The 72,089-nt window shown below is 42.5% G+C and overlaps 1 protein-coding gene across 4 annotated transcripts; it reads left to right on the plus strand.

Moving 5' to 3' along the window:
- Positions 1-13,758: 13,758 nt before the first annotated feature.
- VLDLR (very low density lipoprotein receptor) lies at positions 13,759-44,998 on the plus strand. 4 transcript variants are annotated; one of them, XM_070480408.1, is made up of 20 exons: positions 13,759-13,842; positions 14,023-14,159; positions 26,640-26,759; positions 30,620-30,742; positions 32,126-32,248; positions 33,902-34,273; positions 34,376-34,498; positions 34,589-34,711; positions 35,154-35,273; positions 35,379-35,504; positions 35,975-36,146; positions 36,990-37,208; positions 38,689-38,807; positions 39,375-39,514; positions 39,848-39,989; positions 40,835-40,981; positions 41,858-41,941; positions 42,323-42,403; positions 43,252-43,421; positions 44,333-44,998. In XM_070480408.1, the coding sequence occupies exons 2-20, from the start codon at positions 14,078-14,080 to the stop codon at positions 44,366-44,368; spliced, it is 2,622 nt and encodes an 873-aa protein (XP_070336509.1). In that variant the 5' UTR covers positions 13,759-13,842; positions 14,023-14,077; the 3' UTR covers positions 44,369-44,998. The 4 variants fall into 4 exon arrangements, with proteins under 4 accessions (XP_070336509.1, XP_070336510.1, XP_070336512.1 ...); XM_070480409.1 differs by lacking the exon at positions 41,858-41,941; XM_070480411.1 differs by lacking the exon at positions 32,126-32,248.
- Positions 44,999-72,089: the final 27,091 nt, after the last annotated feature.

Below are 72,089 nucleotides of genomic sequence, written 5' to 3' on the forward strand. Positions count from 1 at the left end.
AAAGACTTGCAGTGTGGCTTCTTAAAGCATGAGACACAGAGCTCACCAAGGGACCACAAGGTAGCCTTCAGCTGGCTGTGTTTAGTATTAATACCAATCTTTCTCTGTGTGAGATTTAGAACTCAACCAGTCTGGGACACTTCCTTAAGCTGAGTCAGGACACCGATCTCTGCTTGAGCTCCTTCCAGATGAAGAGAGATTATTCTCTGAAAGTCTGTCCACAGTCTCCTCCCAGGGAGTCATGTTGTTGTATTTGTCGAGTACGTTGAACCTTCTCAGGAGAAAGGCAGTGCACAATTTCAAGACATTCTTCTCACCCTACGTAAGACATAACCATCATTTTTTGTTATTGTCTCATGTTCAGAAAACTGTCCCACTAGCCAGGCAAGTGCTATGGGATCATTATAATAGGAAGAGAAGATCTTCCAGGACCTTTTGAAATCTTCTATGGAGTGTTTTGCGTAGTCTTTATGCCCAGTCAGCCTGCCCTTTCTCCCCCATCTCTTTGTTCTGTGTGGGAATCTCTGGCAAACAGAGGAGGGCAGTGAAGGAAAGTCAAGGGAGAAGTTTCAGCAATGACTCACCTACCTTTCAGTCACTTATTCACAGAAGAGACACCTTTCTGGACTTCACCAAAAGAACCCGACTAAAACACCCGTTCCTATATTTCAATTTCATTTCACAAACATGGAAATTGTTTAAACTATAATTTTTGTTTACTATTTATATCAGGGAAGGAGTAAGTTTTGATTGCAAACAAGGATATGAGTGACATTGGGGTGCTATGGGTAAGAAGGTGAAAGGCAGGGACTTCCCTGGAGGTCCAGCAGTTAAGACTCAGTGCTTCTCCTGCAGGGGGCATGGGTTTGACCCCTGGTCAGGGAACTAAGATCCCACATGTCACCTGGGTAGCCAAAAAATGGGGGGGTGTGGGGGGGTGGGGAGGTGAAAGGGAAGTACTGGATTCAACAGAGTTCTCAGCCAGGTCTAATTTCCCAAGCTCCCTCATCCAGTCCCCAACTTCTTCTCCATCAGACCGCTGATCTGTGCTTCCAAATGGCCTTCCATTTTTCTTCTTCCCAAAACAAATCCCAGGAACAAGGTCTGATTTGGGTCATTAACTATCACTCGTCCTTCAGTTTGGATCAACAAGCATGAACCTTTCTTCAACTCTAGAAGGAAACCTCTCCCAAAGGGTAAAGCTTTTCTGTTTCCCTCACAAGTAAGAACTGTCCATCCAGTAAAACAATCAGCCCCCAGAAAATGATTGTGGTAAACATACTCTCTGAGAGAATTCCATTTCTCTTGGGGTGGGGGAAATAATGCTTAAGATCTCAAAATGGAATTCCAGTTTCTATCAGAGCTTGTGTGTGTTCCCACCATGGTTTAGCAAAACAACCACAACCCTCACATTTTATCCTATGAGATGGTCAGTTGAAATCACTGTAGCTTAATTATTTCAAAAAGATACTTTCTCTGCCACACAACTTATTCAAAGGCTCCTTAAAGGTTTCAGTGGAAGACCCAGCTCTTGCTTAAAGGGCTTGTCCAATTACAATGGATTCCCTTTAACTCTTTGATCTGTCTATTCATTTATTCCAGACTTCTGACTCTAGGAATCATTAAGTGGTCTTTCCTCTCTTAGATGGCAAACTCTGTCGTGCCTCATAATTGAGTGGGCACTCGATAAATGAATGCTGTAGTGCTCAGAGGAATAATACACTTCCTATTGGCAGCAAACCCAAGAGAAACTTCCTTAGAAGAAAGGACTGTCAATTACCACTTAACAAGCCTGAATTTTGGCTCCTGTAGAAAAGGCAAACAACACAATAGCAGCTCACTCCCCGATGGCAGCCACATCACTATCTGGTTGCTGCCCTCCAGTCACCTGGCACGCAACTGGGCTCCAGAAGGTGCTCAGCAAGTCCTTGTTGGGAGGCTGATGCGTAAAGGCATGAGGCTGGAGAGAGTCCATAATCCATCCCTGATAGGTAGATGCCAGCTGGGTCCCAGCAGTCCGGCTGCGCAGTGCTTCTGACCTCCCATGGTCCTTGGCTCTCTTACAGCTGACAAATCTAGCTGAACGTGGGAGGCCAGGCCAGGGGCAGGACACCCAGAGGGAGGACAGGGAGGCTGTTCTGGAATGCTGGCAGGGGATTTGCTGTGTTTCCTCTGCAGCAGCCACCAGGACATCCCTGTCTCCCTCGGGGTGCGTTCCATTCAAGTTTCCCCACCCAGCTTTCCCTCTGTCTCATGGGCAGGACACCGAGTGAGTTATAATTAGAATGCAAATCACTTGGGAAGCTTTAAAAATGCTCACACCCAGGCCCTGTTTCCAGACACTGTTATTGAATAGGACTGCAGGGTTGATATTCTCAAAAGTTCTCCAGGGGATTTTTAGTGCGCAGACAGGGTCCAGAACCACTGCCTTCCACTGTCCCAATCCTGGGCCTGCACCCGTAATCTCTTTGCCTCTCTTTTACACAGGAGCTACTGATAACAACAACAGCAATAAATGTTATTACTATTAACAATGGTGGCTAATAATTTCTGAGCATTTATTATATGCCAGGCACATTTCTAACTGTCTTACTTGTATGAGTACACTGAATTCTTATAAGGAGTGTACTTGTTATCCCCATTTTTCAGGTGAAAAAAACTGGGGCATAGAGAGAGGTTAAATGACTTACCCCAAATTTCACAGCTAGTAAGTGCCTGAGCCAGGATTTGTACCCAGGAAGATTGGCTCCAGCATCTTCTCTCATGACTGTTAACCTACACTGCCTCCCTGCATCCATTCAATGCACAAAGGCTTACAGGGACCACATAGGGTGATCTCTAGATACTATACAGACATGGTCACCTTCTCAAATAATCATATTTCTGAAGACAAATATCTGATCCTATCATTTCTTAATCCAAAGCCCTGAATGGTTTACTAACTGCTTATGGGATACAAATTCAAATGATACACAAATACCTTCCTCAATTGTACTTGGCTACCTCTCTGGTATCTACTCCCACCTTAAGCTACTCCATCCTTCAAGAGTTCGGAATTACTTGTACCTCCTCCAAACCACCACAGAACCCTAAAAGTGACTTGAAAACCAAGGATTCCCTCCATACTCCAGATACAGCCATCAGCATTCAAACTCCTCACAAACTTCTTTCTAAAACGATTTAGAGACACTAGGACAAAACCTTCTCAAAGAGCCAGGTTGCATACACATTTAGAAACTCAGTCCTTCAAGAAATACAAGCAGCAATATAATACAAATTTAAACTCTACACACTGCCAAGCAAAAAACATTAGATATATCAACTATCCACTTCCACAAAACCCCTAAAAGTTCGAAAATGGAATTAATCATGGTGAAATGGTACATACTTTACAACTCACTGACTGATTAGTTATAACTTGCAGGTTAAAATTCTTATGTTCTAATAAGCATCTCTATTTAACTAGCACAGTAGGGACCACATAGCCCCTGTTTTCCAAAACACTCCAACTCTAAGAGTGTTAAACTACAACCATACATTCTAAAACCTCTTGTGAATTGCATTGATGGATGACAAATGAAAACAATCAAATCTGGGACCAAGATCACAGGAATTAATTGTCACAGAAGAAATGGTCAAGCATATCTTTCCTGAAATGAAAAAACAAGCAAAATAAAAACTTTGCAAAGTAAAGGGCACCTATGAGTTCAGAATGCAGCCAGAATGTGGATGGCCTGAATTGATCTCTCTCAATATGAATGCAATCTACTGTTGTTTGTTTTTTCCTAGGTCTGTAAATCTACACAGTGCCCTCTAATACTGCATTCACTGTTGTTATCGACTGGACAAAACCCAGTTTTGTTTTTGTTGTTCAAAGAGAGAACATCTTTATTATAGGTTGTCCAAGTTCCAAATAATGTTCCCCTACCCTGCTCAAGGCAAAAAAAAAAATCTCATACATTTCAGAATCATCTGACTGTACCTAAGTCTAGCCCAGGCTGTCTCAACTGTGGCACCACTGGCATTTTGGACCAGATAATTCTTCATTGTGAGGGCTATCCTGCGCACTGTACGGTGAGCAGCAGCCCTGGGCTCAGCCCCATAAACCACTACAGTAGTACCTCTCCTTGAGGCAGAACAACTTAAAAATGTTCACTGGGGGCAAAACTGTTCCCAAGTGAGAACCACTGGTCTATTGTCATACTCAACCCATTTTGGAGTTTCTCTCAAACCATAACTGTTTTTACCACATTTGGCCACATTTTTACTTTCCAAAATTCTTCAAAAGCTATCTACAAAAGTCTTTGACTTTGGAATGTAAAATAAAAAGAAATTGTTCTTATGAGATTGTAACCCTCAATAAAGATTCATTTGTAATTAACTGACATCGAGTGCTTTATTTCAGGCTGAGGTGGGGTGAGAGGCAACTTGGTCAGGATGTCCAAGAGAGCAATTGCTTAAGGTTAGTCCTTACTGATACCTGCATTCCTCTCCCAAAACCCCATCAAGAGAAGTGAACATGTTATTTCCACTGGAAATATGTCCACAGACAGAGTTTTGCCCAGTATATACACCAGATGCACGCTCCTTCCCTCAAGAGGGCACCTGCATCAGCTAGTTACTTGTTAACAACAGAAAACTCAATCCACATTGGCTTAGGCAACAAAGGGAATTTATGGGTTAAGGTAAGGGAAAGTCCTGGAGAATGAAAGCTTTCAAAAGAAGCACACCTGGGCTCCAGCTCCAGTTCGGGTGCTCTTCCCCTAATGCTCTCAGCTTCCTCTTCTCCATGAGCCAGTTGTTCTTCAAATTGGCTTCTTCACAGTGGCACAATGGCTACAGAAGTTCTGGTTTAATGTCCATTGCTTATAAAAGAGTGCCTTTCTATGGAGGAAACATACACCTTACCATACCTTAACAAAGACAATACATGACGAACCCACAGCTAACATCATAGTCAATGGTGAAAAGTTGAAAGCATTTCCTCTAAGACCAGGAACAAGACAAGGATGTCCACTCTTGCCACTTTTATTCAACATTGTTTTGGAAGCCCTAGCCTCAGCAATCAGATAAGAAAAAGAAATAAAAGGTACCCAAATTGGAAAAGAAGAAAACTACCACTGTTTGCAGATGACATGATACTATATATTGCTGCTGCTGCTGTTGTTTAGTTGCTAAGTCATGACCAACTTTTGGCAACGCCATGGACTGAGCATGCCAGGCTGCCCTGGCCTTCACTATCCCCAGAGTAGCTCAAATTCATGTCCACTGAGTCAGTGATGCCATTTAACTATCTCATCCTCTACTGCCCCCTTCTCCTTTCGCCTTCAGTCTTTCCCAGTATCAAGGTCTCTTCCAATGAGTCAGCTGTTTACATCAGATGGCCAAAGTATTGGAGCTTCAGCTTTAGCATCAATCCTTCCAAAGAGTACTTAGGGTTGATTTCCTTTAGGATTGACTGGTTTGATCTCCTTGCTCTCCAAGGGACTCTCAAATGTCTTCTTCAGCACCACAATTTTAAAGCATCAATTCTCTGGCATTCAGCCTTCTTTATGGTCCAACTCTCACATCAAAACTTAGAGATGCTTCTAGAAACCTACTGAAGCTCATCAATGAATTTGGTAAAGTTGCAGAATACAAAATTAATACACAGAAATCTGTTACATTTCTATACAATAAAAATTAGGTATCAGAAAGAGAAATTAAGGAAAAACCCATTTACCATTGCATCAAAAAGAATAGAATATCTATGAATAAACCTACCTAAGGAAGCAAAAGATCAGTACTCTGAAAACAATAAGATGGTTATGAAAGAAATCAAAGATGACACAAACAGATGGAAAGATATACCATGTTCTTGACTGAAAGAATCAATACTGTCAAAATGACTATACTACCCAATGCAGTCTGCAGATTAAATGCAACCCCTATCGAATTACCAATGGCATTTTTGCAGATCTAGAACCAAAAAAAATCTTAAAATTTGTATGAAAAACACAAAAGAGCCCAAATATCCAAAGCAGTCTTAAGAAAGAAAAATGGAGGTGGAGAAATCAGGTTCGCTGACTTCAGACTATGCTACAAAGTTACAGTTATCAAAACAGTAAGGTACTGACACAAAAACAGAAATATAGATCAATGTAATAGGATAGAAACTCCAGAAATAAACTCACACACCTATGGTCAATTTATCAACAACAATGAGGCAAAACTATACAATGGAGAAAAGACAGTCTCTTCAATACATGGTGCTGGAAAAACTAGAGAGCTACATGTAAAAAATGAGATTAAAAATTCTTTAACACCATACATAAAGATAAACTCAAAATGGGTTAAAGACATTAATGTTAGGTCAAGTATTATAAAACTCTTAGAGGAAAACATAGGCAGGACATGCTGACATAAATAATAGCAATATTTTTTTTTGAGCCATCTCTAGAGTAATGGAAATAGAAACAAAAATAAACAAATGGGACTTAATTACACACAAAAGCTTTTGTACAGCAAAGGAAACCATAAACAAAATGAAAAGACAACCCACAGAATGGGAGAAAATATTTGCAAAGATGCAACCAACAAGGGATTAGTACCCTAAATTTACAAACATTTCATGTGGCTGTGTCAAAAAAAAAAAACCAAACAAATAACCCAATCAAAAAATGGGCAGAAGACCTACAAACACATTTCTCCAAAGAATACATACAGGTGGCCAAGAGGCACATGAAAAGATTCTCAATATTGCTAATTATGAGTGCAAATCAAAACTACAATGAAATATCTCTGCACACTAGTCAGAATGACCATCATCAAAAACTCTACAAACAATAAATGCTGGAGAGAGTGTGGAGAAAAGGCAACCCTCCTATACTATTGGTGGGAATGTAAACGGGTACACCCAATATGGAACAGTAAAGAGGATCCTTAAAAAACTAACAATAGAGCTACCATGAGAAGGAAATGGCAGCCCACTCCAGTGTTCTTGCCTGGAGAATCCCAGGGACAGAGGAGCCTGGTGGGCTGCCGTCTATGGGGTCGCACAGAGTCGGACACGACTGAAGCGACTTAGCAGCAGCAGCGCTACCATATGGCCTGGCAATCCTACTTCCTGGGCATATATTTGAAAAAGATTACATGCACCCTAGTGTTCATTATAGCACTATTTACAATAGCTGAGACATGGAAGCAACTTAAATGTGCCTCAACAAATAAATGGATGAAGAAAATGTGGTACATGTATATCCAATGGAATATTACCCAGCCATTAAAAAGAATAAAATAATTCCATTTGCAGCAACAGGAACAGACCTAGAGATCATCGTACTAAGTGAAGTAAGTAGATAGAAAAAGACAAATATCATATGATATCACTTACATGAAGAATCTTTTAAAAAATGATACAAATGAACTTATTTACAAGATAGAAACAGACTCACAGACTTAGAGAATGAACTTGTGGTTACTAGAGGGAAGGGTGAGGGGGCTGGATAGATTGGGAGTTTGGGATTGACATGTACACATTGCTATATTTAGAATACATAACCAACAAAAACCTACTGTACAGCACAGGGAACTCTGCTTAATATTCTGTAATAACCTAAATGGTAGAAGAATTTGAAAAAGAATAGATACATGTACATGAATAACTGAATCACTTTGCTATATACCTGAATCTAACACAAGGTTGTTAATCAACTATGTTGCAATATAAAATAAAAGTAAAAAATACAGAAATAACAATACTGGGGAAAAGTTTAAGAAAATAAGTTGGTAAAAAGAAAAAACAAAAAAAAAGAATGCCTCTCTAATCAAGCAAAAATCCTGAGCTTCATTATAACTGGATTGCCTGGAATAATGTGCTTAGGACTGAAGCATCCAATCAGAGGCCAGAAGGCTAGAGGCTGACTCCTTCAGGGCCTTGAATTGATAACAGTAGCTGAAGAAGGCAGTTATGCTGATGGATTTAGAGTGATGGTTCTGACCAGTGACATATTACTGGGGAACTTATTAGAAAGGCTAATGCTCTGGTTCCACCCCAGACAGGCTGAATCACAAATTCTGGGATGGAGCCTAGCAATTCGTGTTTTAACCAGTCCTCCCAGTGACTGTCACGAAAGCTAAAATTTATAAGCCACTGGTTTAAAACCAGCAGATCCTACCTGGAAGCCTAGAGAGGGATGAGTCCTATTTAATTCACTGGCCTCCACACCGTCAGAAAACGGTGAGGTGGAGGTCTGCAAAGTTACCATCAAGATACTTTAGATGGAGAATGCTCCAGAAGGGACAGTTCATTTCACTTCTTCCTATAGTGAGGTTCTGAGGTAGAAAACACAGTAATCAGAGCTTCAGTCTAGCAAGAGGGCTTGAGAATGACTCCTGTATTTGTTAGTTTCCAGGGTTTGAAGTAAAAGAAAAACCCAACACTAACCCTCCCATTGCCTGTGGGCCTTAACCCACTCTCCATGGGAAAATTGGACAAATTATACACACAGGTGTGAGAGAGGTAAAACTATTTGGCAGTTAAGACTTGCATTGACGAAGACACTCTCTAGCAAGGTTTCTTAATCATTGCTGATCCTAAGAGTTGCCTGGAGCAAGGTTACACACACAGCTTCTTGGGTTCCACACTGGATCTATGGAGTCAGGGTCTCCGAGAGAGGGGCCTGAGAATCTACACATTTAACACACATTGCCAGGGATTCTTATGGATTGACCATGGCTGGAAAATACTGTTCTAAAAGCTACATCCAGAGAACTGGAGAGAAAAATTGCATGAAAGAATTATGCAAGTATTTCTGATGGCAAGTAATAGCTTCTTCTTGTTTTTTCTCGGTGTCTTCCCTTACTACCAGGGCCTCTAACTGTTCTTCCTCTAGTCTTATTGTACCCTGCTTCCCAAAGGAGTCACTCAACAGACCACTTCACACCAGAGTGAACTTTCTAAAACACACTGAATGTCTAGAATCTCATCACAATCTATCACGATAGTGGTTTCCCTCCAGGGAGAAGGCTTATGAGGTAGGGACATGCCTGGATAGATGCCTGTTACTGTCAATATTCTATTTCTTGGAGACAGTACTGGGCTCACAAATACTGGTCTTTGGTTTTGCAAAAGTAAATCAACAAGTAAAAATAGGCATAACTGAACCAATTATAATAATGTCAATACAATTCTGTCACCTGAGGATATAACTAAAAATGTTTTTAAAAGGAAAGAAATAGACATGTTAACAGCATCTCTGGGTACTGAAAGTATATTTTAAAAGTAGTTTTTCTCTGTATTTTATAACTGCTCCACAGTAAATTGTATAACTTAAAGAATTTTTTTTTTTTTTAATGGGGGAAAAAAGAAAATCCATCGCAAGTCCTCACCATGGCCTACAGGGTCAAGTCAAAAATGTTGGCATGAAAGGGGCTGGGCAGGGCATAAATAAATCAGAAATGTGGAATGAATAGATATGCACTGCTAAATAAAAAAATAGATGCACGAGGACCTACAATACAGCACAGAGAACTATATTTAATTAATATCTTATAACAACTTAAAATGGAAAAAAATCTGGAAAAGAATATACATGTATTCTCATATATATGTATAACTGAGTCACTGTGCTATACACCTAAAACTAAAACAGAATTGTAAATCAACCATGTGTGTGTGCTCGGTCACCAAATTGTGTCCAACTCTTTGCGACCCCATGGACTGTAGCCCACCACATTCCATGGCATTCTCCAGGCAAGAATACTGGAGTGGGCTGCCATTTCCTTCTCCAAAATCAACTACACTTTAAAAAAAAAAAAAAAAAAAGATTTGGGGGGAACTACCCTGATGGTGCAGTGGTTAAGACTCTGTGCTCCCGATGTAGGGATCAGGGTTCAATCCCTGGTCAGGGAACTAGATCCTACATGCCACATACTAAAGATTCCACACACCACAACTAAGACTTGGTACAGCCCAAACAAATACAGTTTTAAAAATAAAAAGATATTTTTAATGCAAAAAAAAAAAAGTGTTGGCATTACATACACATTTTCAAAATCCAGTCCCTGCCTTTCTTCCTTTAGCCTTCCAGCTGTTAGCCGACTGGAACCCCAACATGCAACTATTCAGAAGCCCCTGAATTTCCTTCAGCACTTGATGCCCTTTGCCTTCGTTCCCTCCATGCACCAAGGTCTTCCTTCACCCAGAGTATCACTCAAGCCAACAAGAGATCATGCTGAGGTAAGAAAAGCTCACTAAATAAAGACAACAAAGGTTTACTTCTCACCCAGTGTCAGGAGGTAGCCAGTTTTTTCTCAAAAGACACAGATGGCAAACATTTAACACTTTGTGAGCAACTGTACAGTCTCCGTTGCATTTTCTTCTTCTACATTTTTTTGTATAACTCTTTTTTAAAATGTAAAAACCATTCTTATTCAAAGGTCATCCAAAAACAGGTCACTGGCCATTTGCTGACCTCTACTCTATGTGACCATGGCCAGCGACATGCAGACAGCAGAGAGCTACTCAATCTAGTCATTCAGAGGCCAGGCTCATGGAGCTGCCACTTCTTGAGCACTTCTGGTCAGCATGCAGATTAAAAGAGAAGGTTTCATGCAAGTCCCATTAAATGCTCCAGGCCAGAAGTGGCACCTTAGAACTTCGGCTCACAAATAACTGGCCAAAATTGGTCTTTCAGCCCCACCTAACTCTATGGAAGCCAGAAAGTGCAATCCTATCATGTGACCAGCAGTAAAGAGAACTGGAATTGTTTGGTAAAAATATGATTTCAGCTCAGAGACAAGTGCTCTGGAAAGCCTTTTCTGATTCCCTTCTACACCAGTCATATTAGCTACTCTTTCCTTTTAACCTTACAACACCTTGAAGCCTAAGCATGTGCTGTGCATAGGGTATTACAATCGTGGCAGTTTCCTTGCCTCCCCATCAGATCCTGAGCTTCACCCAAGAAGCATCTCTGCATACCCACTGCCTAGCACAGTACCTGCTACCCAGGGATGCTCAGTGTGTGTTGCTTCGACATTTGTTGCTTCAACAAATGAATGAATGTGGTGGATTGTGGGAATGGGGTTGCCTGTGCCTTTACCTGAAGGCTCTGAATCCAGCAGCATCAACCTCCCTGAGCCTATCTAGCTAAACTACACCTGTCTCCACTCATGATAAATTCATCTCTGGTTATTCAGTTACTTTCTATGTTCATCAAATTCACTCTTCCTTACAACCTATCCTTCCAATAATCAGCACTTTGCAGAGAGCTGGCCCTTGAGGCCGGGCACTCTGACTTTATGTGAGCTGGTTTTGTGTTCTGTTTGTAGGTCAGAAGGCAGGCACAGCGAGGTACTGAGATTTGCCCAAGTGACACAGCCAGTGAAAATTATGCTTCCTTTGGTTTCAACAAGAGAGCTGCAGGATTGCACATAGAGCCGCAGCTAAATTCACCAACAGTTTGTTTATATCCTTTGGAGATATAGAAAGTATAATGTGTTTGTCAAAGGTAAATCTTATTATACCATATCAGTGTTCATCTTATAGTATATATATTTAGCTCTGAGTATTAATAAAATACTAAAAGCTGCATAACTATATTAATGTTGTACCTTTTCATATTTCTTCCATGCATCCCCTCTACCACCTTTCCTCTCCTGTCAGTGACATAGCTCACTATCACATGGTCTTTCGGAACCCTGAGATTATTGAAATGGCCACACATCTCTTTTACCATCATCCCTTAATGCCTTGCATGCATCTTTACTACTAATGGCATAAAGCAGAGTTCAGCTCAATTTCACAGGCAACACAAGTGTGGCTGCTGCAGTGGGTATCAAATGTATAACCAAGGATGAGCAAAATAGAGTTCAAAATGAACTGTAGTGTAAGTCTATTCCAATACATAGAGTTAAGCCCCTTCATGTTGACCAGTCACAATCTGGGTATCCTCTGGTCCCAGCAAAGTGTACTCTGACCTGGAATTTTCCTCTCCATCCCCTGGATACAGTAAGCTTCTCATAAACATCCCATCTAATGGTTAGCTTTGACAAATGCCCTGGAGCACCAAGACAAGAGGAAAGCAGCTAGGCAGGACCCCTCTACTTCTCATGTCATCAACAGAATAGTCAGAGCTGGTCCTATTGAAATGGGCAGAGTTTGAGTCACTGGAGATCAAAACTTTAAAAAATATATATAAACTCAGGGCTTCCCTGGTGGTCCAAAGGTAAAGAATCCGCCTGCCAACGCAGAAGACACCAGTTGAATCCCTGGTCTGGGAAGATCCCACATGGACGGGGGAGACAACTAAACTGGTGTGCCACAACTACTGATGCCTGTGTGCCCTAGAGCCCATGCTCCACAATAGAAGGTACCGCGATGAGAAGCCCACGACCACAACTAGAGAAAAAACCACTGTGCAGCAAAGAAGACCCAGCACAGCCAAAAATAAATTTTAATATATATATATGTATGTGTACACACACACACACACATGCATATATACCCTTTATATAAGAAGGTGAAATAGCTCCCTGTGTCCTCCCGGTCTGGTTAGATAGGACAAGCAGGGGAAATTGAGTAAGAAAACCAAAGTACACACAAAAAGCCAGTATTGCCAGACACAAAACAGGATTCAATCCTTTATAGAAGTCTTGCCTTTGCTTCCTTTTTTCTTTCCGTAAGCCTTGTAATTGAATGTTGCAAACTATATCAAGAGGAATAAACCTACGGGTTTCCCCTCCCCCAAACAAGAAAAGGTTAAGCTTTTAATTACAGGCCCTCCAACTATCATTTGTGCAATTAGCAATTAACTATAATCGTTGATGAGAGAATGGAGAGCTGCACTAGCGTTCAGCTCTCCTCCTCATCCCAGGCTGGGTTATTTTAGTCCCACTCTATTACAGAGGACAAACCACAACCGTGAGCACTCTGCTTACACACACGCTCCCACTTAAAGACACATTGCACACTTTTTTCAAGCAAAAATAGCATCTCAGCGTTCAACTGAGACAGGCAGCCCCAACCCCACATCAGAGTACCCCAAACGTTTAGATCCACTCCTCTTCATCACTTTGAAATGGAGAGCAGACCCACGGAAGAAACTACCTACCAGCCTCCTAGTACCAGCCTCTCTTTGAAGCGCAGGAGAGGGTGGTATAGAGAGATGCTTGTTGCCCCTGGAAGCTGCAAGTCCCCCTCCCCGGGCTGTAAGCCCCGTTAGTGGGAAGACGGTGGCAACAGCCTCAGTAGTTGCATCAGTGCTAACTGCTGCTGCTGCCTTTACTGTTGGCGGCTGCCGGGAAGGTACAGTAACGACTGTAGGGAGCGCACCGCTGCTGCGGCGGCAGGTTCCCTGGATCAGGAAATTAGGGCAGGCACCGGGGATTGGAGGCGAGGGCGGCGCGCGAGCCAACCAGAGGCCGCCCCGGGCCCCCGTGAGCTCCCGGCGGACGCGCGGAGCAGCCGGCTCCGGGAGCAGTCCGGGTGGCAGCGGCGGCGGCCACGGCCACGGCCACTTACGCTCACACCCGCACGCAAACTCACACACACCCCCGGCGCAGGCACCTGCCGGCTGGGAGCTTATAAGAGGAGAGCGTCGAGGGGGAGGAGGGCTGAAGCCGCCGCGCCCGCCCCGCTGACCACTCCCCCTCCGGCGCCCTCCTCGCTCCTCACCCCTCGCTCCAGCCGCCGCCAGCGCCAGCGTGGGCTCTCCGCGGCCGGCTCCGCTCCCTTCGCTCTTCTCCGCTCTCGGCTCCCCACCCCCTCTCCCTTTCTCCCCTCCTCTTCCCTCCGCTCCTCTGCAGCGCCTGCATTATTTTCTGCCCGCGGGCTCGGCTCGACTGCTGCTGCAGCCCGGGGAGGTGGGTAGGCGGGTGGGTTGGCTGGTGAAAGGGGGGGGGGGGGGGGCGGAGATCGTGCAAGTTGTAGGGGAGGGGGTGCCCTCTTCTTCCCTGCCCCCTTCCCCCTCCTTTCGAACTCCTTCCCCTCCTCCCCCTTCCCCTCCTCCCTCCCCGCCCCCACCTCCTTCCTCCTTTCCGAAGGGCTGGTAACTTGTTGTGCGGAGCGAGCGGCGGCGGCACCATCCAGGCGGGCACCATGGGCACGTCCGCGCGCTGGGCGCTCTGGCTGCTGCTCGCGCTGTGCTGGGCGCCCCGGGAGAGCGGCGCCACCGGAGCCGGTGAGTGAGGACGCGCCCCTCCGCGGGCTGCTGGGACCCAGCCGGGGCGCCAGGGGTCCCCAAGGCGCGGGTCTCCTTTTGCCCACCTCCCCCCACCCCGCTCCTAGGAGGCGCCTCTCCGCTCTCTTCGCCTGCTCTCCCTCCCCACCCTGGTGGCGCCTCTGAGCTGTCAGCACCGCGGCTTTTGGGGGGGGGGGGGGCGGACAGTGGGGTTTGGGGTGTCCTAACGCCTCTCCCGAACTAGTCTTCATTCCCTTCCGCTCCTTCTGCTCAGGCCTCTGCCGTCTCGTTTTTCACTCCTCTGGCCGGGGATGGGTGATGTGGGCTTCTAAGCCATTGAACAATGGTTGTATATCCTCTGCCAGGCGGAGTGTTAGGAAGGAGGCAGAGGGCCGGGTGGGCCGAGACGGGCGCTGCAGCCCCGGGCACACTCCTCCGACTTCCAGGGAGGTTGGGAGTGGGCGGCGGATGAGGGAGGGCGCCTCTGGGGACGCGGGGCGCCGGTGCCGACCAGCGCTGGAGTCCCCAGCGGCGGTGAGGGGGCGTACGTTCGGTGGGCTGCGGCCGAGTGTCTCCGTAGGCGCGAGAAGTGCACAGCTTGCGCACCCGGACTGCGACTCCTGCGACTCCCCGGGCACCGGGTCGCCTCTGGAGTGAGGGTTAGAGGACGAGTGAGGCTTGAAATAGGACTCCCCTCTAGATGTTTCTCCCCTCTTCCCCTTTCCACTCTTTGGGCCGCGATCATAAACCTCTAGGGTCTCCCGGAGAGCTGAACGGGGGAGGGGAGTGGAACGGAGACTTAATCAGGTTAGTTTGCTGAGCCTCGTTCCCGGTGAGATTTCCTCGAGAGGAATCGAGTCCTAATCTGGCGACTGTAATTAGTCCTCATTCTAAACAATAGATCAGAGGGAGTAGCGCGGGATCTGGGAGAGCTGGTGTACGACTGTGGTTTGCAGTGGGTGGGGGTACTGCTCTCGGGTCCCCAGGGTCTACCACACTGGGCCTGGAGCCCTGTCCTCAACCACGCTCACTCTTGGGGCCGCGCAACTTTTCCAGGCAGGCGACAGGAAGCCCTTCTTAGAGGATTCGGTGAAAATCCTGGCGGGTCCCCTAAGCGATCTCGACCTGACACCAAGGGGCTGGCTCGCCAGCTTTGGAGAGTTGGGACGGAAAACGGCCCGCGCCCTAAGTACCCACTCCAGAGTCCCTAGCTTCTGTCGCCCGGTGGCTTTGGAGGTCTGCCAGCCTGCAGTCACGAGTCTCCTAAAGTGAGAGCTAACTTTAAAGTGTGTGATCAAGCAGCCCCTCAAGCAGTACTTGGGGCGGGGGGAGGTTGAGTCTCCAAATGCCCCCCTGCCCTTAGGTTCTGACTGTCCCGAGCGTGAGAAGCTGGGACGGGCTTTTCTGCACTCTGCGATTGGCTGACAGCCTGATCACGGTTAAGTTGGTCACGTGACTCCACGGACTGGTAATTTAGCAGCTTGAGAAATGTTATCTTTAAGGGAACGTGAAAAATGGACAGGCTCCAATGGACTGCCCTCTCAAACTCTTTCCCATGCCTGGACTCCTTGAAAAAGGCGTGAGTGTAGTGAAGATGGCCTCTGATATGTAACCAGACAGAGCTTGGAAAAGCCCTGCTTTTGAAGGTTTTCAGACTCTAACATTAATCATTAATGGATGAGCAATACTAACTTACTAAACGATTTCTCAGAGTAGTGCCATGACTTGCATTACACCTTTCATATCATTTCAAAGATTAAGATACACCAGAATCTATTGATGGTGCTCCAGGAAGGTGGGAGAGATGATTCATTTTTGCTGTGTGTTCTGTTCATATACTTTTAATATATAATAACTTTTCATTGGAGTTTAACTTTATCCTAAAGAATGCTAGGAATTCACCTAAATTGTCAAAGTTAGTTAGTTGAAGCCTTATAGCCACCTTGTATCAGGTAGGTGAGCATCCCTTTTGCTCCCCTAAGTCACATGTGAAATAACGTGACAAGCCATGAACAGTGGAGAATAGAAGCCTATGCAAAACTTAAATTCTCCAAAGGAAAGGAGACACATCTTTTCTGAATTGGAGGAAATTTGGGGTTGGCTGAGAAAGATATTGACCTGAACTAACCCAGACTGGCTCCTGTCTGAAGTTCAAAGCCCCAAGGCATGTGGCCTGACTTTTTGACCCTGGTCTTCTACAATCTGCCCCAAACATACTCATGATGCTGGTCTAAAATACTCTAGGACAGGGCAGGAATGCTCAAAGACTTTGGCAAAAAACTTAAGTTAGGCTAAATAATAGAATATACCTGATATGGGGAAAAAACCAACCAACCAACCAACCCTGGGAGCTGTAGGACATTTTCCTCCATCTTAGATAATCAAGATTAGGGTCTGGAGTACCATATATTCATTAAAGCCAGAGCCTAGAAGAACCAAGGTTTTGTGAGAGCTATTCAGATAAGGCTAGCTACCAACAAAAGAGTAGACAGAACTTCTGTGGTGGGGAGTGGGTTGGTGAAATTGGCAGTACCTGAAGGGATAGGAGAACAGAGTGCTGGGGAAAAATAAATCTGACTTACCCAGATAGCACCAAGAGAAGACGTGACAATGACCACAGTCTTCATCTAGATTAGAGTAAGCAAGTGAGCAGGGACTCTTTCAAGGAGTGTCACCAGTCAAGCTTTCCTTGGCAGTGACAGCCACCAGTGGTCTGGAATGGCACTGCTCCCCAGATCGCCCTACTGCCCACTTCACGTGACATTTAGCTATGTACCTGCCTACCTGCCCTGAGTCATTTTGATTCTTTACTCAAACTGTTTGAGTCCCTACGTTCCTAAAGCATTTATATAAAAGGCCAAGTTCAATAGAACTGCCAAATATCAGGACATCAGTATAACCATACTGCATATTTTAATTATAACCACCTACATGCTCAAACAAAGTGCTTCTGCCTTTTAAAAAATCGGATAACCATAAACTCCATTTCACTTGAGTAATTTTGTTGCAATTCTAGAAGAGGTGAAAAATAGTCACAAGCCCCTTCTGTTCCAGGAGGAGTGTCAAACTGATCAAGAGCAAGAACTCTTAGAGCAGAACACGGCCATGAGATTAAGGGAACACATAGCCCTCCAGCTATATGGCTTCAGGTTTTGATCTAGACACCAGAAGACGTGGAGCACAGCCTAGAAATAATGGAGATTAACTATTTAGATCATTTTCTAGTCCTTACAGAATGTGAATAAAGTTTGTCCCTCTCAGTAGAGGGAATAATATTCAAATTTAGGCAGTCACCTACAATTTCAAGTCATAATTAAATTTACTTTGGATACTGACCTTTGGAAAACCACCTTCACATACTAGTTTGTGCAAAATGAAATCCCTTAAAGGACTATGAGGACCATAAGTTTATGATCAAACTTCCTGCCTTAGAAGCATTTCTCAGCATGGGCTAATACAGCTGCTGTCCAAGTGGTTAGACTCTGAACTGCTTAGTTTGTTCCTGTCTGTGCTTAGGTCACAGCACAGAGACTGCTTTCATGACAAAGAGTCCAAGAATATGTTGGGCAGAAGTGATGGACGGGATGTACCTGATGAGCAGAAGTAAGTGATCCAGGGCAGTTATGTGGCCCACTAAAGAGTTGTCTGGCTCGGAAATCTGGAAATTGATAGCTTTTCATAGGACATAAAGGCAGAGAACCCCTGGAGAAAGAAACAGCAACCCACTCCAGTATTCTTGTCTGGGAAATCCCATGGACAGAAGAGCCTGGCAGGCTACAGTCTGTGGGGTTGCAAAGAGTCAGACATGACTTAGTCACGAAACAAACAGGAAAGGGCAGAGAATGACTTAGTTCTGGGAAGATCTGGCTTTGTAACTGAAAATTATCTCAGTTTCACTCTGCATTATTTCAGTCTAAATTGGTGTCTCTTTGCTAAGTTCTTCTGTTGGTTTGCAGGAGAAATTCTAAACATCATTAATACCACTTAATGATGGTATTGAGCGAGCCCATGGTGGCTCAGACAGTGAAGAGTCTGCCTACAGTGCAGGAGACCTGGACTCGATCCCTGTGTCGGGAAGATCCTCTGGAGAAGGAAATGGCAACCACTCCAGTATTCTTGCTTGGAGAATCCCATGGACATGGGGTTGCAAAGAGTCGGACACGACTCAGCAACTTTTTCACTTTCACTTGCAATGATGGTATTAGATACCATTAGATACCTTATGATGCTTAGATAGACTAAGATGAACTGCAGGGAATAAATGAGATGGCAAGTGAGCCCATAAAGTTAGCACACTTTCCTCTTCATGTGAAGTTTCCTGAAAAAGTTTGGGCCTGTTGGCTATTTGTGGACTCTAAATTAATAAGAAAATGCCTGCTGGATGCTGTGAGAGCAAATACAGAGATGTGGCTAGAAATGGCTTACTCTTTGCTTAGACAGCCTTTGCCCACTTTGTACTTTAAAAATGCTACATGGGTGGGTGGAGCTGGGAAAGGGTATTCATGGCCGTGTATTTAAAGAGATAACTTTGGGGGCAGAACTGCAGGACAAGACCACTGGTTAGAGTGGTTGACCTTGCCACCTGCTTGGGTCATCTGAGTTGGCATTACTGCCTGGTTGCCTTTATATATTTCGATGAGATGACTGTGGTAGGGAGTGGGGTGGGGTATCCAGTGGGGCCTGCAATTTGACAAGCAAGGGAGATGATAAAAACCTTGGTGATAGACGTCTGGAAATTAAATACTTCATGTTATAATTCTTCCCCCAGATACCATGAGTAAATAAGTTTTCTGTTTTATAAACCACCTCTCATCTTTAGTTTTCTTAAGACACCTTCCCAAGGTCTAAGTTATTAACTAATCTGTAGATTCACTAAGTAGGGGGTAGATTGATGCCAGCCTTCTTTGTCCACCTGCTCAAAACCACGTGGCCTCCATTTACTGAGTGCCCACCATATGCCATAGAGCACCAGACATAGGGGACACAATGACCAGGGCGTTGGGCTCCTCTTTCATTAGTCTAGTGGGGAAATCAAACCAAGAAGTCTGTGATCCAAAGACAGCCTGCATAGCAGCTCTAGATGGGAGCAAGCAGACCCAGTGGTTAAGACTTAATCATAAAAGAGGCAGGTAACAGCTGAGAATTGCTGGAGGTCCCACACATCAAGTGGGTCACAGCTTATGAAGTTTCTCAGAAACTACCAAAAACTTAGACTCTTTCATTCCATCTCTGCAGATGACTCTACAAAGGTAATAGGACTCCAACGACAATGTATGCCTGCCAGCATTACCAAAGAATGCTAAAATCTGTCAGAGATAAAAATCCCTGAAATTTCTAACAGTGTGCCGCTGCTAACTTTCCCTGCATGCTGTGTTGGAACCTCTCTGCTCATGTGGAAATAAGGCTGGTGTACCTACACTGACACATTCATTCTGCTGACGCTGCATGATAAAGTATCATGAAGATGAGGTGAAAGTATTCTTGTAGGCATAGGGAACTATGGCCTTTGAAACCTAAGAGTCTTTCAGAGTATTCTAGCTAGTAAAACAACTGCTCACACTTGATTTCAAGCTCAGAAAACCTGGAAAGAATACTGTGGGGGGTGGGGAAGTCTGTAGTTCAGACCAGTTTCATTAGTGAACTAATAAATCAGCAGATGTGTCAGGAAATACCCACTAGTGCCTAAAGAATCTTTTGATGTCAGGCACCAGGTCCCAAGATACAAAGACACCTTGCAGGCCCTGCCTGGAGGGATCTCCATCTGTAGAAATGGAAACAGGTAGGTGAGGACATCCCAGTATGTGAGAGCTATGTGATAGACACAGGAGATGATGAGAAAGCAGCCAGACCACCCCTAAGTTGGTCAAGAAAGGACTTGAAGATATTGTTCAAGGATGACATTTGAGTGGGGTGGTAAGCAAGATGGGAAAGCTGGGGAACATGGGTAGGGAACCAGACTCAATCCTAGAGCCAGTGAGAAGCCCGCCAGGGATCCCATCCCTGGCATTCTGGGCCTTCCCCGGCTGCCGGATGCACCATTTTGATGTGAAGAGAGAACGTGGCAGCCTGGAGGCAGAGGAACAGGAGACCAGTTTAGATTAGGTGAGAGCTTGGACACACCCAGGGCTTGATGGCAAAACTCCAGGGGAGAAGAAAATCTGGGCTCGTTATTGAACTACTGATTTAGAGTAAGCAGTGGATCAATCAAAGATGGGGCACAGGGGGAGAGGAAGACGGATTTTTAGAAGAACCTCTTCACTGCGCATGCCTTCATGGTATCTAGGTAGATTTTACCTAATAGCATAAAGGCGTACATCAGGGATGTCATCATAATGTCTGTGTTAGATTGACTGTTGTCACCTATGTCCACCTAGAGATGTGCCTAAGGGCTTCTGGGGTGGGGACTGAGAATGAAGTGGTCAAAGTTGTCACTGGCTTGTGGGTAGAATCTTAGCCTCCTGACCTTCCCGCAGTGGCTTCAAAGTGTGGTCAGGAACCAGCAGCATCAACATCCTCTGGGAACTCAACAGAAATGCAAACTCAGGCCCCACACTAGACCTACCAAACCAGAATCTCTGGTGTGGGGGCACATGGTGTTTTAACAAGTCCTTTGCAGGCTTATGATACCAACTTGACCTTGAGAAACACTGACTTTTCCCACCCACAAAATGAATAACTTCCCAAATGTATCAGGAGGGCCTTTGCTCATTCTAGACCAGGAATCCAAGCACTGTGGTTCTCAAGGAAAAGATCTGTAGGAGATACTGAGGCAGCATTTTTTTTAAAAAAATCAAAATAGGGAAGGAAGCGAGGGCTCTGTCTCGACTATAAGGCTGTGTTAGAATAGGGTCAGCCTGACAAGTGATACTACCTCATTCTGGATTTAAACTGACGCTACTACCCAGATCACAAGTCAGCAGAATATTCTGGAAGGAAGTGGTCCCGGTCAGGTGCGCTCGTTGGTATGCATACTCAGTCACATGGTGTCCGGGGCCAGACTACCCAGGTTCAAATTCTAGTTCTGCCCAAGGTGATCTTGGCAAGTACTGTCCTTCCCTTTTCCAAACAGCTTCCCTGATGTGTAAAAGGGGAATGGTAGTTTTGATAGTGTAGTATTAGGTCTTAGAGTAGTATCTGGCTAACAGTAAAAAAAACAAAAAAAAAAATTAGTCATTTATCCATGATTCTCAAGATCATCTCAATCCACTGTAAATAGGGAAACCGACAATTGAACTGTAGGACTGAGTGAATCGGAAGGATTAACCTAATTACTTCACAGTGTTTAGTTGACCCCTCCTGATTCTCAGAGACTGACTTAAAGGCCAGAACACAGCTCAGACCCTCTTTCTCGGTTCCTCTTACTAACCCTCTTCCCTTGGAGGAAAACTTCTTTGCGACTTGGAAAGCTACTTGTCTAAAATGAGTTTTAGCCTAAGAATAGAAAGATTGGCGTTCAAGTGGCAAGCAGTAGAAGTGAGCTCAACTAAAAATAAATGCCCTTGGCGGCCCCAGAAGTGCCAAAACAAATGGACTGAAGAAATCCCAGGAGGTGATAACACCCGTGTGCTCAGCCATGGGAGGCCTGTGAGAGATGGGAACATGTGGCCTTGCTAGTCCCAGCAGTGTGGCAGCCGCAGCCCCTTTGTACAAAGTGAAGTTCGTGTCTGAGCTTGACACAGAAACATCTCTTTGTTCTGGGCGTTTCTTTTGGACCGCTCCTGCAAAGGTGCCACCTGGAGCCCTACAGAGAACTCTGGCCCATTTGGAAAGCTTGGCATAGACCTATACAGTTTTTTTCCAAAAGCTTACATACTGTTCTTCCATATTAACCCTTGCAGGGACAATTAGACAACAACAGCAGGCTGCCTGTTAAATGCATGAAAACCCCTGAGGTTCTTGGAGCCAGTGAAATGCCAGCATATCTGGGTAACAACGTTACCTATTTAGGTAATAAGCAAGGCTCCTGTTTGTCAAGTCTGGTATCAACCCTGTGACAATAAGCAAGGAAATCTTCAGTGTTTCTGGGCATTCAGTCATTACAAATGCAAACAGCCATGTGGATGACTAGGTCCAAGTGACTTCCAACCCCCTGGCCCAAAGAGGCAGGGGTGTTCATGCTAAGTATTAGAGCTGAGAGCAGCCCCAGATCTAGTCCAACTGTTTTGACTTCTTAAAGCTGTAGGACCCTTTCCAAATTCTTACACAAAATTTCAATGTTGAAAAGAAATACTGGTTGAAACAGAGACAGAACACCCAGGTTCCCTGCTGTCATAGCCTTTCCCCTGACTTCAACCACCTCAATGCTGCAAAAGCATTCTTGTGAACCCCGTGACTTTGACGAACCCACTAAAAATCCCATTAACTCTGACTTTTCACCTTTCTGAGCAAATAGACCCTGAAATAGAGAATGCCTAGTGCTTCTACTTATAACTTATTTTTTTGAGGCATCATTGGCTTTAGCTTAGCCTAAGCATTAAAAGGACCTTGGGTGTCAACGATTTTGAGCTCACCCTATTCCCTTTATGAAAGTATAATACTGAACTGGAGACTTAACTGTCATGGCTGGAAATAGACTACAAGGCCACAATCCTGTAATCCCCCAAAGCTTTGCAAACCAAAAGCTTCTTAACTCATTTGGTGCTTCCAGTTCTCCTGGAGCTCTGCACGGCAGCTTTCCCTGGTCAGCACCACAGGTGTAAAGGGAGAATCTTCTGGAAACCTGGACAGAAAACCCACTGTGCTGCAACCAGGTGGCTGAGCTGTCCCCCCACACTACCCCCACCCTGCACAACACAGGGAATTAAACAGAACTAGGGAGCCCTGTGGCTCAAACAGTAAAAAATCTGCCTGCAATACAGGATGCCTGGGCTCGATCTCTGGATCGAGAAGACCTCCTGGAGAAGGAAATGGCAACCCGCTCCAGGATTCTTGCCTGGAAAATCCCATGGACAGAGGAGCCTGGCGGGCTACAGTCCATGGGGTCACGAAGTGGTGGACACTGATCGACTAACACAGGGAACCCTGTCTGCCCAGGAGCAATCTCCCAAAATAAAGTGCTTAGGAAACAAGAAACTGAGGCATGGCCATGGCGCTTAGCATCTTTCTTCTCCTGTCTTTAAAGAAGGGACCCTTTATAAAGTCAGTGAGCTTTACGCAGCCCCACCCCAACCCTGCTCCTCTTTTAAACAAGCAGGGATGGCTGATTAGTAGCATACTCCACTCCAACCCCATTATTTATAAAGTTCTTGATGGAGAGCTGTGCGTGCTATGGTAAAGCATAGCTTTACGACCATTGGGCAGAAGCTTGGGTGAAGTGGAAACATCTGAGATAAGAAAAGGTAGAAATTAGACTCCTTTTTTGTCTAAAGATATTGGAATAAACACTAAGAAAATGCCTGTGTCTGTCCTGAGTCCACGCAACAGCCACTCTTGAGGCAGCATTGCTGGGGTTTTAGCCCAGTATCTGTTACTGTTGATTACTTGTATGTTACAGTTACATTCAGAGAGCCTCCTTAAGGTGACAGTGGACTAAACACCAGCCTTAGACTATTGTGTGCCCATCTTTAATCTCAGAGCAGCTTGAGTGTCTATAAAATCTGTAGCTTCAAGACTCATTTTTAAAGAGATCTGCCAGGTACCTAACCCCGAAGTGGGAAACCATCATCTAATGCCTACTTTAAAGTCCTGTCTAAGTCATATTATATGGTTATCTTTTCCATGTTGTTTGCCTCACATTATGACCAAACAACTTTTGGTAACGATAACCTTTTGAAAAGGTATTCTAAGCGCAACCTGACTTTTCTGTCATATATGTATATTTCTGTTCTCTAACTATAAAGTGTTCTTTTTTTTTTTTTAACTTTTCAAATAAAGTACTCAAAGTAGATTCTTACCACTCCCACAACCTTCAGAGGTAGTACAGATAAAGCACTATAGCCAGTGGGCCCTGGTTCAGATGCCCCCAGAATTTGGCTTCAGTCCCTGGTCAGGGAACATCCAAATGAATAAATAATAAAAAATGGTTACGATTGTAAATTTTAAAAAACCCAAAAAACTGGGGCTGGGCAGAATTCCCTGGTGGTGCAATGGTTAGGACTTAGTGCTTCTACTGTTGGGGTCTGGATTCAGTCCTGAGTCAGGAAATTAAAATCCTGCAAGCCATGTGGTGGGGCCAGAAAATTAAAATGTTTTAAAAAGTGAAAAATGAAATATAGGTAGGAAGTGCCATTAAGTCACACCCCTCTGAATCTGGGTCCTAGCTTAACTAGACTCTTGAGGGCAGAATGATACATATAGTTTTGAAATGAGCACATTTAGTACCTAAGTAATCACACACCCATATGGTAAACTAGGAGCAACTTTTAATCTTCCTGGGAACTAGCCACAAAGCCTAGAATGCTCCCAGACAGTAGGGAGTAGCTGATAGTAGGAAGGCCAACTAGAGCGTTGTATACATAATACAAGAGTCCCAGTCTGTGCTTGTCACTATAGCATCTGTTCTCATTCCTGCATGCCACAGCTGCAGATGCTGAAAGGTGCAGGAAGGCTCAAGGCTTTCTGCTTGGAAGGCGTCCCTAAGGATTCTACATGAACTGTATGCCTCCACTGGCTGGCTTTCTCGAATAGTTGCAGTACATCAGCATTTAGCAACCAGATCTTTGCCTTTTCTCCCAAAGAAATTACATCCTCCAGGAGGACAAACCCGCTAATGATAGGAAACGCCTGAATGTTAGCTGCCCCATGCCTGGCAAAAAACTAAGTGCCCTACTTCCGAATGTTCTTTCTTGCCACTATGTGAATTATATTCATCCATTGAGCATAGGAAAACTGAGGCTCAGAGAAATAGAATCCAGGTGTGTGGCTTCACCATATTTTGCTGTTCTCGCATCACTAAGTTAAAAATGATTTCCCTTTATTTAGGTGTGCAGAGAAGGGAACCCTCCTACACTGTTGGTGGGAATGTAAGTTGGTACAGCCACTATGGAAAACAGTATGGAGGTTCCTTAAAAACTAAAAATAGAACTACCATATGATCCTGCAGTCCCACTCCTGGGCATATATATGGAGAAAGTTATAATTCAAAAAACTACATGCACCCCTGTGTTCATTGCAGTGCTGTTTACAATAGCCAAGACATGGAAGCAATGTAAATATCCATGGCCGGGGAATGGATAAAGGAGATGTGATATATGTATATTGGGTTGGCCAAAAAGTTCATTTTAAAAACCCAGATGAACTTCTTGACCAACCTAATATAATGGACTATTACTCAGCTATTAAAAAGAAAGGAAATAATGCCATTTGCAGCAACATGGATAGAATTTAAGATTATCATACTAAGTGAAGTAAGTCAGATAAAACAAATATCATATATCACTTATATGTGGAATCTAAAAAGCTGATACAAATGAATTTGTTTACAGAATTGACTCACAGACTTTAAAAACAAGCTTATGGTTACCACAGGGGAAATGGGGGAGGGATAAATTAGGAATATGGGATTAATATGTATACACTACTATATATAAAGTAGATAATCAACATGGGCCTAATGTATAGCATAGGGAACTCTACTTAATATTCTGTAATAACCTATGTGGGAAAAGAATCTGAAAAAGAATGGATATATGTATAACTGAGTTACTTTGTCTGTACATCTGAAACTAACACATTGTAAATCAACTCTAACATAAAAATTAGATTTCAAAAAATGATCTCCCTTCACCTCTTAACTATATCTTCCTTCATGCTTTTTATCTTATCTTGGAGTTATTTTGTAAACATATCTTTTTCCAATTAGACTCAAATTCTAAGATAAGGAGCCATGTATTAACCTCACCTCTATCCTTGCCACCTCTTCTAAATCTCCTTTACTTTGCTCATCATAAAAATATCATTGATGAGTAATGGTATAGAATGTGGGCAAGAAATGCCATTAAAGGATTAGGATTTGGCTGCATGATTATAGTGACACAAAATGACTTAAACAAATGAGAGAAATGAGTCCACAGGTGAACCCCTGCCCCACCACCTGCAGTTTGTAGGCAGTCTGCATTCCTTATGTCTTGGTCTGGCTTCATTGACCCAAGATCACTATTCCAGCCTCCATGCCTGGTTTTCAGGAACCAGAAAGGAACAAAATTGAGGAAACTGGATCCCCTGTCCCTTTGAGGATATTTCCCAGAAATTGTATATACCATTTCTGCTTACATCCATCAGCCAAAACATCCCATGGCTATGCCTCCTGTAAGAGAGACTGGGAGATCTAGTTTTATGTAGACAGTGTGGGCTCAGCTAAGAACTCATGACTGTCAGCCACTGCCCCAAGGCCCATGCAGCTCCAGCCCCTACGGTGTTACAGCCTCTGAGGCTGCACCTGTCCCTCTGAGAGGACGCCTATCCATGGGTTTCAGGTAACTAGCATCTCTAACTTCCCATCCGTGTGTCCCAGCTTAGCTAAGTGTTCCGTCCTGCTTTTAGGAAGAAAAGCCAAATGTGAAGCCTCGCAGTTCCAGTGCACAAATGGCCGATGTATCACGCTGCTGTGGAAGTGTGATGGGGACGAAGACTGCGCTGATGGCAGTGATGAGAAGAACTGTGGTGAGTAAAGAGCCGGACAGTCTCTTCTGTCTCCTCGCTGGGACTTGGGCATTTTACTGAAAGAGGACAGCGTTATTTTTGCATCTACAAATGTGTCAAGATTCTGAATCCACTCCTAAGAATTGCTTTGAACCAGAGTCCAAAGATTCTATACTTTCTGGTCTAGGAGGAATACAACTGAGTGTGTGAGGTTATTGACCTGAGTATGGAATCGTGAAGATAAAGTGGAGTTCCTTTCAAATGAAAGGACCTGGTTGATCTTAGATCAGGCAAACTTTTGGGGTAGGAAGCTAGGGAAAGGGAGGGGAGGACCAGGAATAGAGGCAGAAGATTGCTTAGAAAAGACTTTTTTTTAATTCTCAAATGGTTTTGACCCCCCCCAAAAAGCAAGCCATAGACAGTAAGAAATCCCTTGCAGTTTCAGAGATTAATTCCTGTTATATTTAGTCAACTTCAACTAGCATATTTAGTTGCTAAGTGTAATCGACTAGCCTATTTAGTCAACTTCAATTTGGATTCTACAAGCCATGTTCTGTGAGTCTCAGTAACTCATAAGCCAGCCCAGATCAAAGATCAGATAAGGATTCTTTTACAGTTCCTCTTCTCCAGAGATGCTAATTTTAAAGCACTAGACAGGATGGAAGACATTCTTTTCCCCAAGAAAACAGGGATATGCCATTATACCGATCGATCAGCATCTATTAAAAGATTATTGTGAGAAATGACTGCTTTTGCAATTGGTGTCACCTCTCACTGGGCCGGGACAGCTGTGAACTACATGTCATGATGGCATTAGGGACCTTGAATACAAGCTGAAGTATGCTTTATGATCCCTTTGTTCCTTGTCGTTAAATTGCTGAAACAAGGTTGTTCATGAATGTCGGTGTTAACGTTGTCGTTTACCTTTTAAAAGACGTTACATAAAGATATCTGCTATACAAATTAAAAATACAGAAGAAAAATAGAAGCCAAGTGTAGTTTTCATCAACTGCTATCTTGTTAGGCCCTTGCCTACTTCTTCATGCATCATTACTAAAATCCTGTAGTATAAACATCCTGGCAGGCTGTCCTGTGCTTGAGCTCTCAGAGCAGTATCATGGATGCCTGCATGCCAATATGTAAATTAGTAGCTCATTTGGAAGCAGACTAAGTCCATTCTGCAATCTCAAGAAAGCAGCTTATCTCCAGTCTCAGGACCAAGAATAGTTCTATGTGATATGTTTACATCTTTGCATTCCAACACTAAGATCTTAATCTACTCTACAAGATACTGAGCTCCGTGCTCTTTCTGTGTCACCTGGATAATATAATTCTTTCACTAGTTTTCTCACTAAAGGACCTCACTCTTGTCAACTGTGCTCTTACTGTAAGTAGCAATTCTTCTTCTATGCTAAACTATGTATTTGGCAAAACCCTTTTGTGTTCTTAGAGAGTAATTATTATCTCCATGTTTGGAAGTTTTGAAGTCTTACTTTACCATCTGACGACCTCAGTAGAAACTAACCTGAGTCATTGTAAGGGTCATCACTGGCTTTTCCTAAAATAGTCTCCACGTCAATCAGTTCTAGCTACATCACAGGAAGATTTGGAAGAGATAAGGGGTAGATGTACATACAATCTAGATCACACAAAATGGGAGAAAGGAAATATATTCTTGGCCATAGTTTGTCTCTGCCTTCCAGGTATGAGACTAGAGAAGGAAAGTGGGAGCTTTGCTCGGGAAGCTGTGAATGCTTATTTGGAGATGTTCCGCCATGAAAGGCTACACAATTACTTAACACTTTTAAAGCCACTTCCTATTGTTCCTGTCCAACCTCTTGATTTTGAACTTGGTTACAACTTCAACAGGGCTTTTTCTTTCAAGCATGTCAACTAGCATATTTAGTCAACTTCAACTTGGATTCTACAAGCCATGTTCTATGAGTCCCAGTAACTCATTCTTCTACAGGTGTTAGGCTGACCTGATATATCAGTAACTCAGATACCCTCAGTATGGAACTAGTAGTTCTCTTTCCCCATGACACATCTAAATTTCTATCCATCTCTCAAGGCTCAGTTCAAATAGCCCATCTTTACCCTCCCAGTCTGTGTTCAGAATGGAGAGAGAGAAACCCTTGCAATCTACTCACCCTATGTGTCTCTTGTTCACTTTGTAATACAACCAATCTTTTCTATCCCTGTAACATCTTATACTTTATAAATTCATGAGGTCTCTTTATAACCATTCCCTACTCTCTCTTTTGCAACTTCTGAAGAGTGTCACAGGGTGAATTACAGTAACCGAGACCCTCTGGCATCTTTCTACAGGCTCAGGAGATGGGCCTTGGATATCACCTAAACTGTGAACACTGGGGTTTGAGCATTTCAGTGATTTTAGAAGCAGGCGTGAATCTGAAAAGTAATATGGCCTTTCTTGTTCCCTTGGCTACACAATTTTAGGATATAAATAATCCTTTTCAGGTCATCATGATTGATCATCCCATCTTGAGTTCTAGAAGTTGACTATAATCCTGTCCCTCCATTAACAATGCTCATTACTCAACTGTGTCCAGCTCGTTGCGACCCTGTGGACTGTAGCCTGCCACGCTCCTCTGTCTGTGGGATTTTCCAGGCAAGAGTACTGAAGTGGGTTGCCATTGGCCTCTCTGGGGGATCTTCCTGACCCAGGGATTTAACCTGCGTTTCCTGTGTCTCCTGCATTGGCAGGCGGATTCCTCACCACTGCACTGCCTAGGAAGTCACCCCATTAACACTATCTGAGGCTAACCCAGAGCAGCCCTCTGGTTTAGGGCACTCTGAATTGAGAGTTGTACCTGGCTTAAACCCCTGACTTGAAGTGGCCTCTTTCATGTTTTCAATAAATTGTTGACTTTTAGCTGATTTTCCGTTCAGAATATTTGTTAAAGAATGACTTAAGCTGGAAATTCAAGTAGAAAGTATAGGCTCAGGGGCAAAGAAGAATGTAGCCTAAGAAGGATGCTCTTAGAATGCCCTACGTGTTTCCTTGTCAGGACTCTTCCCACTCGCTGGGTAGGGAGTTCCTCCTGGGAAGGATGACCAAGCTGCTGCTTGGCTTAGCACAGTCCTGGAATAACGCTTATCTTCCTGTAAAAATAAGACTACCCTCTTTCTACTGAGACTGTGTCAATTTGGACAAATTACACAGTCACCCTAGTTAAGGAGAAAAGTCTGCTCTAGGAAGAATTAGTAGCAGATCTGATACCTGTCTCAGGCTGTTTAGTAGTCAGTTATGAGGACTGGCAGCTTCCATAGTAAGTTCAGTGACTTTTAGCTGGTTGATGTGAGCCCACCCTTCGGTTGCTAAATACAACTTCTCTTACACTCAGATTTGCGCTTCCTCTATTTCTTATCCAGTGGGTTCCTCTGCCCCAGTAGACTTGTAGGGGTGATAGTATTTGGTACCAGAGCTTGGCCTTCTGTCTCTATGCTTAACCCATGTGTTGTTACAAGGTGCACCTAAAACAGTTATACTGTGAGCCAGTCGTAAGATGAAATGTTTGTTAAACTTATGAAGCACTTAAATGACTTGGAAGAAATGCATGAAAAGAATGAACTTATTACTCAACCTCAACATTATAAAATGGGCAAGAAGTTCATTGGAAGGGATCCCTTGACCTCAGTGTCCTCCAGGTCTCACAAATGATTGCCTTCCTCCTCTAGGGGTAAAGGAGGGAAAAAAAGATTTTTCTAAGGTCCTACTGGAAGTTAGCAGCTGATTGCTAATTGACTTAGCTTTATTTTTAGAGTAAAGCATCTCAAATGCAGTTGTACCCCTAGTGGGAATGTAGGGCTCTTGGGTGAGTGACTTCAACTTTAACCCTGCAAATCCACTTCTGTAGTGAAGAAGACATGTGCCGAGTCTGACTTTGTATGCAACAATGGCCAGTGTGTTCCTAATCGATGGCAGTGTGACGGGGATCCCGACTGTGAAGATGGTTCTGATGAAAGCCCAGAACAGTGCCGTGAGTGTGACTCGCTTTGGACTTGAACTTCCCCAAGCTGTTCCATGTCTCATAGCTCTAAGTATTGTATACTCTAAAACTTGCTTAGTTTTCCTTGCCCTTCTTTAAAGTTAGGCCAGTTGATTCCAAGGTCAGTTAGATCACTATCAGTCAATCTTGAATAACATTAAAGAATGTTCTCCCTAATCTTAACAAGACTGACATTCTCTTGGGTAGCTTCACTATTGAACATTTAAGACTGAAGCCAGAAGATTTAAGAACTCCTTGACTAGGTGCATAGATTTCAAATGTTCGATGATAATGACTCCGAGCAGATGGTACTCTGGTCCTGGAAGCTAAGTCAAGATGTGAGGGTCCCCTGTGTGCCAAGTATAAGCTTTTAGATGCAGAGTTTCTCATGTTATGAGAAAAAAATCTACTGCTGAAGGGGTAAGGTGACTAGAAACAGGATGATATGAGTGATTTTAAGAAACATGTAACCTAAAGTTATTTAAGTAGGGAGCTTACAGCTTGTTCTTATCATAGGTATGCAAGTACACATGTATCCTTAGGCTTCACATTCAGGAGAAAGTCTATGAGATCATAGAGGAAGATGATGTGGGATAGATAAATTAGAATTATTTGCATGTCCTGGTGAAGAAAGTTTTCATGTTCCTTCTAAGGTAGTAGAGGCCTGTTAAAGTGCTAAAAGTGGAAGTCTAATATGAACAAAGTTTAGGTCTGGAATATAAGATTACAAGGGAAAATTAAGCAAAAAGGAAGAGATGCGTGTTAATTGCAGTTTTCCAGGCAAGAAGTAAGGTGAGTAATAAGAGCACTGACCAAAGGAGGTGAGTTAGCTTAGGTGAAAACGGGTTCCATAAAGATCCAGCTCCAAGTTTTAGTGGGGGATGGCCCTGTAAAGTCAAGAATTAGAGGGTGCCCCTACTTCACAAGATGTCAATCTGAAGGAGGCCTGTGAAGAAATTCAGGCAAAAGAAGACTTCATAGGTATTAGACCATCTGACTTTTAATGAAGTTGGCATTAGTTGCCAATACCTGGGTGTGTCACTTGATACACAGAATGCATAATGGTCAAGGAGCAGGCCAGCCAAGGAACCCAACCATGCCAAACAAAACAAAAGCCAGGAGTGCACACGCCACAGAACCTTGACGGAGTAGCACGGTCAAGGCTCTCGGGTGGACTGCCAGGTAGTCTAGGCTGGCCTGGCTCCCCAGCCGTGGAGCCGACGGAAGATCTGCCCAAGCTCCAGCTAGTCAGTCGAATTTCAGCTGTGTGCCCGGCCACTGAGTTACAGATGTCACCACTTCCAGGCAGCACAGGAGCAGCAGCTTGGTGCTGATGAGTTCGGAGGCTCTTTTGAGACTGTATGTCATCAACAGATATGAGAACATGCCGCACAAATGAAATCAGCTGTGGTGCCCGCTCCACTCAGTGCATCCCAGTGTCCTGGCGGTGTGATGGTGAAAATGATTGTGACAGTGGAGAAGATGAAGAAAACTGTGGTAAGAAGATCAGTGTTGAGTGGCTTAACCCAAAGACCCTCTTGCTCCAAGAAGGGTGGGCGTGAAGGTGCAGTTGACTTGACTTGCTTTCTAGTGACTTCACTATCTGCTCGACTCCTTGTCTTTCCTAACTGCCCTCAAACTCAGAGGTGTGTGTGCATGGTAACTGACCATTGCTTGCTTGGCTGGTTCTTCTAGGCAAATAGAAATAAGAAGGTAAGTCCTCCAAGGCACTTCCATGTAGAGGTGGCTCAGTGAAGCAGCGATTGTGTGCACTCTTGTCTCGGTTAGGACAGCAGCTCGTGGGCCTTCCTCACTTGGGCTCCATCAAACGAGGAGACTAAAGCCAGCAAACACACCCCCAGGTTGAAACTGGATCTACCTAGTGGCATAAATTGAGTCTCACACAAGCATTCCTCAGCCCCCAAACTAGATTCTCTTTTAACTTTTCCAAAAGCTAAACTGGCACAGAAGCACAAATTAATGCCTTGCTAGCGATACCCAAAGAAAACTCTAGCCAACCGGTGGTCCTTTGTCTCCTATCACAGTTCCTACCTGTAAAAACTAACTCTGTTTCCTAGCCTTTCATGTTTCTGCTCTTGGAAAACATGTAATAAAATGCTCCATGTTAAAGGTGAGGCCCTGGGAAAATCTTTAGGTTGAACAGACATTGTGTTGAATGTTCTTTCAAGCATCCACCTTTTTATAGGGCCTTTAAAAACACAACTGCCGAGCCTGACAGGCATAGGCCTCCTGATGCAGTAAGTGTACAATGAGTTGAGGGCACTTGTGGTTGAAACACCAGTCTTGCGTGTAGAAGTCACATCCCAAGGTCATTACCATTGCACCTAGTCCAATGAGTTTTGGCATTGAATCCTAGAACTGAGCTTATGTACTGGTAAGCCATGGAGCTGCCAAGTGTTTCCCTCTTCAATCTAGACTTTGCTTCCCAAGAGAGTCGTGGTCTCCACCCCAATTGCCACCAAATTTTGACCTTTATTAATTTGGCAGGAATTTGAGTCAAAGTATGAACTGACTAGCTTATCATTATTAGCTCACCTGGCTGCTAGATTGCAGTTCTAGCCCCAGAAGTGACTTTCTAAAACTTGAAAATATTTAAGACCCGTTACTCCTGATCCTGATTGGAAGGACCAAAAGAGAAAGAACCGTGTATGGTGGTATAATACACGGAGGTTTCTTTTTGGTGATGGTGTCACAATGCTTATTAGGAGTGAATGTTTGCTCATGTACCTGATGCCTCATCATCTCAGCTCAGGATGTGGCCTGGCCTGATGAGCAGTGTAACCATTTAAAGAGAACTCATGTCTACCTTTCCCAATGAGGTATCTTGTGACAGTTTAAGTTATTAATTGTTGTCCCTTTAAGATGCTTCTCATCCCAAATGAATTTCTAGTCTTCATCTACTTTTTCATTCCTTCATTTCTGTTCCTCTTCAAATGTCCTTGCCTGTTTTACATGTTAAGGCTGTTTCCCGGTATTCTGGGAAGTATTGATATAATCCAACTTTCGCTTTTAAGTTAGGTGAAAAAGCTGGGGTTCATGATCCATGACCTGCATGTTAGATTTGGGGACAAGAGGCTTGAAAGGACAAATCCTGATGAGTTTTCAATGGGACATCTTCTCTCTTAATAGGCAACATAACGTGTAGCTCTGATGAGTTCACCTGCTCCAGTGGCCGCTGCATCTCCAGGAATTTCATGTGCAATGGCCAGGATGACTGCAGTGATGGCAGCGACGAGCTGGACTGCGCCCCACCAACCTGCGGGCCCCACGAGTTCCAGTGCAGCACCTCCTCCTGCATCCCCATCAGCTGGGTGTGCGACGATGACGCAGACTGCTCGGACCAGTCGGATGAGTCCCTGGAGCAGTGCGGCCGCCAGCCAGTGATCCACACCAGGTGCCCGGCCAGCGAGATCCAGTGTGGCTCTGGCGAGTGCATCCATAAGAAGTGGCGATGCGATGGGGATCCCGATTGCAAGGACGGCAGTGATGAGGTCAACTGTCGTAAGTCACTTTCCTGTCAGTGTGGCATGCTCAGCTCTCACCCAGGTATCCACCAGGGACACTTCGGCTGACTTCACCCCATGCCATTCTCTCCCCCTGTAGCTTCCAGAACCTGCCGACCTGACCAGTTTGAGTGTGAGGACGGCAGCTGCATCCATGGCAGCAGGCAATGTAACGGCATCCGAGACTGTGTGGACGGTTCTGATGAAGTCAACTGCAAGAACGGTAGGTGTCCCTGGGCTATGGGTTGTTAGTCCAATGATTGCTCTGATCAGACCCACTGATGGCATCTCTCTTCTGTGTCCCGGTTTGTAGTCAACCAGTGCTTGGGTCCCGGGAAGTTCAAGTGCAGAAGTGGGGAATGCATTGATATCAGTAAAGTGTGCAACCAGAAGCAAGACTGCAGGGACTGGAGTGATGAGCCCCTGAAAGAATGCCGTAAGTAAAGGGGTTGCGTGAGCGCAGAGCTGGGCAGGTTAGGTAGACCCAGCAGAGCTAATGCGGTTTGGAGCCTGCCTAATGCCTGGGTAAACTACTTTAATGAACTAGATTCAGTTGCTGGGCTTAAAAGTGAAATGTTATGACTTAAAAGTGCTGACAAAGTAGTTCATAGTTTCACCCCCTTAACGATAACCAACCAGCAATAGAGAACCTTGATTAAATACTGCTTAACCAACTGTTAACTTGCCAAGAGATTGGGTTTACTATTCCCCCAATACAGGCTGAGATATATATCTGCAAGGCACATTATTAGATCTTGAAAAATCATGGGTTTGACTAGACTATCTAGACAAGTTATCACAAATAGCCTGGATTTTAAATGTTAATAAATCAAATATTAATTTGAGTATTGAGTAACTCTACTACCTTTTTATTTCAGATGTAAATGAATGCTTGGTTAATAATGGCGGATGCTCCCATATCTGCAAAGACCTAGTTATAGGCTATGAATGTGACTGTGCAGCTGGGTTTGAACTCATAGATAGGAAAACCTGCGGAGGTGAGTTGAAGAACAGAGCCTGAGCCCGGGGGGGTGATGGGAAAGATTAGAAGATCTCTGTAGGTCATCTAGAAATAGCAAGACTAATTCTAATTTCCCTCCTAGATATTGATGAATGCCAAAATCCGGGAATCTGCAGTCAAATTTGTATCAACTTAAAAGGCGGTTACAAGTGTGAATGTAGTCGTGGCTATCAAATGGATCTTGCCACAGGCGTGTGCAAGGCAGTAGGTAAATGGACTTGGACGGTGTTGCTCTAGTACCTTTATGAGCAAGTGCTCATGAAAGGTACAGCCAGTGACTGCAACAGCCTAATGAAATATGAAAATAAAATAGTACTTGAGAGCAATGCTAGTAAATTCACAGTGCAGTTGCATATGTTAGATAGCAAATCATTGCCCCAGATGCCTGTCTCAGTCAATTCCTTTTACATATGTATCATGAATACCTGCTTATTCTCTGCTTCCAAAACTTTAACTTACTCATCAGCTGCCCCGTTTTGTTGAATGCTATGACCCGAGGACTGCATTCTCAAACAGTAGGAAGCACTTGCAGGCCCAGGGGCATGGACTTTGGCAAGAGGACTCCTGAAGTGTTCAGCAGTGCCCTCACTTTTTAAGTGCTCCTCTATTGGGAGGAAGTAACTTGGAAGGACCTTGTCTTCTTTCAGCAAAACTAAGTTAACCTGACTCCTCTTTCAGGCAAAGAGCCAAGTCTGATCTTCACCAATAGACGAGACATCAGGAAGATTGGCTTGGAGAGGAAAGAATATATCCAGCTAGTTGAACAGCTGAGAAACACTGTGGCTCTTGATGCTGACATTGCCTCTCAGAAACTATTCTGGGCTGATCTAAGCCAAAAGGCCATCTTCAGGTAACTGACAGTTCCATTCTTGGTGTCTTGGTCTAAGTCATTGTCACTGGCCCTTTGAAGGTTTGGAGGAATTTCCCTCATCTCTAGTTTCAGTCTAGCATTGAACGTCAGGAATGTTAAACCTAAGGGGCTTCCCAGGTGGCACTAGTGGAAAACAACCCACCTGCCAATGCAGGAGACTTGTAATGCGGTTTCAGTTCCTAAGTTGGGAAGATCCCCCGAAGGAGGGCATGGCAACCTACTCCAGTATTCTTGCCTGGAGAATCCCATGGACAGAGGAGCCTGGTAGGCTACAGTCCATAGGGTCACAAAGAGTCAGACACAACTGGAGCAACTTAGCACACATACACACTACATCTAAACACTGATTCTTTAATTATTAAATTACTATCAGTTCCTCATTTGAAACTAACAATCACCTGTAAAATAAAAGATGGCTACAGGTATAAGATTATAACAGGTTAACATCTTAATTTCTCTGATGTTCTTCCTTTTTTTTTCCCAGTTAGTTCAGTTAGTTCATAGTTGCTACAATTAGAATGGTAGTGGTAGCTTTTTCTTATTGGGAACTGTAGAAACTCAGATGATAGTAACTGAAGCAAGTAGCTTCACTTAAGAGTATGGTGTTCTTGCAAGTAGAATGCAGACCAACAACAAGATCACCTACAGTGTTAGTAACTTGGAATTGGTAAGCAGCGTGGTTACATAATTTGAGTGTTGAACTATGGGGTTACTAGAGTTCATTCTGAACAAAGTAGTTGACCATTTTGTGAGCAAAAAGTCCATTCTCCAGGCTCCGATGGTGTCAAACTCTTAAATTTCTTGTGACCTATTCTGTTTCAGTGCCTCAATTGATGACAAAGTTGGTAGACATGTTAAAATGATCGACAATGTCTATAATCCTGCAGCCATTGCTGTTGATTGGGTGTACAAGACCATCTACTGGACTGACGCGGCTTCTAAGACTATTTCAGTAGCTACCCTAGACGGAACCAAGAGGAAGTTCCTGTTTAACTCTGACTTGCGAGAGCCTGCCTCCATAGCTGTGGACCCATTGTCTGGGTTTGTATTCTGTGTTTTTCATCACATAGACTTTCAGATGCTATCTGTGTAGGTCAGGAGCTTTCCTTGTGCCTAAAATAGTACTGAAATCCCAAGATTTAACAGCTTCCTACAACAAAAAATTGTACTTATCTTGTACTTATCTAGTACAAGATGTCAGTGGTGCCATAGTTGAGCAAGCTGGGAATGGACTCATCTATATGACAGGCCCTCCCTGAGCAGATGACTGCTAGTTCACATGAAGGAAACAACAATTCTGATTTGAGATACATTGAAAGCTGTATCTAAACCCTTAGGCGCACCCAGCTTCTGTGCATTTTTTACACTGAAGTATAGTTGATTTACGATGGGTTAATTTCTACTTTTTAGCAAAGTGATTCAGCTATATGTATATATGTATATGTGTGTGTGTGTGTGTGTGTGTGTGTGTGTGTGTGTGTATGTATATAGGGCTTCCCTTGTGGCTCAGATGGTAAAGAATCTGCCTGCAATGCAGGAGACCTGTGTTCAATCCCTGGGTTGAGAAGATCTCCTAAAGAAAGTAATGGCAACCCACTCCAGTATTCTTGCCTGGAAATATATATATGGAGATATATAAATACACACACACACACACACACACACATATACACACACATTCTTTTTCATATTATTTTCCCTTATGGTTTATCACAAGATATTAAATATAGTTCCCTGTGCTATACAGTGGGACCTTGTTGTTTATCCATTCTATATATAATAGTTTGTATCTGCTAATCCCAAACTCCCAATCCATCCCTCCCCTCTCCCCCACGTCCCTCTTGGCAACCGTAAGTCTGTCTCTATGTCTGTGAGTCTGTTTCTGCTTCATAGATAGGCTCATTTCTAAATGCAAGTGATTTAATTTTTGTCTGAACACTTTTATCAGGTTAGTTCTAGAATGATCCAACCTAAGTAGTCACATGAGTTGTGAGGATTTTGGTAACCATGTTATCTCTAGGCTTTCATCTAAGTGTGCAAGTTGTCTGAAAGTCCAATGAAAATAAATTAACCTCTCTAGAAACATTTCACTGAGGACTTCCTCCAAATTGCCCCTAAATAATATAGGAAAGCAGCTATTAGCAGTTTGACCAAGACTGTAGTAATCACAATTGACTCCCATGAAACCTCACTAGAACACAGCCCAGCCCTGGGTGTCTATAAAACTTACCAGACATTCGTCTTTTACTCTCTTGAAAGCACTGGCCTTTCATAAAGGAAATATATAACCTGTGACTTTGGGCTGAAGTTTAATGTCAGACTTACATAGTTTAGTATAGTTAATAATGAGCTTGTTGATCCAGAGTGTGAACTTTTGTTTACCCAGAGCATAACTCTGACCCTTAAGTGGTACAATTTATACTCTAGAGTTTCCCATTTACTCTTTGAACATGTATGTCTCAAGCTACAACTTTCTTCCTTCTAAACCACTGAAGCTGATTTCTAATTTAATTCTTCCCAGCTTTGTTTACTGGTCAGACTGGGGTGAACCAGCTAAAATTGAAAAAGCAGGAATGAATGGGTTTGACAGACGGGCGCTGGTGACAGCGGACATCCAGTGGCCTAATGGAATTACACTTGGTATGTGTGTTCTTCCCTCCTCAACCACAATTCAACTGTCTGCACAGTTTTACTAATCTCTATAGTGAATGCTAGACTATAGCAGACAACTCTAAGGTTCCTTCTTAAGCAGGGATTTGTGATGAGAAGAACCAAACAGTGTAAGTGGAATGGTGGACTTAACAAATCACTTGCTCCATAATTACTAGTTTTTCTATCCATCTGGGGCTAATCTGTGACATGAGTTAGGTGAACTGTCATCATAAACACTCCTGACCTAGGTGCCTTACATTTCCTGAATTTCTGGGTACTTTGGCTCCTAAGGGGAGAAGAACAAAATGCTGACCTCTTTTACTACTACTATAATGTCACTAACACTTGAGTCAGTTACTTTGACAATCTCAGGTACCCCTTGAGTCCCCCCAGATGTATGTGGGTGCAGATTCTGCATGCTGCTTCACAAGATTTGGGGGACCCTGTTAAGAACCCCTGCTAGAGGAGGAACAGTGAAAGCAGAGTACTGGATTCCTTAGATATTTTAAATGGAAGCAGACCAGTTCTGACTTCTGACCATTCTTTCCCTACCAGACCTTATAAAGGGCCGCCTCTATTGGCTGGATTCCAAATTGCACATGTTATCCAGTGTGGACTTGAACGGCCAAGATCGCAGGATAGTCCTGAAGTCTCTGGAATTCCTAGCTCATCCCCTGGCACTCACAATATTTGAGGTAAGATGTGTGTCTCACATTTAAGCATATACCTCGGAGTTACTGTAACAGCTTGGAGAGAAAGAATAGGGGAAGGAGGGAAGGATGGAGGGGCATGACTTAAGAAACCTAAACCTAAACCTGGGCCATCACCTAAAACCTGGGCAATCAACACACTGATTCCTCAGAGCATTTTAAGAACCTGAACTTGCTTCTCTTAGAGTTTTACATCTGACGTCCCAACCTAGCCTTAAATAAATTTGATCCATTAAATTGGCAGTAAATAATAATGATTTTAGAGACTGACTCATGTTGATCCTACATGTACATACTAATTTGGGGGTTCTGTTTTAGGATCGTGTCTACTGGATAGATGGGGAAAATGAAGCAGTCTATGGTGCAAATAAATTCACTGGCTCGGAGCTGGCCACTCTAGTTAACAACCTTAATGATGCCCAGGACATCATTGTCTATCACGAACTTGTACAACCATCAGGTATCGTGGGGAAGCAGAGCCCCTCTGGCTACTTTCAGGGCAGCAGCCTGGCACAGTGCCCTCTGGGTATCAGCAGCTCCCTAGCAACTCAACTTGCTCCACAATGGAAATTTCCCCCCACTGGACCCTCCCTCCAACCCTTCAGACCTGGTGCTCAGTATAGTCTGACTTACAGGTCAAAGAGCTTCAGAACTTCAGCTTTTAGCTTCCCTCCCAACTGTCAGCCTCCTGACTTTTATATCAATCCCTTCCATCTCCCTTGGCATTCATTCCTTCTTGCTCCAACTATTGAACTAAGCCTCCAAAGTAGCTTTTATGCCATCACCTTTCCCTCTCTCTCCACCATGACACCTCTTGTATGGAATTGTATAGATGCTGAAACACATCTGGTCATGTGGTCTCCTGCTCAGAATACATGACTGGTTCTATCGAAATGAAACCTCTAGGCCTCCCCGTGGCTGGGTTCCTCCCATTCTATGGGAGTGAGACAAAGCCAGAAGAGCATGCCTCCTCTCCTTCCTCTGAGCCTTTGCTGTAAGCTTTGGACCGATAATGAAGCCAGGTCTGCTCACTCACCTCCTTTCCCCACCTCCTCCCTCCACACATCTGTGTACAGTGTAACTCTTTTCCTGCTTCCAAGAAGTTTCTCTGACTGTGTGTCCTTAGAGCATGCTGCCTGTATTCCTACTATTTATCCTTCATAAGTATTGTCTTAACTTTAGGGGTTGACAGAGCAATCCTTAGAGACAAGGACTTGAAGACATTGTCTTCAGCATCTAGAACCAAGCTTTATGTATAGCAGGCACTGGAAGACCCATTTTGAAAAGACTTTTCTTCCTGAATAGGTAAAAACTGGTGTGAAGAAGATGTGGAGAATGGAGGATGTGAATACCTCTGCCTGCCAGCCCCACAGATTAATGACCACTCTCCAAAATACACCTGTTCCTGTCCCAATGGATACAATCTAGAGGACAATGGTCGAGAGTGCCAAAGTAAGGCTTTTTCCTTTTCAACCATAAGCAGGACCTACAACAGGCAATAGGATAAAACACTAGCTATAAAAACTAGCCTGGATTTTAAGAATTCTGTTTTAACTCACTCTTGGAATAAATTAGAGAACATATCTGCTACCATTGCACACCAAGAGTTCATGTCATTCCTTGAGGATGGACTTCCAACTCACATAAGATGAGTTTATAGGTGATTTGTACCAAATAATCCCATAACAGCACTGACCCAGCCAACTTGCAGATTCTTAAAGTCTTAACATTGTCCTCCAGAGAAAAAGGTCTGAAATGAGGCTTAAAGAATGCCAGGGTTCCAGAAAAACTTCTGGCCACAGTGGGTGACATTATCTTAAATTCATACTTAAATGAAACTTACATCTTGGTCTCCTGTTCTTAGCTTTTGACTAAGTGGCAAATTAAAACTTGCATGTTGTAAATTAGGATCTCATAATGTGAGGTTTTTATTAGCATGATGCTGAGTCCCTGCAGGGACAAGCTCAGTTTACTGAGAAAGCAATTACAAAACAATTTGACAGTGAGACTAGTATGCCTGGTAATATGGTTTTCAGAGCATTTCTTGCAACTTCCAGGAGCCTGGGACTTTGCTTAGGTCATTAAGTGTGGCTGTATATCTTTTTGAATTGTCAAATTCCCAGTGCTTACAGTTCTGCCCAAAGACTTGTGTATCTGTGGTTTTGCTGAGGTTTCCCTTAGTTTTGACACATCCACCATGCAACTCGGTTCAGCAGTGGTTTGTCGATTTCCCAGTGTTAAAATAACCCACCGCATGGCTTGTCTGGACTAAAGAGCTAGGCACTCTGGAACCTTGGCATTAACCAGGTTCTTGGTTTTATAATTCAGGTACTGCAACTACTGTGAATTACAATGAGACAAAAGATACCAACACAGCAGAAATTTCTCCAACTAGTGGACTAGTTCCTGGAGGTATTGGGTTCAGTACTGCAAACGGTTAATCTCAACTAACAGCCACACTCTTTGTACCTGTCCCTTACATCATTAATGCAGCCTTTAACTCCTCATTCTGCCCCTAATTGGTAACCTGTATTTAAACTCCAAAGACTTAGAACCTGCAGCCCTTAGCCTGACCTGACTTAGTAAGACATCTGTGAGAGAGCTGTTTGTGAAATGGCTATTATAACATGAGACTCACAAATACTTCTAGACCAGTAGTTCTTGGAATACAATTGGAGTAGATACAGAGCAGCAGTGGTGGATGCAAGAGGGCATGAGGCTCTCTACCAGGTGGGTGAATTTCTAAGTCTGAATTCAGATCCTTCTAAACTGATTCCCTTTATTCCCCTCTAGGGATCAATGTGACCACAGCAGTATCGGAGGTCAGTGTTCCCCCTAAAGGGACTTCTGCTGCCTGGGCCATCCTTCCCCTCTGTAAGTACATTCCCCACACATCTGGATCCAAGGAACTTCATAGATACTGGATGGCTGTTTCTAGTTCATCCAGAGATGCCCCCTCCCGTAGCTCCTTGTACTGTCACAGCACTCCGGACACTGAAGCACCCTTGCCCCTTCCCCAAGCTGCATGCTCATTTAAGAGTCCATCACCTTGTCTACAGTGGTGTCCTTAGCACTGCAGCTGGCAGGCATGAATGTGCAGTTGTTATGTACAAGGTGCTCACTGCTTTCTACTTCAGAGTTGTTTGTCTGGCTTTATCCCTTTTCATAATAAGTCCCTTCCAGTGAAGAGCACTTTTCTGTTCCCCTTCGAAATATGTATAATGCTTCATACAGAGAAGATACATGAGTTCTCAAAATGATTTCTTGAGGAGTTATAGAAGGTACATTAAAAATAGTTAAGCCTTTTCAAGCCCAGGGAGAAGAACCTCTAACACTATCTAGGGCATGTGAAGTGTAAGGTAATATGCTACAGTGGTCTCTTTATCCTAAGTTATGGGATTCCAAGCTTAGCTAACTCACCAGGAGGACCATCTGAAGAACTCTCCAGAAGCTTCTGAAATTTGAACTCGGTCAGCCTGGGGAGGAGCCAAGGACTCCACAACCGCCCAGGAGCTAATATGCATCAGAGTCTACAGAACAACACAACCTCTGGTCCGAACTTGTTTTAAGCTCCCACACCATTTGTATTCTAGTTTCTAGTCATCCCAGCTTCCTAAAACATGAAGATTTTATTAATGTTAGCAATCATGGATTCTTTAGCATCCTCCCTTTTTGTGTTTTGAGACCAGACCTTGCTTAGTCACCTTCTAACTCTTTTTCAGTGCTCTTAGCAATGGCAGCAGTAGGTGGCTACTTGATGTGGCGGAATTGGCAACATAAGAACATGAAAAGCATGAACTTTGACAATCCTGTGTACTTGAAGACCACTGAAGAGGACCTATCAATAGACATTGGTAGACACAGTGCTTCTGTTGGACACACGTACCCAGCAGTAAGTCAGCTCAGTGTCTTTATGTACATGACTTGCAGTCAGACGTTTTAGAAAGGAGGCCACGACACAAGCTATGATTCCCTGGGCTGGCAACAGCCATTAGAACCATGGAGTCCCCAAATATTGGGTTGGTCAAAATGCTTTTTTGGGTTTTTCATAAGCTATTATCAAAACACCCAAACAAACTTTTTGGTCAACCCGGTACTTCATCTACTCCCTGAAGATTAGACAGTCTGGCCTGTTAGAATTTAAGTCAGTTGACAAATGTCTGCCCTGAACAGAATGACAAGTCAACTTAAGGACATCATTGTACAATTTAAGATATTTTGGGTTATGGAAGCTACATGTAAATATTAGCATGAACCAAGATCTCCTTTTTGAACTTAAAGCAGGTGCCTATAGGGTGGTTGCCTTAAAGTCAGTGTATTGAGCAAGGTTCATTTAGCCAAAATGACCCAATGCTTGCAAATCACCTATCCCACTTCATAGAGCTATCTTTCCTTTCAACACTGGAGTCAGTCACTTGATCTTCAGTTGAAACCAACATGGAGTGTTTAGCCTTCACTTTTGGAACAGTCTGAACAAAACAAGTGCAGAGCTCTGGTGAAGCAAGAGTGGTGGTCAGTTCATGCCACATGTGTGTCTTTTCACATTTTTATCCACAATCTAAGGTCATTCAGGAGAATAGGCAGAATCAGTCACGCTATTTTCTCTCTCTACCCAATAAATATAGTTGAATTCAAGTTAAAATGCATTAGTGATGCAACTCAGTACAGTTTGGGGTCTGGCTTCCCTTCTGGGCACCTTTGGTGTCTGAATGAACAGCTCAAAAACAAGGTTTGCTTTAGAAAATGAACTTGCTACCAACAAGGGAATCACCAAACTCACTCCATGCTTTTTCTGCTCCACAGATATCAGTTGTAAGCACAGACGATGATCTAGCCTGACTTCTGAGACAAGTCACGACCTTTGAGGTCTGAACCAGTGAAACCCCCCACTTCAGAATGGTAACCAAGCCAGCAGCTGAAGCCTCTTTCTTCCTCCCATCTGGAAGAACATCAAGATATCTTTGCGTGGATCAAGCTTGTATACTTAATCATTTTTATATTACTTTTGTAAATATTCCCATCCACATTCTTCTTCAGTTTTGGATGTGGTTACCAAAAGTATCTGTAACCCTTGAATTTCTAGACAGTATTGCCACCTCTGGCCAAATATGCACTTTCCCTCGAAAGCCATATTCCAGCAACGAAACTTGTGCTATAGTGTATACCACCTGTACATACATTGTATAGGCCATCTGTAAATATCCCAGAGAACAATCACTATTCTTAAGCACTTTGAAAATATTTCTATGTAAATTATTGTAAACTTTTTCAATGGTTGGGACAATGGCAATAGGATAAAACGGGTTACTAAGGTGAAATTGCCAAAAAAAAATTTGTAAACTAATTTTGTACGTATGAATGAAATCTTTGACCTCAATGGAGGTTTGCAAAGACTAAGTGTTCAAACTACTGTACATTTTTTTTTTCAAGTGCTAAAAAAAAAAAATTAAACCAAGCAGCTTAACCATGGTTTGTGCCTATTCCTCTGGGATGAATTTCCGTAAACAGCCTGAGTAGTATCAGGTGTTCTAACTAAATATGTGAGCTCTAGATCTTGATATTGTATGATGAAGCCTATAATATGGCTTGTTTCTCTTACAACTAAGTACTTAATACTTGCCTCCCCAAATATTTCTTATTTGGTAAAAGAAGCTAGTTTAGCCAGTACCTACAACCCTTTGAGGAAATTTCCTACTCCAATTAGTTTCCTGATCCAGTAACATATGTTAAAGATTTCTATTAATTCTCCTTTCTGTACTTGTCTCAGATTTCCATGTCCTAAAATTATGTATCATTCAAGGAAAAGTGCCTTCCAATGCATGGGTAAGGACTTTCTTCTTTTACACATCTAGACCATCGACCCTGAAGACAGCTAGGGAGGTAACAGGTAGTGCCATTCTTGAACAGTCTAAAGCAGTGGTTCTCAGTGGGGTTAAGGTTTGCATCTGCATCATCTAGGAACTTGTTAAACACGCACATTCTTAGGCCCTACTCTGGACCTGCTCTATCAAAAGCTCTGAGAGAAAGGTCCATGAATATGTGTTTTCAGAAGCCCTTCAGGTGATTCTGATGTAAACTAATATTTTAAAACCACTATTTTAAAGTGACTTCATGGAGAATCTAAGGTGATCTAATCTGTCAGGCTTGCTGGCATAGAATGAATTCATCCTATGGACAATTTTCAAAATGTGGAACATGAAGAGTAGAAAAGGACACTGGGTAGAAGAAAAAGTAGCAGACAACTGGTGTAAGATTTCCATCAGATGGGCCACTTCTTTCTCTTAAACCTCAGGAAGCCAACAAGCAAGGGAAGAAATAAAGCTTTAACCCTGGGAAGATGCTCCACGTCCAAAGCAAGGTGACGGTCCACTGCAGAAGGAGCAGCAGTCTTTGCAGATTGATCAGTGCAGTAGCCAAAGGATGAAGAGAAGATATTTTTGAATAGCTAAATGGATCAGTGGATGAGTCAGAGTCCACTTGCATGTGGAATGTAAATAAGACAGTTGTCATTTGGCTTGTGGCTTAGGTAAAGAGACCAATAATCTCAGATGAAGAAGGTGCTTCTATCATCTTGTTTAACAGATACCCTCTTGTGATGCCAGTCAAATGGATGAGAGTGAATTCTGGTGTGGACCTTTTTTTTTGTGGGGGTGTGGAGGTCAAGCATGCAGAGGAAAAGGATGAAATTGTAAAGGTAGGAGTCTCTGCCTGCCACCTGTTGCTTCATCTGCAAGTAGTCATTACACTAAACAGGATGCAGCCTGCTCCTGTGAGGTGTCTGGAGCGTCTGTTCTATAAGTAGGTGAGCATTCGTCCTATGTAAACTCTAAAAGCCAATTGGTTGACTGGGACTTTAACCTTGTTCTTGTATAAAACCCATTGATAGGTTTATTCATTTAGAGCAAAATAGAATTCCTTCCTTGGAAGCTTAAAGACACCAGTGTTTCCCCCCATTACAAGGATTATACAGTATTCAGTTCAGTTCAGTTCAGTTGCTCAGTCATGTCTGACTCTTTGCGACCCCATCATTCACAGCACGCCAGGCCTCCCTGTCCATCACCACTCATGGAGCCTACCCAAACTCATGTCCATTGAGTCAGTGATGCCATCCAGCCATCTCATGCTCTGTTGTCCCCTTCTCTTCCTGCCCCCAATCCCTCCCAGTATACAGTATTAGTCCACTATAAAGCCCAAAGCCACAGATTTTAAGAATAAACCCAAGCAGATCCTCTATCATCTCCTGGATTCCAGTCCCTGGTAGGACTTCCAGGTTTTAGATCCCAATTTCCAACCTTCAAAGCGTCTATAGCATCTCATTCTTTCACCTTGCTCTCTACAGAAGTAGCCAAGGACAGAAACACTACCTTAAGAGTACAAACTCACTTGAAGAAATGTGGTAACTAGATATTTCTATGGAAATCAGAACAGTTACATGGCTAATCAATTCAGCATGAAGTAATAGTTCATGGGAGACTAGAGTCTTGTGCATCGGGAGCCACACAAGAACTTTAAGACTCCAATGTAAAACCTATTGGCATAAATTTGCTATGTCTCTAGAGTTTAATGTGGGAAATGAGAATTAATTAAGAGGTAAAGTATGAAGCTTAGCAGACACTAAAGAAGGATGTTTGAAGTTAAATGAGCCTATCATGCAAGTCACAGAAAGGAAGCCCTCTAGAGACTTTACCAACTGCTACGAAGACTGATGATAAACAGACCTGTGGCCTCTGGTAAAGAAATTTAGTCAAGGTTTTGATTCCAAATTTTTAAATGGCCTTTGCAAGCTATCCATTTGGTAAGAAATATCCCTAGTTGTTCAATCAGCTCTTAAAACATTCTTATAGCTATTTTAAAGCCTTGGTATCATTTCTAAGCCTCTGGTGTTCTATTCTTGATGAACACAAGGTAAAAAACTGGAGACTTCAACTTTGACACTTGCTTCTGTTCCTTATATCTTTGGAAATCTGATAACCTTTCTAAAAAAATGAGAAGACAGGCTTTAAATAGCAAAGATACAGGGCATTGGAAGAACTGACTCTTCAGTTAACACTTAGAAAACAGAAGACCTAAATTGAAGACTACCTTTTAGCTATCCTCATGCCAAAGCAGAAGATTCTGAGGGGGTATGCACCTGTGTCATGCAGTCTAACTGGAATAATTTCCTAGAAGTTCTTAGCAGTTTATTATTTTGAACCCAATAGAAGTTGGAATTATTGCTTTTAATGGTGGGGAAGCTCTTAAAACACATCTGCACTTTTGCTATAACAATTTATGTCCAAGAATGAAGAATACAACCTGTTAGTCTTTATCACTCATTTGGGGCCCTCAGTTTCAATGGACCTAAATTGTGGAAGTTCAGGAAAACATAAAAGTTGATCTTCACAACAACCTGAATAGGTAAGTATTATCTCCATTTTGTAGATATGAAAACTGAGGTGGCAAATAATGGGTGACTCCAAACCTTGTGTGCTTACTGGCACTCCTCTCAGACAAAGAGGCAGTGCTGTGTGAAGGTTAAATTGAATGTCACATCCTGTGTTTGCTGAGTTTCCTTTACTGATGACCCTGGATGCTTCCGCGGTTTCTCAGACACCCACAGTGACTGGCTTCCAATATGGCAGCACGAGGAGGTATAATGCTAGCACCTCCATGTCAGGTTGGCACAGAATAAATGTTTGTTCAGTGCCAGGCCTACAAGGTGCTAAAAGTTCCAGAATTAGTTTCCTTGGCCATGGGAAGTAGAGTAGATCACTGGATTACAAGGTGAAAGATGAAGAGTCCCCAAAGGAATTTATAAACATGCTACATCATTTCTGTGTATGAAGACATAGGGAAAACAAACTGTAACACAATATATCTTAAATATTGAGGTTCTCATAAGGAGATACCTGCCCAAGAAGACAGAAAGAACTCTGACTTGAGTCCATGGATTGATGATGCAATACCTAACCCAGGGTCTTAGGTATTCTGGAATCTACCCATGAGACCTGGGCATTGCTCACATTTCACACATGCACAGAGGGGAAAGAATTCTTTGAATGAAATGACTGGCTTTGACAAAACTCTCTTGTTTTTTAAAAATGTCACTTGATACCAAAATATGACTTAAGAGTATGTAAGGCCTCAGGAGTCCAGAGCGTACAACCAGTTATCATGCTCAGGATCTTCAGAATTCTAGAGGTACAAGTTGGAACACATCCCATCCTGCTGACCTGTAGATAAATATTTCTTTTATTAATAAACTGTACATGTAACTTAAATAAAGTTTATTTTTGAGAGAATTGTTGTGTCATTGTGTTTTAGTCACTGAGTCATAACCAAGTCTTTGTGAACCCCTGAACTGTCGCCCACCAGGCTCCTCTGTCTATGAGATTTCCCAGGCAAGAAAGAATACTAGAGTGGGTTGCTATTTCATTCTCCAAGGGATCTTCCTGGATCAGGGATGGAGCCAACGTCTCCTGCATTGGTAGGTGGACTCGTTCCCACTGAGCCACCAGGGAAGCCCAAATTGTTATGAGCCTTTCCTTTCTCTAAAGAACTTTTCCAAAAGTTTTTACCCAAATCTTTCTCCTTTCCTCAGCTGAAGATGGCTCAGTCTCCCCTTTCTGGGAACCGGATCTGGATACATCAAGTTGAAAGAATAAGAGATGCCCCATTTCTGCCATACTTAGAAGTCAATTTAGTGTCTCACCACAGGCAGCCAATATTTCACCCTCTCAAACCCCGCCTCTCCACCTCTCATGAAAGAAATGAAAATCAAGCCACTATTACCAAGGAATGTTGGGCCAGAGCTCCATCCCTCTGGATGACAGAGAACAGGCCCTGAAGGGAGGAAGCCCCAGGGTGACTGGACAAGACAGGCCTTGACAAGCAAGAAAAATCATTTTGATACTTTCTGCTCATCAACTCTTAAGCGGTCTGTGTTGAAACTCATTTATGATAAGGCTAAATTTTTTGTGAGCCTTAGAGATAGATAATCCATCTGAAACTTTCCAAGCAATGGCTACTAAATGTTTGACTGATATTGGGTGCTAAACCTTGAAATTGGCACAGGAAGTAGTAAGAATAAAATAAGGAAATTGAGGGAAAGAGAAACTGTAATAATAAAAAAGGTCTCTAAGGGACTTCCCTGGTGGTTCAGTGGTTAAAACTCTGTACTTCCAATTCAGGGGGGTGATCTCTGGTTAGGGAACTAAGATCCCACATGCTGTAAGTTAAGTGAAGTTGTGCGGTCATGTCTGACTCTTTGCGACCCCATGGACTGTAGACTACCAGGCTTCTCCGTCCATGGAATTTTCCAGGGAAGAGTACTGGAGTGGGTTGCCATTTCCTTCTCCAGGGGATCTTCCGGACCCAGGGATCGAACCCAGGTCTCCTGCACTGCAGGCAGACGCTTTACCATCTGAGCCACCAGGGAAGCTCCACATGCTGAGCAGTACAGCCAAAAAAAAAAAAAAAAATCTTTAAAAGCTCAACAGAGAGTCCTTAATGAACTTAAGATTCACTTAATGAATGAAGTGTTGAATGAATACCAGCTTTGCAGTGAGAGAAATGTAAATTTGGTTGTTTCCTACTCCACTAGACTAACTGCTGTCATGGCTAAGTTGCTTACGACCCAAACTTGTGTCCTTCTCTTAAAATCCTAACCCTTACTTGCGGAGTCTTCCTAAGGTAGAGAGGCAACGTTTATAAAATGCTATACTCAAATAACAGCTGATATTTCCCTTCCAATGACAAAAAAATTGTAATTTATTTCCCCCAAAAAAATCATAATTCATTTTTTTTCAAAGTAAAGTTAAAATTTTTCACTTGTGTCTGTTTGGAGATCTGATTTTGGTCTGCACTCATACTAACCCCATATGCAAGTGTTCCCTCTGAGGTCTCCCCTTGAAATTCTAGCCTTTGGAGATCTTTTTCACTCCAAGAAATCAAGATTAATGGTGCTGTACCTATGAGCTCTGCAGAAACCCTCATATGTGTGACCTTCTGCTGATTAAAGAGCCAAAATGACTAATTCAAGTTCACTGGTTATACACAAAAGTCTGTTTAACCAGTGGGGGAAGAAGATATTAAACTTTGTACCACTCCAGAAGGTAAAATTAGCTTGATGTTTGGATTTATCATGCTAAGCTAATGTGATGGGCTGGAAATCTGAAAAATGTGGAAGAACACTAAATTGCAGGTTTGAATATTTAATTAATGCTCTAGGCTCTTATTTAGAGGTATTTCTTGCCTACTGGTTGATTGAGGGCAGAGTATGGTTTAAACCCATTGTCATTTATGTTTTCTTAAATTCACCCATTTACAAGTGAATGTTAGGCTGAGAATAATTCTTTAAAACTAAAAGCAAATTTGCCTTTTTACCTGACCCCAAACAATGAGTCCTGTGATTTCCCAAAAAGGGCTTATAAATGCTGGAGGATAATTTTAGATAATTAGATAAGAACAGACACTTCTTCACTGGCTTCAGGGGACCTACAGTGACCGTTTCTGAAATGTTCTAGAACTTTATAATTGGCATATCCTAAATTGATCATCAGAGATTACAGCCACAAAATTAAAACACACTTGATCCTTGGGAAAAAAGCTATGACAAACCTAGACGGTGTATTAAAAAGGAGAGCCATCACTTGGCCAACAAAGGTCTGTTTAGTCAAAGCTATGTTTTTTCCAGTAGTCAAGTACAGATGTGAGAGCTGGACCAGAGAGAATGCTGAGCACCAAAGAACTGATACTTTCAAACTGTGGTGCTAGAGAAGACTCTTGAGAGTTCCTTGAACACCAAGATCAAACCAGTCATTCTTAAAGAAAATCAACCCCGAATGTTCATTAGAAGGACTGATGCTGAAGCTTCCATACTTTGGCATCTAATGTGAACATCCAACTGACTGGAAAATACCCTAATGCTCAGAAAGACTGAAGGCAAAAGGAGAAGGGGGCGTTAGAGGATGAGATGGTTAGATACCATCACCGACTCATTGGACATGAATTTGAGCAAACTCCAGGAGATAGTGAAGGACAGGGAAGCCTGGCATGATGAAGTTCATGGGGCTGCAAAGAGTTGGACGTGACTGAATGACTGAACAACAAATTGATCATGAGTTTGGGAGAAATACAAATTCTTGAACTTTTAATGAAAATGAGGAAGGATGTATGTGAACCAAATTTTTCAAAAGATACCTCTACACACACACACACACACACACACACACACACACACACACACACTTCATTTGTCCTTATTTATTTGTTCAATGCTACCTATGTGTCAAGCTTTGTTTTGGATTCTGGGGAACCAGTGGAAAACAAAACAAGCAAAAGCCCCTTCGTTCATGGTGCCAGGAATAACTGGCAGCCAGGAATAGGACAGATGTTAATAAGTTAGGTAGTGATAAGAACTCCAGAGAGAAATAAAACAGAGCAGGGGATTAGAGGATGAAAGAATGAGCTATTTTAGAGACAGCAGTCAAGGAAGCCTTCCAAGGAGGTGACTTGGGCAGAGAACCTGGTGGAAGCGAGGGAGCAGTCCACTGAGGACACTGCAGAAGTCCTGAGGCAGAAGCCTTCTTGTTTCATCTATGAAAAAGCAAGACGGCCATGTAGGTAGAGGTGACCAAGACAGAAAGAGAGGGGAGAAGGGAGCAGCAAAAACCAAGTGATACAGACTTCAAAGGATGTGGAGGAGATTTGGGATTTCAAGTGATGGTCAAGCTTGAGAGAGTTTGGAGGCAGTGGAGGTACATCCCATTTTAAAAGGATCATGCTGGCTGCTTTGTTGAGAATAGGCTGCGGGGAGGCAGGGGTGGAACCAGGGAGATAAGTTAGGAGACGATGGCAGTAGACAGGTAGATGGCCATGGCTTGGGCAAGCCTGGTGGGGACGGAAGAAAGCTCTAGTCCACATGCAGCCGGTGAAGGCAGGGTGGGGGCACAGGGTATGTGCACAAGCCGCCTCCCTGGAGGGGAGAATGTGTTATAATACTTGGTCCCCGCATTCAGGAAAACCTCACTGGTTGCTATCTCAACCGTACTCTCTTGCCTGCTGGGTATCAGCCTGGCTGCACCCTGACTGGGCAGGATGACAGGCATGACCACAGTATCAGTGGAAACACTCAACGAGGCTGCATGGAAGCTAAGGGGAATGCCGTGCTTCTCCTCCCTGACAAGTGAGAAGAAAAGAGCCCAGAGCATAAATTCCAGTCTGCACAAATACACGTGATTCACCCATTCAAAGGGAGTCCTCCTATCTGCTAGGGTCCTTTTCTGTACAGAGTTCTGTGCTGGCTCTTGAGTAACTTACTGTACATATATCTTTTCTATAGTCACACAATTTTTCAATGTAATGGGTCTAGACAGGATCCAGCATTTTCCATCTAACCAATCACCTTGTATGTTCCCTGTTACCCATCTGGTCTCTAAAGCCATTGGATTATGGAAACTACTTCCCCCAAGAAATTTCAGGATCCTGGTATTGGTCAGTTGAGAGGGATCCCAGTGTCACTGACTTGGATACTTGCCTGATACAATTGGTAACAAGTCCCCCGCAGGGGAAAAGTCTATGTGTGTGTCAGTCACATCGGACTCTGCGACCCCACAGACTGCAGACCTCCAGGCTCCTTTCTGACTGGGATTCTCTGGGCAAAAATAATGGAGTAGGTTGCCATTTCCTCCTCGAGGGGATCTTCCCCACCCAGGGACTGAACCCATGTTTCAAATGTCTGGCTATATTTACCCAGCAAGGAGAACCCATTCTTCAGACAATGTCCTACGTAAGTCACCCACAGAGTCACAGTTACACACCTAATAAGCCTAGAAATTCAACAAGAGTTTGAGTCAATATTAAAAAAAAAAAAAGAGGAAGAAGGACATTTTGTTTTGAAAGACAAGAGCCCCCTAAAACTCCAAATCTGAGAGAAAGTGTATATATATATATATATATATATTTTTTTTTTTTTTTTTAATAGTGTAAGATCGTTCCTCTTTCAGAAGAAAAGATTTTTTTTTTTTTAAGTAAGGTGAGTCTCTGAAGGGCACCCACGCATGCCACAGAATAGAAGCCAAATATTAACAAACAGCTTAGAAACAGAAAACAACCTCTTGGCAGACGTCAGCACCAGTACCTGTTTTCATTCAGAAAAGAAAACCAACCTTTCCTATCTGAGGATCCAGTCACCTCAGGATAGGACGGGGCTGGGCTAGAGGCTACGTGCGGTTCTCCCTGGCTTCTCCCTCGCCTGCAGCGGGCACCGTGTTCCCGGCCGTCGGCGCACTGTCTCCATTAGGAGGCAGGGTTGATTTCCACGGGCCTAATGAATCGTGCCAACTCGCCAAAAGTGGCACACCGTTGGCATAGGGCTCTCTAGTTCTCTCAAAAATCAGTGACATGAAGGTGCAAAAAAAAAAGACAAGTTAAAACCCAAAGTAACTGTTGTTTCCTTTGCCTCGGCAGGAGGGCTGGAAATGTCTCAGGAAATGAAATTTGTATACTGCTGCGAGAGAAGAGAAATCTTCGGAGAGGCTGAAGGAGGTCCCGGGCTGGGTTTGGGGCGTGACTGATAAACTGCTCTGCCTTCTAGAACTAGAGGCTTCAGGAGGGGGTGGGGAAGTGCTGCGAATCAGGAAGGCGGAGCAGAAGGCGGAGCTACGTGGTGCCTGCGCGGACCTATGGCGCTCCGCGGCCGGACCCCAGGAACGCCGAACAGGCAATAGGAGACAGCTGACAGTTTCTGTCCTGTGACCCCTTCAACCTCTCCAGCCTTTCAGGAAGGTGTGTGGCACATGCTTCACACCTCGTGTGAGTGGCTTTTGATGAAAGTCTTGGAAAGTCAGTCTCAGATGCAGGTTGACTAGACAGCAGAACAAGGACCTACAGAACAATCCAGTAACTGAACTGAACTCAATAGCTGCCAGAATTCAGAGAGCAGAAGCCCCCCTGGGACCCTCAGAACTCTTTAGTGGGAACCATGGGCTTTCTCCACAATGTGGGATGGAAGTCCAAGCCCATATTTTCTGGAGCTTAAAGGGTAGAGTCACTCCAAGTAATGCTACAAATGATACCATGTAAGAGGTGGGGTCTGGTGGCTTTTAGATGATGTGAGCTCAGCATTTGCTAGTCAGTGCACAGAACTTACCATAGCAACGGCCTGCAAGGGGCTTGGAGTGTTTTAAATCATGGAGTCACTTTAGCAAACTGCCAATATGACATCTTAGACGACTACTTGCTGTCGACAGAATGAAAGCTGGAGTCCTTCGGCTCAGGCTCGAGACCACCATGACCTGACCTCTGCTTCTCAGTTCTCTGTCCTGTGATTCCCCAGGCTAAACTTCATGCTCCAGTACCACCGCGCTGTTTGTGACCCCTGCCCCGCTCCGCAGATGGCTGCCTCCCATGCAAAGCTGAGTCTCCGCTCAAGCTCTTTCCCCTGCTTTATGGGCTCTCTCATCTCTCCTCCCTTGTTTCTTACTCTTCTTCTAAGACTTAGTTCACACATCACCTTCTTCAGGAAGCCCTCCCTGCTGCCCCAGTTTGGCTCATGTGTCTCTTATCGATCCACATGTAATTCCACAAGAGCATGTACAATTCTTATGTAGAGATTATCTACTTTTATGTGTATAACTTCCTGATTGAATGAAATAAAAGCTTCTCTAATGTAACAGTCTTGGTAATCTTTGTCCCCCTCCCCTCATCCCCACCAGGGTGTATAGCATGAAGTGGGGCACTTTTTAACACGAATACCATTCATTAAACTTAATCCCACAAATGCAGGCAAGATTTTGTAAAACAGCATATCAGCCTTCAGGTGAGCGTAATCTCAAAGAAATACCCATTAGAGGTCATTTACCTTTGCCAACATAGCCTACACCACACTCAAATTGGAGGTCCTTTTGTGAACTTAAGTTCGGGGAGCACAAAGCTGTTTTTTAGTCACAAGTTTTGCTTACGTAATAAATCTTACATCTGTGAGGGCAGACTGAATATTTTGAAACAGCAAAAATCATTGAGTGGGGACTTTCCTGCAGGTCCAGTGGCTAGGACTCCTCACTCTCAATGCAGGGGGCCTAAGTTTGATTCCTGGTCAGGGAATCAGATCCCATATGCTACGACTAAGAATTCACATGCTACAACTTTAGATTCTGCATGCCGCAACAAAGATTGAAGGTCCCATGTGCCACAACTAAGACCCGGTGCAGCCAAGTAAATAAACAAAATCACTGAGTGTTCTGCTAGGGACTGTGGTAATTTGTTATTTTGGTTAAAAACATTTTGAGACCCTCCCTGGCCATCCTAATGAGGAACTCAGACAGAACATACTTCAAGCCAACAGCACCATCTTTGAAATAAACACACAACCAGCCCAGGGAATTACATCTAGGTTACTATATACTGCTGAGACTATTTAAAAAATTATTCTGTAACTTGACAATCACAACTGTTACTTCATTTTAGCATTTAGAATTAGTTTGCCAACACTCAACTTAAATAGCATGGCTACAAAAAAGCTCAGTTCCACAAGCCTTCGTGTGTTCTTGGGAAAGTGTTATGAAATTGGAGTTCCAATCTTAGTTTTGCCACTTACTTGCTTTACAATCCTGGTAACTTCTCTTCTAGCTCCAAGACTCCATTTCTTCATCTGTAAAATGAGTCAATGATAAAATCCAACTTAGTTATCAGAGAGTTGAAAGTCAACACTCACAAACCCTGTGACTTACTAAGCACTACTACACACACAGAGATTTCTGGGTATTCTGAAACACAGATGATTGAAATGAAGCCTCTCTTATTTATAGTTAAGTAACAAGGCAAAACTGTGCTCACTGGGTACTAAATAAATGTGGCAAACAGACAATAAGCTCTCTGATTGCTAGGAGATGGAGAAATTCGGGGGGCTGCCTTGGTGTGAAAAAGGAAGAATTGTTTTTCTGTCCATTAGAGCAGGGCCAACCTCTCCAATCTCTGGAACATGGACCAGTACCTCCTGTCAGATCAGTGGCGGCATTAGTTTAGAAATAAAGTGCTCAATAAATGTAATATGCTTGAATCATCACGAGCCCCCCCACCGCCCGTCCTTGAAAACATTGTCTCCCACAAAACTGGTCCCTGGTGCCAAAATGGTAGGGGACCACTGCATTAGGGTACAATTTTTTTAAGAATCACACCCCTTGTTAAGTCTGATAAAACCAAAGGATCTGCCCAGAAATAAAAAAGCAAAACTACATTTCATTTCAGGGATCCTTGTATCTCCTTGTGCCTATCTATGGAGTCTAAAAATGTCCATACCCCAGGGCCCGAGTCTCTGGTTTATACATTTAAATAAATGCACATTGTCCATGACTGTCTCCTTTTCCCTAAGATTCTACACATATGTACTCTGACATATAATCACTTATGACTTTGTCAGGGTATATGCCCAGTAGTGTGAGGTGATACCTCATTGTAGTTTTGCTTTGCATTTATCTAATAATGAGCGATGTTGAGCATCTTTTCATGTGTTTATTAACCATCTGCATGTCTTCTTTGGTGAAATGTCTATTAGGTCTTCTGGGGGTGGGATGAGGTGGGAGGTGGTAGGGAGGTTCAAGAGAGAGGGGACATGTGCATACCTGTGGCTGATTCATGTGAATGCATGGCAGAAACCAACGCAATATTGTAACGCAATTATCCTTCAATTAAAAATAGATTTTTAAAAATAGTGTATTAATGGATAGAAGTAATTAATACCTTATTTAATAACAAAACCTAACAGATTTTTCTATCTGCAGAGCTATAACGTTAGGGAGTTGATTTACAAAATACTCATCACCAGGAATATAATGTTAGCTTGCCCTGTGTTACATATCAGGTGTGTGTATTTTGAGTTCTGCAAATGAGGAATCGCTTTGTCCCCAAATCTGTGTTTCACTCAAGAGAAGTATGTCATTAATAGTAAAAGTGGGGCACCAGAGTTAAGAGATTTCAGTTCTGATTTTAGTTTTGCCACTCACTTGCTTTGCAATTCTAGTAAATTCCCTTTCATCTCCAAGCCTCCAATTTTGTTTTTTTACCTGTAAAATGAGTCAATGATAAAATTTGACTAAGTCACTTCACATAACTCTCTTAAGGACCAAAAGAGATAACAAATGGGTACTATCTCAATATGAGTTTTTTTTTTTTTTCAGAGCTGTTTGGAAAAAAAAAAAGCCTTATGTACATTTCATAGGTTCACTTGCCAGAAGGAAATTTCATTGAAGCTTGACATCACAGACTTACCATGAAAATCACTATACACGATGTTCGGTGTTTAAAATAACACCACCCATATTGACAATGCCAAGTCATTCACGCTGATGACAAATGAAAGGCATTCCCTAATTCGTTGAATCTTCCATTGATGTCAGTTGTGTCTCCCTCCCAAAAGCATTGTATTACATTAGAAAGGTGTACCTGCTTTACTAATACATAGGCATTGTTTGAGTTGCAATGTAGAAGAAAATGCTGAATGATTTTCTCATAAACTTATATTTGAGGAAGTATTTTTCACTCATGAGTTGAAAATGGCTTATAAAATATGATGGCTTCAATCTTAAAACAAACCTTTTGTTATTTTTGCAGTTTGAGTTACTAAGCTCCTTGGTTGGCACTGGCCTATCCCAAGAGCTGATGCAATAAAGTGAAACTCATTGAGAGTGGCTGCTGCAATCAGATGCTCAAGTTGCAATACTGTTCTTAAAAAAAATTAGTTAACAGTGTAGAAGGAAATACGTAGAATATCATGCCCAGAAGATTGTGCTTGTTCAAAATGACAACAAATTTACAGCAAATTTATAGAGTTGTGTTATGAACAAGTCCTTAAGATGTGTATTTCTTTTCTGAGTCCTTAAACCATAAATAAAATCTGAAATAATCACTTAAAAAAAAAAAAAAACTCCAGCCATTTTTAAAATGTTGCAATATAACTCTGGTTTGGGGATTTTGTAAAGCCAGACTGGACTTATTTGGTTGAATGAGAAACCTTGGACACCAAGAGTAATTTTTCAGTGATAGTATTTGCACCCCCCTCAGAGCATCTCCAGGCTTTCCAAGTGGCTCAGTGGTAAAGCATCTACCTGCAATGCAGGAGATGTGGGCTCGATCCCTGGGTCGAGAGAAGATCCCCTGGAGCAGGAAATGGCAACCCACTCCAGTATTCTTTCCTGGGAAATCCCACAGACAGAGGAGCCTGACAGGCTACAGTCCATGGATTCAACTGAGCATCCGTGCACAGAGCCTCTCTGTAAGGAAAGGCACCTGCCTGTCTATGTGCAGTTTTCATCAAATGGAGTCACTTTCATTTTTATGTGAGGAATTCCCTCAAGCCTGTGAAAAATTGAGCAAAGCTTTATCTGTAGGCATTTTGGAAATTAAAATGCTTTTCCTGCTGCTTTTCTCTAGGCTTTCACTGCCAACGTATCTCCTGCCCACAGCTGCCAGATTCATCTTCCCAAAACACACTTTTCAGACATCATCCTTTTCACCATGGGAACCACTGAAGGTTTCAGAGTGAAGGCCAAGCCCTTGGGCCTAGTATTCAAGGTTCTCTAAATGGCTTTTCTACTAAAGTCAACCAAATGTTCAAGAAGGAAATAGTACCATTTTTGCCCAATCTCTTCCAGAAAATTAAAGAGGAAGGTGTATTTCCCAAGCCATTTCAAAAGATTCCAATACCAAAGCCAGGCAAATATTACAAGAAAACATCAATAACCCTCATGAACATTCTAAACAGAAAGGAAGGGGGCAGGGCACAATCTTTAAAAGAATGACATATTCATAAGACGTGACAAAAACTGGTTAGAACCAACTAGGTCCCAATGGGGGAAGATTCAACTTCCAATAGGCCTTGAGCCTCACTATACGCTCATTGTAATGCTTTAGTATTCTAAATGACACACCTACCAGTGAGGTGATGGCCCAATTCCTGGAAATCCCCACTCCTTCTCCAAAATAGTTAGAATAATCCTCCCACTTATTAGCCTATGAAACTGCCCAGCCCATAAAATCTAACCACATCATGTTTCAAGGCCTCTTCCCTTCTGAGATGGCCCACACACTGTCTATGGAGTATGGTTCTCCCAAGGCCATTCTTGTCTTTTGAGACCAGCTGCATTCTGTCTATGGAATGTGTATCTCTAAATAAATTCACTTCTCACCTATCACTTAATCTCTCGCTAAATTCTTTTTTGCCACAAGACATCACAAACTTGAGCTTCATTAAGTCCTGAGACTAGGTGTGTGAGCTCAGATAAAAGACATTTAAAGATGTGGGTTTGAGTCCCAGTCTGGGTTTAGGTTGGGTTCGAGTCTAGCTCGTGGGTTTGAGTCCCATCTGAGTTGCATGATTTCACACTGATGTAAAAATTCTTGGCAAAATATTAGCAAATCACACCAACAATAAAAAGAAAAGGTTAATATAGTATAACCAAATGGGAGTTATTCTAAGGATGCAGAGCCACTTTATAATTTGAAAATAAATCAATGTACTTTATAATATTCATAGATTTTTTTCTAAAATATAGTTGTCTCAACAGATGCAGAAATACAATTTGACAAAATATAACATCAACTCCTGATTAAAAAAACTCTAAGCAAACTCAGAGTAAAACCTCCTCAACCTCACAAAGAGCATTGCCAAAATGCTTGCAGCAGCTAACATCTTAATAAAACAATGTTTTTCCCCTAAACGCTGTTCCCAAAGATGTTTGCAACTTACTCACTTTCTTCATTTTGTAGATCTCCTGACCTCTGGGTGTTTTTTGTTTGTTTTTAGTTTCCTAAGTTCATGCCAGAGATGAGTGCTTCAGTAACTTATGTCAGAGAGCTTGCAGCCCTCTTCCTAATTTGGCCAAATAGTCATGCAGAAGCATCTGGGAGCCACAGAGATGAAAAGATTAGAAGTAGAAAATAAATAGCCAGAATAATAGAAAAACTATTTCCTTACAGTATTTATCAGATGGGACAAATTTTTTTTGGAAAAGCAACTTTTTGGTTTTATTTTGAAAGGGCTCTATCCTCTGGATTATTTTATGAACACATCCCTTGTCTTACTACTGAAATATTTAGAGAGATAGAAAGCATATAGTAAGAAAAGTTTTAGTTTTAATAAAAACATAATCACATTACTTTATGTTTTGGGGGCTCCAAAATCACTGCAGATGGTGATTGCAGCCATGAAATTAAAAGACACTTACTCCTTGGAAGGAAAGTTATGACCAACCCAGAGAGCATATTAAAAAGCAGAGACATTACTTTGTCAACAAAGGTCCATCTAGTCAAGGTATGATTTTTCCAGTGGTCATGTATGGATGTGAGGGTTAGACTATAAAGAAAGCTGAGTGCCGAAGAATTGATGCTTTTGAACTGTGGTGTTGGAGAAGACTCTTGAGAGTCCCTTGGACTGCAAGGAGATCCAACCAGTCCATCCTAAAGGAGAGCAGTCCTGGGTGATCATTGGAAGGACTGATGTTGAAGCTGAAACTCCAATACTTTGGCCACCTCATGCGAAGAGTTGACTCATTGGAAAAGACCCTGATGCTGGGAAGGATTGGGGGCAGGAGGAGAAGGGGACGACAGAGGATGAGATGGCTGGATGGCATCACCGACTCGATGGACATGGGTTTGGGTAGACTCCGGGAGTTGGTGATGGACAGGGCGACCTGGCGTACTGCGATTCATGGGGTCACAAAGAGTCAGACACGACTGAGCGACTGAACTGAACTGAATCACATTACACATCTCTTACAACCTGCATTTTTTTCATTTAGCCATAAATAATGACAACTTTCCTATGTCATCTGTTTTGTTGAAAACGTGATTTTGTAGGTTATATGACTGTGCCACAATTTACTTAACTTTGTCCCTGTTGATGAGTATTTTGCATCAAATTTTTCTAAATTTGTCATTTTAAAGAGTATTTCCATTTCTTCCCACTCACATAGTAAACAAGAAACCCCTTAGATTTTTCTTGTAGCCCAGATGACTAATCCTGATAGAAATCTACAAGTTTACACTCTGGAATGAATAAACCAGAAAGACTTTGGATGAAAACAGGGTAATCAAGTTGAGAGTCAACATTGTCCTTTTTAAGAGTAGTAATTGTGTTTGTTCCCAAAATGATTCAGCCATATTTATACGCCTGTATCCATGCACACACATAAGCATCACAGAAATGTGGTAGTTTTAATTTGACCAAGAAAAAGGATCTTTAGTTGCTAATGGTTGGAATTTCCTCTAAAAATGGCCAGGTGCTGGACTGAGTCATGGATGACGGATGGGGAAAACCACCAGCCAGCCAGCTCACCTAGTGCTTTAATCAGCATTTTCATCAGCATTTTATCCCCATAATCTTACATTTAAATAAACAGCCAAGGGTCACAAAAATTTTAGAAAAATCTCCCACAATAAAAAAACTTATTGAATTAAATAAAGAGGCAAAAAAAGGAGCTTCAGGAGAAAGAGTTTCCGTGGAGAAAACAGATGAAACTGTCCAAAAGTATTTCTATAATTCATAGCGTTAAGACAAAAGATATTGCAGGCATAAACCAAAGGCAGGATGCTACATAAAAAAAGAACTTTCAGAGAATAAGAAAAAGCTCTTGGAAGTTAAACACTGTAACCAAAATTAAACGGCTCAAAGAGAACTCAAAGTCAAAAAAAAAATTCAAAAAGTAGAACAAAAGACAAAAGAGAAAATAGGAGACAAAATATATGAGAACTAGAGGATGAGTTTAGGAGATCCAACACCCAGAGAGAGAGTTTCAGATAGAAGGTTTGGAAAAAATGAAATAAAAGAAAGAAATAATATATGAGTACTGACTAAGAAAAAGATATGAGTTGTCAGGTTGAAAGGGCCCACTTAAAGGTCCAGTCCAGTGTACACACACACACATACCATGACACAGCACCACAACACTTCAGAAAACCGAGGATGAAGTGAAGTTTATAAATATTTCCAGAAAAATAAAATAAGTCACAAATAAAAGATCAGACATCACAATATCACTGAACCTCTCAACAACAATGCTAACACTAAAAGAAAATGTAGTAAAGGCTTTAATATGCTGAAGAAAGGTTAATCTAGAATTCTATACACAAGCTACGAGTCAAATGTGGGTGTGAAGTTAACACATTTTCAGACATGCAAGGTCTTAAAGAGATTTATCAAATAAATAAAAGGTTAAGTGATTATTATTTCCAAGGAAATAAAAAGTAGTTTTATAAGAATAATAAAAATACTGTAAGTTGTACAAGAAAAGTAATAAAAATACTCCTGCTGGGAATAAGATTTACATTCTAAAAGTCTAAACTTTAATTGTTAATACAAGGCAAGGTTGTATAACGGAAAGATGTAAGGAGAGAGAATGTGGAGGTAGAAAATTGGGAAAGTGAGTAAAATCTTCATGGTTTACTCTAAGTCAACTGATAATATATAACTCAAGGGGAAAAAAACAGGGTATAGCAATAAAGTCTTATCATTTAGAAAGCAGAGTGAAAGATTAACAATAACAGCAGTAACAACACCTGCTTCTGAGTGGCTGGGCTCAGGGGTGAGGGAGATTACTATTTTTCATCATAATCATTACAGAACTTTTTGACTTTTAAAACTATACCTACATAAGAATTCTGTAGGTAAAACTATACCTACAGAATTTTTAAATCAAAATCACTATAAAAGAGAGAATGAAGCAGGGGCTCCAATGGCATCAACCCACAGGATTGAGGAAGTTCCTTTATGCTTTGGTATAAGGAAGATAAGATGATGTTCCAAGAAACAGGTTGGACTCTGAATTCCCTGATGCAATGAGGAATGATGTACAGGCTGAGTCAGCGATGCCAGAGGCACAACAAAAGAACAGGAGCTCAAGTTGAAATAGCTACACAGAAAGTTTTCAAAACACACACCAGGATCAGGAACTGCTTTCTCTATGGGAACTCTTCCCTGAACGCAGGCAGGGAGAACACCGTCTGTTAGAGATCTAGGCCCTGGATCAGAGAACCGCATTTTGCAAAATGGAAGCCATAAAAGAGGATGCTGGGAAGGTTAGTGAGCATACAAAGGTGGAGAGAAAGTGAGAGAGATACGAACTGACCATTTATTGCCTGTGCTTTCCTGGCTGTCGTTCAGTTGCTCAGTCATGTCTGACTCTTTGCAACTGCAGCATGCCAGGCTTCCCTGTCCTTCACCATTTCCAGGAGCTTGCTCAAACTCATGTCCATTGAGTCCATGATGCCATCCAACCATCTCATCCTGTTTTCCCCTTCTCCTCCTGCCTTCTATCTTGCCCAGGATCAGAGTCTTTTCCGTGAGTCAGCTCTTTGCATCAGGTGGCCAAAGTACTAGAGCTTCAGCTTCAGTATCAGTCTTTCCAATGAATATTCAGGATTGATTTCCTTTAGGATTGACTGGTTTGAGCTCCTTGCGGTCTAAGGGACTCTCATGAGTCTTCTCCAACACCACAGTTCAAAAGCATCAATTCTTCAGCATGCAGCCTTCTTTGTGGTCCAATTATCACATCCATACGTAACTACTGGAAAAATCAGAACTTTGATGGACCTTTGTCAGCAAAGTAATATCTCTGCTTTTCAATAAGCTGTCTAGGTTTTTCATAGCTTTTCTTCCAAGGAGCAAGGGTCTTTTAATTTCATGGCTGCAGTCACCAACTGCAGTGATTTTTGAGCCCAAGAAAACAGTCTGTCACTGTTTCCCCACCTATATGCCATGAAGTGACAGGACCGGATGCCACAATCTTAGCGGGAAAGAATCTGCCTGCAATGCAGGAGACATGGGTTTGATCCCTGAGTCAAGAAGATTCCCTAGAGAAGGAAATAACAACCCACTCCAGTATCCTTGCCTGGGAAAAACCCCACAGAACCCTGGCGGGCTACAGTCCATGAGGTCGCAAAAGAGTCAGATATGACTGAGTGACTAAACATTCACAACACATTTTGTATACATGATTACATTTATTCTCACATCATCATAATGCAGTATTTCTATTGTCTCCGCTTTACCAATAAGAAAGCCAGAAATCTGAGAGGTTATCTAATTTGACCAAAGTTACACCATTAGTGAGTGGTGGGGCTTGAATGTGAGCTAATTCTGTCTAATGCTAAAGTCCTCTGTACTACATCAGAGGAAGAGTCAGAGAAAAAAAGGTGGAGTTTCCTTTGCTTCTGGTGTATATCGCACTGTTAGGTTTTTCAGATTCACATTCTTACAGAGCGAGTTTATGGTTACCAGTGGGGGAGGGATAGATTAGGAGTTTGGAACTGACATATACATACACCTGTATTTAAAATAGATAACAAACAAGGACTTACTGTATAGCAATTTGGCTCAATACTACTAAATGGGAAAAGAATTTGAAATAGATACATGTATAACTGAATCACTTTGCTGTATGCCTGAAACTAACACAACATTGTTCATCAACTATACTTCAATATAAAATAAAAATTAAAAACAAAAAATAAAGTAGTATAATACTAAAAATCAAGACAGGGAGGTGGGAGGGGGGATCGGGATGGGGAATACATGTAAATCCATGGCTGATTCATGTCAACGTATGGCAAAAACCACTACAATATTGTAAAGTAATTAGCCTCCAACTAATAAAAGTAAATGGGAAAGAAAATAAAAATCAAGTATACTTCAATAAATAATTTTTTAAAACTGTCAGTTTATTTTTTAATTGTGAAAACATACTAATATAAAATCTGCCATTTTCACTATCCATATGTGCACAATTAAGTGGCAATAAGTACATTCACAATGTTGTACAACCATCATCACTATTTCTGGAAACTTTTATCATCCTGAATAGAAATTTTGCACTCATTAAATGATGACTCCCCATTTCCCCTTCCCCAGTCTCTGGTAGCCTCTAATTTTGTTTTATTTCTCTATGAATTTGTTGACTCTATCTTAAATAAATGGAATCATATAATATGTTCTTTTGTTTATAGTTTATTTCACTATAGCATAACATTTTTAAGTTTCATTTATGTTATGACATGTATCAGAAATTCATTTTTAAATGTTGAATAATTTTCCATTTCTACTCTTTGTACATACCCCATTTTGTTTATCCACTCATCTACTGATGGACATTTGAGTTGCTTCTATCTTTTGGCTATTGTAAAAATGCTACTATGAACATTGGTGATCAAATATCTGTTTAAGTCCCTGCTTTCAGTTCCTTAGGGTGTTTACTGTTTGTTCATTTTTAAGCCCTTTCTTCTCGTTTCACCTTGTTCTCTGAAAGTTCCAAGTTTTCTCAAACTTCTCCTCATCTGTTCTTCCACTCCCATTTCATGCTTCAAACTTCTCAGCCCAAGGAGGAAGAACAGAGAAAATTACACATTTCCAGTAGCACTTCGTACTCTCTGGACTCACTTAATGATCAACACACTTGCATCTTTATTCATTCATTTTTCTATTATTCAACAAATATTTTGCATGTCATCCTGTGCCTGACACTGTTCTAAGTACTTGTTGTTTATTCACTAAGTCATGTCTGACTCTTGCGACCCCATCAACTGTAGCTCGCCAGGCTCTCTGTCCATGGGATTTCCCAGGTGAGAATACTGGAGAGGGTTGTCATTTCCTTCTCCAGAGAATCTTCCCAACCTAGGGATTGAACCCATGTCTCCTGCATTGACAGGTGGATTCTTTACCACTGAGCCACCAGGGAAGCCCTCTAAGTGCTTAGGATACTTCAGTTCATAATCTCTGCCAATATTAAGCTTCCACCCCACCTATGGTTTTTTGCAATCCAAGTTTTTTATTTTAATTAAATTTATTTATTTTTAACTGAAGGATAATTGCTTTACAATATTTTGTTGGTTTCTGCCAAACATCACCATGAATCAACTATAGATAGTATTCTGTCCCCTCTCTCTCAAACCTCCCTCCCACTTCCCTCTCCATCCTACCCCTCTAGGTTGTTACAGAACCCCGGCATGAGTTCCCTGAGTCAAAGAGCAAATTCTCATTGGCTATCTATTTTACATATGGTAGTGTATATGTTTCCATGTGTAACCCAAGTTTATTAGAACATTTTCAAATCATTAGAATGGTTTTTATGGCAGAGGAGAAGATAAAATAATGTTAGTTATTCAAGAATGCATTTCCTAAATATGAATAAACTGATGGAAGATAGGGCCCTTCTGAAAAGATCTGGACCCTTCAGAAGGAATAGAGTGATTACTTGACACTCTCCCAACCCTTGGCCCCTGCTATCCTAGGAAATGATGAAAGCAGAAAATCAGGAAGAGAAGAAAGGAAGAGAATGAGGCATGAGTGTGTTTCAGCATTAGCACATTTGCTTTGCTAAATCCTATTTCCAGGAGCAAGCTACCAGGGTGTTTGCATCTTTTCATTATGACGTTTGAAAGGTTAGATCCCCCGGTGATTTTACCAAATCAATGAAGACACGACAGTCAGGTATTTTCTGCTGGATTCAGTGTCCACTGAGGATTCTAAAGAAAGTTTTCAGACTCTTAACAAATCAAAAAAGATGACTCTTGCAACTGAGCTCCATAGAAAAAACACAGCCTCGTACATTTCTTGTTACAATTCTAAAACACTTCTGGCGTCACTATATATAGTACACTACTGAATCTGCAAGCTATTTTAGAAAGAGCCGTGTCTCTCTTGGCTCTGAAGGAACTTGAAAAGCACTGGTGCTGTTGCAAACTGGAGCACTAGGTGTTCCCCAAAAGGCAGGAATTTAGGGTTCAGCAACTAGCATCTACCCAAATGCAAGTCTTAGATGTGTGCAGCCCCCGCTGGTCTTTGGGGAATGTAGCACAGGGGGTCCTCAGTCATCATCCCCTATTCCTAGCTCTTACTCACTTTGGGGTGGGCTTCCCACTTGCTATTGATCTTTCACGGCACCTAGTCTCAGATTCCTTTGGCTTTAGAATCCACAGGCTAACTGCTTTGCCCAGTCTTGCCACTGATTGTTCCGCTAACATCTCAGTCATTTACTCATACCTCCTCATCCCAAGGAGAGACTTAGGCTATACTCTCCCCATTCTCTAATCCAGACAATACCTTGACAGGGGACCCCTGTAGGCGCTGAGGTTAAGGTCACAATGATAAGGTCTCATATGGAAGGAGACAGTGAGCTGCAATGAAGAACTCCTGGTCTTGGATTTAGAAAACTTGAGTTCCCCTCTAGATCTACATACCCCTTATAGGCTACATGACTGAGGCACTTGGTAAGTCCAAACTTTCTATGTCAGGCACACAAAACCCTTCATTGTGGGATTCCTGATAAATTTCCTGGTGTCATCTCTTATCACTACCTCCATCACTGCCTTTGATCCAGCCATTCAGTTCCAGTGGTAACTCTTCATGCTCTGGAAACGTTACTGTCTTCACTACATTTCACTTCTTGCCCTACACTTCACGTCACTTCTCCTTTTACCTAATTCCTGCTCATCCTTTGGAACGCATCTCAGAGGTTTTCACTGTTATGAAGACTTCACTGTCATTAAACAGCCATCCTCATCCTCTTCTGGCCTTCTCTGGAATTCTTGGGATCAGGCACTTGTGCCATATTTGATTGTGAATTTCCTGACCTTACACTTACCTGGCACAGAGAAGAACTTAAGAAATGTTTGTAGAATGATGAGAGTTAAGATGCTTCCCATGCCTCCTCCCACATGAAACTTACAAGCTCTGTTATTAATATTCCATTTGGCAGGTGAACAACTGAGGCTTCTCATCTACTGGCTAATGAAGTCATACAATCACTGGGTGACACAGATGATTTGTGAACTCAGGCCTACATTCCAAATCCCAATCTCCTTCTATTACATCACACTTCTATCGCATAGAACTAACCTCAGAGATGGACTTGAGGCATTCAAGAAACCCTAATATGGACTTAGCCCCCTTTGAAACCTTCTAGACCTTAACATAATGAAATATGCCGTTTATCACACCTCCAAGTAATGGCTTTACACTTAAATAGGATTTATGTCTGTGAAAAACTGCAAAACCACTTCTGCACTATTGTATGATGAAATTGTCACCTCAAACCTTCAAGAAAGAGAGAAGGAGGGGAAGTGGGTGGGAGGAAAAAAACATGCAGGGGAAGAAGAGAAAGCAAAACAAATAAGAGTGGTTATAAGGTGAAGAAAGTTATGACAGCTCATGACTCAGAATGTTATGATCACTTAACCGAATGGACAGGCTTCTTTGCTGCAACTGGTAGGACCTGTCAATCAAGGTTTCAAAGACCTTTTCTTCTAGCACAGTCATCTAGCTGCTCTTTTTTTCTGTAACAACCTCATTCATGTGGTTGACCTCTCCTGTGTTTCCTGTAAGCAAAGAGATCTCTGGTATAAGACAGGGTTATGGATACCTGTTACCAGATTCCTGGAAAAACACAGTGTAATCAAAAATTAAGTTTTCAGGGTCTTTGAGCCCAGTCCTTACCACAAGCAACTGCCATTACTATGACCCAAGGTGTGTGTGTGCCTGTCTGTCTGTTTGGGCTCAAAAGAGAGAGAGATTCTGTGCTGAGGCAGAGATGAGATGCATCCAGCAATTAACCAGCATTGACAGGTCTAATAATAGTTTATCCTCAGCTAATCCTATAATGTACTCCCATAATATGACAGCTAATCATGCAGAGGTCTGAACTTCTAGCAAGCTTGCCTCAGCACCTAACTTCCTGTTTGGGTGGGACACCAGGTACATAATTGACTGTTCTCTATTTTAAAGATACTGACAGATGTGACTGCTTTGCCTGTATTTTATTAATTCAGTTATTAATGCTATAATCTGGTTCTTGCCATAAATTTTACATAAAATATGGAGCAGAGAGCTTTTGCCTACAACATTAAAGGAAAATTAAAGTAAAAAAAACCAAACAACATGTAACCATTTAAAAATGTTAACCCATTTGAAAGTGGAAATATTCTATTATATCTAGCCCCCAAAATCATTTTTAAAGCTGCCCAGTTCTATAATATCGCTACATGGTTTATAAAATTTGCAATAGGTATGCTTTTTCTTTTGTTATTAATATTAGACTCTTCCCTAAGGAATAGGGAAGTTTTTGCTTTTTACAATTTTCCATAGCATGAGAAAGGATAATAAAAATGCATCTTTATTTTCTACCCATTAAGCTCTAACTTATAAGAAATAAAGGACTCTTCATTCTCACCAAAGTTATCTGCATAATAACTATAAAAGTGACATATTATTAGGATGATTTTGACTGCATGTAACAAAAAAACTTGACTGTCCAAATCATAAAGAGTTTATTGTTTCACTTTTTACAAAATCCGGAAGTTAGTTTCCTCAGGGCTTGAACATTGTCATCACGGACTCAAATTCTTTCCATATTTCTGCTCTATCACTCTAGGCTTCTCAGCTTGTCCTCAACAGGCTCCCTCATGATTGGATTAATAAGTTGGTTGCAGTTGTCCCAGGAGGTCAAGTAGACATGATGACAAAGGGGATTTTGCTTTATTCAAGGAGTCCCTTCTTATCAATGGGGAAACTCTCCTGGAGTCCTGGAGTAATTTTCCCCTAACTTATCATTACAGCCAAAATTAAATCTCACAAACATGCTTAATCCAATCCAATCACAGGCAAAAAAAAAAAAAAAATGTGGAATCACTAGACTGGCCAGTGCCACTTTTCAGCACTGGGTCTTGAGAGCATATCCCCTGAAACTTAGCGAGGTGGAGGAGGGTTGCAGCGTTCTGTTCCAAAGAAGGATGGAGGAATGACCTTTGAGCTGACAACAAGAATCTTCAACAAATGCAAAGCTACCTGATACATTCATCTTTCATTCACTTAACAAATATTTCCTGGGTGCCTACTAAATATCACACATTGTTCTAAGTATCAGGAGAACATCACAGCAAAAAAAAAAAAAAAAGGAGACACAATTCTGACTTCCTGGACCTACTGATCTACTGGGCATTTCTTGCTTATCCATAGTTTGCACTGTCCTAAAGCTGGAAGTGACTATGGGGAGCCAATATTTCAACCCTCCCATTTTAGAGGTGAAGAAACAGAAGCTAGGAGTGACTTAAGTCATTTGCTGGGCCAAGCGTGTTAGTCACTCAGTTGTTTCTGACTATTCACAACCCCATGGTCTGTGGCCTGCTAGGTTCCTCTGTCCAAGAAATTTTCCAGGCAAGAATACTGGAGTGGGTTGCCATTTCCTTTTACAGGGGATCTTCCCAACCCAGGGATCAGACCTGAGTCTCCTGCATTGCAGACAGATTCTTTACTGTCTGAGCCACCAGGGAACCCTAGAATACACCTAATTTTGGATTATCTGCTGTTTGCGCTTTTTGAGGCAGTGATTATTCTGGCTAAAGAGGCTATATGTGTATTATAAGTTTTCAGATGTTGGTCCAAACTTTTATTTATTATACAACAAATCACTTTAGGGAGAACCATTTAAGCTATAAATGATTCTCCAAAGATTCATATGGACGACATCCATCTGCTATTAAAATAAAATTTAATTAATAAAATTAGTTCATAACCTTCTGGCGAGGTAATCTCTTTTTAAACATGAAGCTCAAAGGTCTTCCTCTCATATCTTATTGTAAACCCAGTCCCTTTCTCCTTTCCAACTTTGTGCAGAGCCAGTCAACCCCTGAGAGTGGTCGAGGAGTCTCTAGTCTGCACTTCTAAGGGTCCATTTACAGCAGCAGTCCCCAGCCTCCAGGACCTAATGCCTGATGATCTCAAGAGGAGCTGATGTAATTGTAATAGAAGTAAGGTACACAATAAATGCACTTGAATCATCCTGAAACCATCCCCTCCAGCCACCCAAGTCCATGGAAAAATTTTCTTCCATGAAACCGGCCCCTGGGGCCCAAAAGGTTGGCACCTAGACACTGTTCTAGGATCTCTATTACCAGGTATCTGCTGAGCCACCAGGGCCTTGGTGTGGTCTGCCCTGTAATGAACTGCAATGAAAGTGATCAAATCTCTGCTCAGAAATGTCAGATTTATGCTGAACTGTTAGTACTGATTACTCCTTTGTGAATTTATTCTACAAACAGAATCACAGAGGTACACCAATGTACAAGAATATCCACTTTAGCATTACTGTGTAAGGCAATGATCAGAAACAACCTAAGCCTCCTCATTACATCACAGCATGGGCCTGAGTATCCTGTGACCAATAAAATGAAAGTAACTCTATGAACTGACATGGGTTGACCACCAGGAAACTGGAACAGAAAAATCTCAGTGCAGAACATCATATGTAACATGGAGGCTGTTCCTGGCATAAATAAACATATCAGAAAACACAAGGAATGTGTCATTGAGTTTGTATAGAATGCCTCTAGAGCATGGGTCACCAAACTATTAGAGTGCTTAGTCACTCAGTCGTGTCTGACTCTTTGCGACCCCATGGGCAGTAGCCCGCCAGGCTCCTCTGCCCATGGGGATTCTCCAGACAAGAATACTAGAGTGTGTTGCCATGCCCTTCTCCAAGGGATCTTCCCAACCCAGGGATTGAACCCAGTTCTCCCACACTGCAGTAAGATTCTCTACTGT

Source organism: Odocoileus virginianus, chromosome 18 (assembly GCF_023699985.2).
Source record: "Odocoileus virginianus isolate 20LAN1187 ecotype Illinois chromosome 18, Ovbor_1.2, whole genome shotgun sequence".
Classification (NCBI taxonomy): domain Eukaryota; kingdom Metazoa; phylum Chordata; class Mammalia; order Artiodactyla; family Cervidae; genus Odocoileus; species Odocoileus virginianus.

Bases quoted from the DNA above. Each gene is read 5' to 3' on its own strand.
- VLDLR (XM_070480408.1), top strand. From the start codon at position 14,078: ATGGGCACGTCCGCGCGCTGGGCGCTCTGGCTGCTGCTCGCGCTGTGC. The intron at 35,274-35,378 runs GTGAGTTGAAGA...TTTCCCTCCTAG, and splicing joins AGATAGGAAAACCTGCGGAG to ATATTGATGAATGCCAAAAT. The intron at 37,209-38,688 runs GTTTGTATTCTG...AATTCTTCCCAG, and splicing joins GCTGTGGACCCATTGTCTGG to CTTTGTTTACTGGTCAGACT.